Source organism: Rhyacophila brunnea, unplaced genomic scaffold (genome assembly GCF_057557595.1).
Source record: "Rhyacophila brunnea isolate RB1 unplaced genomic scaffold, BYU_Rbru_1.0 scaffold_6, whole genome shotgun sequence".
Classification (NCBI taxonomy): domain Eukaryota; kingdom Metazoa; phylum Arthropoda; class Insecta; order Trichoptera; family Rhyacophilidae; genus Rhyacophila; species Rhyacophila brunnea.
This window is the reverse complement of record NW_028233276.1, coordinates 6193603-6265691: the sequence shown is the minus strand read 5'-3', so window position 1 is coordinate 6265691 and position 72089 is coordinate 6193603. Positions and strand designations below refer to the sequence as shown.

Sequence of the window (72089 nt, the reverse complement as noted above, 5' to 3'; positions counted from 1 at the left end):
TTTATGGTTTAAATAATTAACATATAACTGATAATATTTATTATATTATTTACTATATTATATAAAAATATTCAGAACATGTAGTTGAAAACGCAATCTGTAAAAAAATGATTAGAAAAGTAAGTTAATTGGTCGTGAATCAGTGTTGCCATCTTGTTCTATGCTGATTATAATACAAAGGCGTAAAAATTATAGTATTTCTAAAAAATATATAGTATAGGAACATTTTTCGTCTTGAATCCTTAAAAATTATAGTATTTTGGCATAAAATTATAGTATTTTACATTTTTCACGGAATTAAAATTATAATACTGTTGTGAATGGACATAACTGCAATAGCAATAGAAATCTGGCCCAAGGGGCAGTAAAATTTTCTGTTCTCTGTTTTTACCTAGGTCTGGTCAAAAAACCAATGCTCCTCTGCTCCGTGCTCCGCGTCAAAGCCTCGGTTAATGTTATTATAAACATATTATTATCACATACGCGTGAAGTTCGATATTTTGGACCGAAAATACGACGTAGTTAAAGCAACGCCGGGCGAGATCAAACGATATAATTGGCTTTACATGTAAGTCGGAAATAATAAGGGAAACATTGAAGTTAATCCCTCCAAACCAAAACCCGCCACGCACCACACCCGGTCTTAATCGAGCTTATCACGTGGCCCTACATTGGCGATGTGAAGCATCTAGTTAAGTTTTAGGCCGTGAATGCCCTAGGAGAAGATACCCAGGGAAAAAGGGAAACAATACTAATTAACTTTACCCTATGTAATTCATCCGTACCTAGTAGAAGAAATCGCGGTGCTTGTGACTGGTCGTCCGCCGTCTTTGACTGTCAGTCGCCATTGTTGAATTCTGCTATCTTTTTGTCATCGAATTATAGTACGCGATCCAAGAAATGATATTATTTCGGCAAAAATTATAGGACGTGTTGAAAATGTAAAAATATGCTAACTGGCGAATTCAATTCCATTTTTCCATTAGACCTAACCTAACCTAACCAGCGAACTCAATTAATTCCATTTTTAAAAATTGTGGTATTTTTGACGTAGGTACTATACTTTTTTAATAGTACGCGGACAAAAATGTACTATAATTATAGTTCGGTTGCTACACTGCGTTCACTGACAGATGACAACGCGCGACGGCGGACAACTAGTCACAAGACCCGAAATTGCGAAATCTGCGGTTGTTAGTGATTGATAGTGTTAATAATAAAATTATTAATTAAAACTCACAGATATTTATTATTTTCATATACATCAGAAAGGCCCAGGACATGAGGGTGGTCGATTAACTTCATGATGGCAATCTCTCGTTCCACCTGAAAAATACATTCACAAAATTAATATGGCAACCATCCAAAATTCACAACTTTACTGTGGAAACGCCTGTTATGGCATCTTATGTAATGACATCTTTGAATGGAATGGTAGAAGCATAATATTATATTCACTGCATATTTTGGCAAGTATGGTTTATAATTTGTGGTGATATAAAAAAACTTCTTCCATGCAAATGAAGCTTTTGTACATAACATAAACTAGGTACCTACTAAGGTTATACCCCATTTACACGCCCATGGATTTTCTGCTGACTACGTATTATCGAGCCAATAGCAAGAAATGCAGTGTAAACATGTATTATCCTGCAAGTTGCAAGAGTCCATGCATGCATCAAACGAGTTCGGAAGCTTTCACGCGTCAATCGAATTGTTTCGATATTTGCTCCTGTAACACTAGCGCAAGGCATTTTTGTGATGTTGCGGCTCTGGTAAATAAAAAAATAGCACTTTCAAAATGTGAAGCTTGCTTGTGTGTTTGCTTGAAATGTGTAGTTAGGTAAATAAATGTATTCAGGAATTATTTATCTAAAATTAACGTAAGTAGTGAATATAAGACAAGACAATTATTTATTTCGATTATCACCATTTAATTTATTTTCTACTCTAATATATGAATATCGGCAGTGTCGCTTTTTTAAGAGGTCTGTGTATCGCTATTTACTTAACCTTGGATCCAAAGTAATATATCGATCAAATTTGATTCCTACTCGCGTCTACCAATCGGAAGAGCACACCGCTAAACTCTGCTCCAAGTGACTATCTAAAATGGTATCTATAAAATGTGGAATATAATTTTTGTGTGAATAATAATTGCCTATAAATTGAAAGGAATCAATGTTGGGGTATACCTTCATGAGGACGGACTCGCTGAGCTTTTCCCTATTGATGATTTTGATGGCTACTTTCTTCCCCAGCACGCAGTGCACTCCTAACTTCACCAGACCTGAAACAAACAACAATCAGCTCTTATTATTCAATACTTACAACAAGAAAATTCTTGACTAAGATGGGATATCACGTCGAACGAATGGACTATTTTTTCCAGTTTCTTCTCTACGGGTTATATGACCAAAACACTGGAGAATCCGGCGATATACAACCGAGAAAAGCCTCTCTCGAATCAAATGACGCAACCGATTCGTCAGAAAATTTAAAAGGTTCCTAGTCATGTATTGAGATTTGTAAGAGAAGAGACTATTTCAATTAAACAATGTTAACATAATTTATATAACATTAAAATCATTATAAATTTATTTTATTTCAAAATTCAGCCTCAGCCTCAGCCAGGCCTCAAAATTAGTCAGTGCATCGGACCTCTTCGTCACTAAGCGCGCCACTGCACCCACCTACATTTGGTTATCCACGAGATTCTTAGCATCCACCTCTACCACATTTCAAAAGCATCTCACTTTAGTATTAAATAGATAAGTTTATCCAAAGTGAACATACGACATTCGTCCTAAGCTCGGCCACGCCACGCGGATGCCCCAATAATAAATTAGTGTAAACCTGGTCTGTCTTTTCTTCGAGCCAACTGCATATCAGCATCAAAAAATACCGTTTAAATAATTTAAACCATATTTATTTTCATAGGTATAGTGGCGGCCTAAAAATATCAATCAGTGGGATAGGCGAACCTGTTGTTCGCAATACAGTTTCTCGAATCTTGTAATCGCACTAGTCGCAGCCCAGTGACGTCCCTAGACAAAATGCCGCCCCTAGGCAGTGCCAAAATGCCACCACATTTTTTAGAGTTAACAGTACTTTTTATCATCCTTTCATGACTCCAATATCTAATTTAAATGCCATATCTGCTTCAATAGACAATGTCTACGATTTCAGATAGGTAAATTTAAAAATACGCCTGACAACTTCCAAAACTCGCGAGTAACTAGCAAACATATTAAATTTAGATTAATTTAAATTTATTTAGCTATGTACCTATCTATAATTTAAATATTATTTGCAAATCTGCACGTGTTATTGCTGTTCATCAAGGACTTTTTAATGGAAGGATATATCCGTTATTACTAAGTTTAGGTAGCTATTGCAATATAAATAATGATTCTCCTCGATTTGCCGCCCCCAAGCGACGCTCAATCTGCCTACCCCCACGGGACGTCACTGTCGCAGCCACCTTCATTTCCAGTAGACATAGAGACGGAAGTGAAGTTATCGGACTACGGCTAATGTCTGCGATAAGGGAAAGGCAATATGTGGAACTAAAGTAGTGTTATCGCCTAAAGACCACCGTAGCTTACGAATCTATTATTGTGACCGTGCATTAGCGTATTGAATTAAGATAAAATTATTCAAATTTTCGACCTGAGAGGCTGGCGAACGACATGGATGCCTAGACGAGCCGTATCCTAACCACACGGGTATCCCACTTATGAAGCAAACACGATTCAAATAACAAAGATACAGTGCGACTTTTATATCAAGTCTTCTACATCACAGAGCTGCACATCACGTGGTTTTTGCGCGATGATACTATTACGTCACAATATGCTCTGGCACTATTGAGAGGAATTGAAAACTTTTCGGTTTCTACTCCTCACAATACTTCTACATTCGAAAAAAATGCCTTTTGTCTGTCCGCAAAGTTTTAGGCATTTCAATGTTAATAAAAATCCACGCGATCTCGAATACAAACTGAATTATGGGCACGGTGAAAGTAAATGTGGGGGACAGATTTAATTCCAAAAGAGACTTGATATAAAATTCACACTGTACCTACTGATATTTTTATAGATCTCAATCTCTCCGACCATGTCCGATCCTAATAGTATCAAATGCGCCTCCACAGAGTAGAGGTTTGTTTTAACAGATTTTGTTTTTTTTTTACGAGAAATAGATGTCAGCCACTTACTCAACCTATTAGGTCCATACCCTGACTCACACACAAATTGAAAAATAATATGTGTACTTGCCAGACCCAGGATTCAAACCCACGGCGTGATAGTCCAACGCTTAAGCCGCGCGGCCTTCTTATGTATAAAATTCATGGATGGTGTAAAATAAGAATAAATAAACACCAGTTACACTCTTGACCTAAATTCACCTAGATAAGTATTAATTTTTAAAAAGTACGCAAGTGAAATTCTCCAGACAGTGTTCGAGCCCTAGACCTATTAGACTATGGTACCGCTTGTAACCTGCATATGATATTATCAAGCCTCATATCCAATATTATAATATATTAGAATAATCCATGAACAAAGAATGATATAAGTATAAATAATTTACGAAGATACAAACACGCCTACGTGTTTTTCCCAGAATATGTAAGTATTTTGTGGATCATACAATATACAATCCGGTATGATCCACGTACATATGTAATAACTTCGAAAATACAGTGATAATGAAAATAATTACATTGTAAGTAGGTACATCGTCACATTATTATCTACGTATTTTATTGTTGAAAGAAAACAATTAATATCACAACATTAGAGAATTTTTTAAACAATAATAATAATATATCACTTAACCGTTTCAGAAAAACCATTCTTGGCATTTAACTTGTAGTAATTCAAAGAAAGTAAATATTATGTATGTGAGAGATGCATAATAAAATACACGTCTTGGTGAATATCCACTTATCAGAAAGATTTACGACTAAGCGTGTAATATATTATATTTTATCAAATAAACAATACGGGGGATTCCGCATTATTTATCATAATAATAATAAAGAAAAATATTTAACACACTTGACAATGCTGTAAAATAAAAAAGTAAGTACACAAACACATAACTTGGCAGTTTACATCAGATAATTCAGTCGGAAGACAATATTTTAAAATTTTAAAACAATGCAAAAATAATTATGTCCCTCCTCTTTATAAATTTCACGCGTGACGCCACTGGCGAAAACATTGACCCATTATCCTGGAAAGCGTACATCGTGTTGTCCAAAAAACAAAGACGTGCTCCAGTTTGAAATTAAACTGGGTCGCCTTATAAATTATTATTCCAATAAACGTCTAGTGCAGTAGAATTTGGCCCATGCGCTTATTTTGATGCAGATTTTACTGACTCATTACTAGCTAAAAATATTTTATAAAACTACCATGTAGAACCTACCTAGCATAGATACTCACCACCATGATAATAAATACTTACTAGAGGTGAGCTGGAAATACTGTCATCAGTTTGTGTACTCAAGTTTCGGATGAAACTTTTTTTTTCTCAACACTATTGACATTAAATGCGCGCGAACGAAATAGCACTTGAATATAGGTATATTTTAATTTATTAGTCTATTGCGTTCGAATGTTTGAATAATAGGTCATAAATTTTGTGTCGCAGCATAGTGGTGAGATGACGCACAGGCTTAGGCTTGTTATACGACCGCTCAAAACATGTTTAAAATTTAAAAAAATCACTATTATTCATTTTTGTTAACAAGAATATTGTAACCTAACAGAAAAACAACTCATAAATTTAAAATGTGTTTAAAATTTTATAATAAATGGGACTTTTCGACAAGCGGAGCTCAGCGTATTTTTAGCGATTCTATTGTAGCCGATACACAGTCTGAGCTCCCTGAGCCGATACGTATTTCAAATACTAATATGGAGTTGGTTTTAGTTTCAGTTGAGTATGAAACTTTTGTCGCATACGCACGCCAAACGCTCTATATAGTATTCCAAATACCAGTAAGTATTTTGGAACAAGTTTCTATACTAAGTAATTTTTTATACTGGTAGTAAGTATACTTAGTCTTCAAAATCGACCAGTTTTCCCATCTCTAATACTTACACATTGATGCACCCATTGATTTGATTTGACAAATCGATAGCTCAAAGGGTAAGAGTACTCACCCAGACAACGTACCTACTATGTATTTCATTAATTTGTCGGATTCTAGGGGAGTATAGGTACTCATAATAATTGTATTATGGACTTTCGTGACATACCTGGGGGAGAGAGTAAAGTTTCCGTCTTCACTAAACAGGTAATTGTGAGAGGCGAAATAAAAGAACACCGTGAAAACCGAATAGGTAGGTACCCATTAATTGAATCCAAATATGATAATATTGTATTAGATACTAAAAAAAACTTTAGCTTTCCCAACCGGTGTGTCGTGTCGTATTTAAATAACCTCATTGGATATTATTAAATGAATTGATTTAAGTAATATCATTTACATTATAATTACCTATTTTTACAGTTCAATAAAAAATCTGCTCAATTTAAAATACGTTTTCTACCTCTAAAATAAACTGCTAATTAGGCATTATCGGCGTGCAATTTTGAGACGTACCTACCTGTAGTTTTTAAGTGATGTTTTGCTATTACGATAATACTATAGGTAGGTAGGTATTGCAAAAAAATTGCATCGGGATATTGTTTCGTACGCACGTTTTCTTTATTAAACTACAAAAAAGACACGACGCGAAAAAGGTTGGGAAGCAACTACTTGGTCCAACAAGGTCCTAATTGTGCAGTCTTTTATACGTAGTGAGTTAGTTACAGACCTACGAGGGGAGCCACAGTCGAAAACTACCCAATCAAGACTCGCAATTGGACAGAATCTGACATTTGAATGACGTTTTCAAAATGGCGTCCATATGGTAGTTCGTAGTTCCACTTTTGACCGTTCTTTAGATAAGCTTGTAAGACTGTACCACCTTCTGTCCTACTGCATGACATGTAGTACTACATTGTAGACGTGTCAATATGATTATCGAGTAACCGGTTAAATGAAATTTTGTGTTATTAATACAATTTATTATTCACGAGCACATTTTGTCGGATAGTTCGACCAGTTAAAAGTTAAATAAACAGTTAATAAAAATGGAGAACCTACACCTATTGCCAGTGGCGGCTCGACGACTTACTAGGTGGTGGGGTTTAGCCATTAATTATTATAACCTACCTACTTTTTCATATTATATACATTATGTAAGAAGCTACTTACAATATGATTTTATTAATGAGGAAATGAGTAATTTTTCAGAATAAACAATATGATTATCTGAGTCATTACTTAATCACACCTAACAAGCGTGCTTAGAAACAATAAATTAATTAATCATAATTGTTTTTGTAGAGTTGACAGACAGATTTAAACAACGACATACAGCGAGCGTTTTTACTCAACTAGGGGTGATTTGATTCGCTCCCCGTTATGCGTTTGTAGAACGAGATTTGTACCGCGGCGATAGTATGGGACTGAGTGATCCGGTTAGCGAAAAATATACGCCATAGCTTTTTTAATTTGTACATTTATAAATGTCACCGTGAAATAGAGCGTTTTTAATTTAATTAATTATTTTAATACCGCGTAATCACCATTATGTTATTACATAATTTACAATCATTGCTTTATTTATTTGTATAATAATAATACACAGTGGCGATTCTCCCTTGAGAGCGTTGGAGCGGTGCACACCCACCCACTCAATTTATGCGAAAAGTCTTTTTTTAAATGAGTATTTAATTTATATTTGATTAATTAAAAGTGTTCTGATCTATTACCGTAGTCATTAATTCATATACAAAAACAAATTCTAATATGTGTTTTTAACCGGCTATTTTAAATAATAATATTATATGTTGATGTGAGCGATATTCGCCATCGCTCGACCAAAGCGCCCAGTAATCTAAATTCGATTTCTTTGCAATGAGAAAGAGCGTCGTCTGGCGCGTGGAACAGCAATACGTAAATATTTTTTCTTCGTGCTCGGGAGCGACAGTTCAAGTCGCTCTCGGCCCGAACGCAGATTCATCGGTTTTAAAACAATACAGCCCGTATCACACGTACAATAATTATTGTATGACAATTTTTATTCAATATTATTATAAAAATAAATTCTTTTCACAGTACGCATTTAAATTTCTGCACATGTTGACAACATTTCTCAAATTTAGGCGAAGTACAATTTAAAAATAAACTTCAAGTTTTTTTTCAGTTTGATAACTAAATTCACAATGTTTATCAATTATGATATCTCTTCAAACTAGCTCTGTAATACGTCTGACTTTTGAGATAAAAATAAACTCAAAAATGAATTGTCTGTTATTTACAGCTTGGATAATTTTTATAATGCTGATGGCGCCTCAGCATTATAAAACATTTTAATCGAAAAAAATCTCATTGACACATTTACGGAAACGGTTTTACTATTAAATTAAATTTTTACTATTCCGATGACATCAGTGGAAAGCGAAAGATGTTTTTTCACACTCAAACGGATCAAGTGTTTTAGTAGAAACACCATCGCGCAATCAAGATTGAACGCATTATGTATGCTCAGTATCGAAAAAAGAATGATACAAGAGATTCCTGACTTCAACAAACGCGTAATTGAAAAATTTGTGTCGATGAAAAACAGAAGAATGGATTTCTCATACAAATGAACAATAAATCCCGGTCACTGCCAGATACGAGATATTTCGGTACTACTAATAATTCGGTCAAAACAAAATAGTTTGTGTTAAAGTTTAAAATCCATTTTTTTTTTCAAGAAAAACTGTTTTTAGAGGTACAACAAATAATAAATAGTGAGTTATTTATTATTTCTTTTAAATGTACTAAATTAAAAAAACCAATAGTTTTTTTTTTTTGATTTTTTGGTGAAGTTTTGATGAAGGCAAATGCCTTTTTACGGCAGTCAAAAGGTGAAAAAAGTGAACTCCCAGTAAAATAACTCACCGGTCGCCACTGATAATACACATCTCTATTAATTGCGACGGGTTTAGATGGATAAAATAAATTAAATAGTTTATTATCATTATTAATCATGTAATTAAGTAATTAGATTATGATAACAATGTCGGACGTATTTTTGACATGATAATGATGTGGGTATGGTCCCTATGAACCCTTAAGGTAGAGCCGCCCCTGCATATTGCAGTTTCGAATGAAAATTATAATAGTATTTTAGATTTTAGTATCCAGGCAATCTCGGAAAATTGAATAAGCCGACAGAATAAAATACAGAGATATTGATAAGAGTTAATAATCACTATGAATTTAATTACAAAACAAATAAAATTAAAAAATACAGATTGGAGTGTTACCTTTAGAATTTTAAGTACTTAATAATTAGGTTACGACTTCTTTTATCCATTCTTCACATATCAAAAAGGGCTCGAAATGAACCAGAGCGCACCGTTCCGGTTCATGAAATCCACAAAATTATCGCTCCATCTCGTGGAAATAGCAATTTCATCATTTTTGATCTATATAGGACATTTATAACAAAAAACTTATTTTTATAAAATATCTATAAGTACATAAAATTAGGTCTGTGTTAATATTTTCGGAAAATTATTTAGCACTCCTGTTAGTAAAATTTTCCATTTCAAGCGCTGATACCAAATAAATAAATGTTTAAAAAACGTTCTGGAAATTAATAAAATATGACCTTGTTTGTATGCACTCAACATTGTGTGCACCGTATTACTATAAATACATTCTACCAAAAAAGGACGTATGTACCGACATTGACGAAAAACGTACCTATTGAAGGTTAATAAGTCCGAATCATTACCCGGTTAATTGAGAAATTATTCTGGAAATACTGTAGGTACTCTATTCGGAAACTTTTCATCACAATCTGAAAATTTAAGTGGCCAACATTAAACAGAACCTTAGAAACTTACGAATTTGCAATAATCAACTAATGGATGTTTATATTATCAGTTTGAACCACTTAATATACGGAAATATTTACCGTAATCGATTTTTCCAAATACGGAATTTCCAATCCCAAATATTATAATTTCCTGTCCTTTGAAAATATCGCATTATAAGAAAAAAAACCTCTAAAAATAATAATATGAAACCCATATACCTACTTATCTCGTTATGAAAAATAAACAAAATTTTATTGCTTATGTGTGCCTTGCGGGCGCTTAAAAAATATCAACAGCGCGTTACGTATTGCGCTCGCCGATTACCACTAGGGTTGTCAAAATTTTACATGAAAATCCCTTTGACATATTCTTTAAAAAAAAATAACTAACTAACTCATCATTCAAGGGGACAAATTATTATGTTATATAATATTGTAAACACCATGACCATGGCCCCCACATCCATGAAACGGGCCCCTAGGCAAGAATTTTTGCCCCCCCCCCTACATATCGCTAAAAAGCAATGGGGCGCTTTACAAGCATTTTCCAAATGGTATTCGAGGTATGGGTATTAATTAACGATTTTTTGTATTTTTTAAAACATCTACTTGAAATAATTATGGATAATAATCAAAAATTGTATCGCATAACCACATATTTTAGAATGTGAAGTAAAATAGCGCCGCAGACGACTTTTTTACTATTACAACAATTTTTTTAAATGTGCGTTTATCTCACTTATCTGAACGACCCGCCACACCGAGCCCCTCATAAACCCAGAGCAAAATCAGCCATGACCAAATGACCATAACACATTACGAAGACTCACGCTGAGCTTCAAGAACGCCGATGAATGTGATGGACGATTGTGTTGTCTCAGAAACTATTAGGTAATAGAGCAGAACTTGCAGCTTTTCATCACAACTGAAGGAGAAAATGCGGCGTTGAACGTGACTTCTACTCTACGTACTGCAGGTGGTTCAAGACTCTATAAGACTGGCCTGCATTTTCTACCAACATGCTGATTCTAGCATCCTGGAGGGTCACTAACAGTGGCGAGGGGTGGAGGTAGGCTGTTAAGATTCGACATATATAGTGCACACTAAACTTTGCCAGTCATACTTATTTGTTTTCATTTAACTAAGAACACAATCTGCAGATGGTGCTGTTTAGTTCTTAAAATCCAATTAAATCCTGCCTGAACCAAACCATAATAGTTTAGATCGCCCATAGCACATCCGATAAAAATAGTGCACACTATCAGTAATGCTTATTTGTTTTCGCTGAATTATGAATAAGTATATAAATTTATTACAGGTGGTGTGATTAGTTTTTTTTTATTTATTAACCCTGCCTCAACCACACCATAATCGATAAAAAAATATTCTTCCATCTATAAAATATTTAAAGTTGTGTATGGCATAATTTTAAATATTTTATAGATACTTAAACGAATATTTTTTGACTATTATCTTCTACGGCTTGGATTAGGCAGGGTTTAATTGAATTTCAAAAAACTAACAAACACTATCTGTATATTGTACCCTTAGTTCAGTGAAAACAAATTCGTATGACTGACAAAGTTTAGTGTGGACTATTTATGTCGGATCTTAACAGCCTACCTCCACCCTTCACCACTTGTCACTAATAATAATACCATACTGTATACCAGGTGGAACTACATGATGATAGAATAGCCTGGGAAGATGCGATTGACGATCGACAAGCATTTTCGAAAGCACCACGTGGTATCCATATGCTCCACACAAGAAGCTGACTCAGACAAAGAATAAAACGGTGAACCGATGCAAAATACCAAATATGAAAATATCATCAGAACTTAGAAGTAATATAGTATTTGAAACAAATAGATCATCGGAGTATCTAAGTAATCAAAAACCACACAGATAGCTTCCAACAATTAGATATTTACCTACACTTAATAAGATTAATTGTAACACGACATTATTACTTTTAGCCATCTTTAAGCAGAATTGAATTCATTTTCAGTTAATTCTGTTTTGTATGGAAAGTTATTTCGGAAAAAAATGTAAAAAGTAAAACACTATTATTGGTTGTTAAGGGGGTCCTAGCAACTAAATTATTAATATATTATACGTGCGTTACTATAGAAATCAATATGAAATGTCAAAATGACATTTCAGTATTCTATAATATTTATTCAGTATTTCTATCAAGTACAAAAAAAAGTATTTATTAATACATAGAATTGTCAAGTTTATATGATTCAACAGAAAATTTAAAAACGTGGTAAGTATATAAAAAGTTCTTTTTATCTTGTAATTATTTTTTGTATACTTACACAGGGACTTAATAATAATCTGTGCACTTCACCGATTTTCTTTTAGACAATAATAATGATTATTTCCCAGAAATCAATAATAATTTAATAGTAGATTTATAACATAATTAATTGCGTTTGACAGCCCTACGTCAGCTTCCCTTGAAACAAATTATTCCCAACGTTACCAACTAAATTAATTACGCAGGTACCAACCTCCAAAAATAAATTTAAATTAAGGCAATGTTTAATGACATTTAAAATTTTTGGCTACGTTGTAGGTGTCTAGGTACTACCTATTTATTATTGTTAGACCTACGTATTTGAAGAGGGATCAAATTGCCCATTAATTTATCGGCAGTAAGTAAATAATTTGTTTTCAATGAATGATATTATAGCGAATAGAAATAATAATTATTATGTAGGCAGTGTGTACGTAATACCACGATAGAATTCAAATATGAAGAAAAACAATTTCATGTTGTATGAAAATAGAGAACAATAATTTAGGCGGCGCAAGTGGGTAGTCAAAGGATTACTTATTTTGTGTAAAATTTAAAAGAAAATATGTAGGTATGTACCAATATAATAATATAATATTTACAGCGCTCGAAATGGATTTTTTACGAACCGGAGCGCTCGATAACTTTATGAAAATATTATCATTATTATCTAATTGTATACCTATGTATTTAAAAAAAATGTGTTAGATTTTTTTATATTATATGCCATATCTCGCTTAAATTAATATTTCCACGAGGCAGAGCGATAATTTTGGGAATGTTATGAACCGGATCGGTGCTCTGGTGCGTTCCGGTCCATTTCGAGCGCTGAATATGTACTTATATAATATTATAATATGTACACCGTTTACACGTACATGAATTTATTGCTGACAGTGCGTATTATCGCGGCCATAACAAGAAAATGCACGTGTAAACGTGTATTATCATGCAAGTTGCAAGATTATAGGTATAGGTATAGATTATAGGGATTATATCTATACATTTTAACAAAATAATTTAATTTGAGACGACAAAATAATGTGGGCGGCATTTAGAGTCTGCTCAAGGGTGGCATTTTGCCTAGAGACGCCACCATTGTCAGCTAGGTACCATAGTTGTTAGTACTAATATGACTGATGACTAATGTCGGATACATACTGACAATCTGGCAGATCGATGTTGTGGGTTTAATATCCGGTTGGGAAAATTTCATACCTAATATATTCCTATAATAATTTTATTCTTTTCTGAAATGTCAACGCAGTAAATTATAAAACATAGGTACCGGCTTCAACGGTTAGGATATCTGATATTGATAAGATAAAATATAAAAAAATGTATACTTATATTATGTACCTAATAATGAATATATCTTTAAGGAAGTGTTTTCTAACCTTTTTCGCCTCACAGAAAGTATAAAAAATGCGGCATACTGAAGTATACGCTGGTGCCCATCACTTTTTCAGTGTCTATTTTTTTGTATATTTCAAGAAAAGAAAGGTACACGTCTGTGTACTGGAAGCCAGGCGCGAACAGTGGCAATTTTCATGAAAAGAATATCATGCATGATAATAACAATATCATAACCATTGATGACATTCAGTCAACTTTTTTGGTTAAGAGCAGGGCTCGAAATGGAAAAGTTTATGAACCGGAGCGCATGACAATTTTCTGAAGATGTTTACATAGTTACCAAATTTTATAAAAATAGTAAGCCTATCTAGCTCAGACGATCAAAATATTTTTTCAACGAGACGGAGCGATAATTTTACCAATTTCACGAACCGTAACGGCGCTCCGGTCCATTTCGAGCCCTGGTTAAGAGGTTTTGTTCCCAGCTCTACTAATGAGTGTACGTGGTGCGTCATTTTAATTGTGACTTTTTATCTGGTTTCCCCGCATAGGTATATTACCCAATTCTTGATCTTGCTGAGGTAACCGAAGAATATAAAGGTAAGAAATCAACGTATTCGCAATATTAATATACCTACATTTATTATTACTCAAGTAGGTTCCTATGTACATTATTATCCTATAATTCCTCATCACAACGTTAATTAATTTCTTAAATAACTACGAGTATTGGAATCGTATATTTCCCAATTGTATAAAATATGCATTCCTCACGTAGGAAAACATATTATTACGCTTGGAGTTTCGAGAAATTCTAAGAAAGTAAATTTAATACATACCTACAACACGAAAAGGGTCCAAATGACTACCAAAAGAAAATTACTTATTTCAAAATATATCTAGTATGTATATATTGGACAGTTTGCAGAGAACATAATATCGTTGTGATTAGACCAGGAAACTCGAGAAATAATTGGAACTGTAATACCCAACGGGTATTGAGAAGCAGGCAACCGATCTCGAGTGTGGAAGAATACGGAATAAACTTAAGCACGCGTCAAGGATACGTCATACGCCGAATACTGACAACAGCTGCTCCAGGTTTATGCACTGACGCTCATTTAAATTGGTGTATCGAAGGTTGCAACACAGACTATTGCACGTCTATAATGCGTGGTTCATTTTCGTAGGACACTCACACATTAAAAACGCTGCGTCAAAATGTACTGTATTGGGATATAGCCTATTGGAATTCTATTTGTTAATCTGTTCTGTGGATTAGACAGTGGTGATTATTTTTACTCAGGTATGTATTCAAAAACTTCCCCCACCTCTCTATCCTGGAACAGTATCCTCCAGCGTACTTCATTCCATTGTACACACCGCGAGTGGAATTTATCGCAACGGGATTATTGTTATTATTTATTATAAATTGTTATTAGGTACCATGCTACTTATTTACTAACAACTCAACAATTCCGCCGCGATAAATTCCACTCACGGGAGTTACAATGGAATAAAGGTATAACACAAACACGCCCTCCAAACCAAACCCACTCCGCACCACGCTCGGTCTTAATCGAGCGTATCACGAGGCACCACGTTTGATGTGAAGCATCTGTACATTTGTTTACGCCTGGTAATGTCCCAGGAGCAGCTACCTGAGACTGAGGTCGCCATGCTCTGTCATGCATGTCCAAGTGAGCTTTGACTGAGTTTACTGATTTTACTCTAATGCAAAGTGCCGGGGAGAGAAAAGGCACAAGGAAATTAACAAAAAAGAAAGAAATTAAATAAGCATAACCAAAAACGAAGCTAATCATACGGACAGCAAAAATTATGTGAAGAGATCTTCACGCCCGCAGTAAGACGCCACATTTAAAAAAAAATGCAAGATAATTGGCCTTTGTGGTGACCAGGTCGGACGGCCCGATGGGCCCAACAACTGGTTGGACCGACTCGAGTAACTCTTCCCTCTCGGAGTACATTCGCGGACATTCCCAGAGGATGTGGTTTGCATCCTGTTTTTCTCCGCCACATGGACATGTCGGTCGGCTACCAAGTCCAAGCTCAAAGAGCTTGGCAGCGAACCCATTCAATAAAGGTACAGGTGTCGTCTGCACATTAGCATTATTGTTGACATCGTCTAGCAACCGAAGTTTTGCTATCCAGGATGATCCTCGGCTGCTGAGAAATGTCCATTCTTGTCGGAATCTACCAAGAATGTTATAATTGGAAAATCGAGGTATGTTATGATGGTTTTACTTGATGGTTTTACGCTTATTCCAACATGGCTCAATGTGTGTACCATCTGGCTCGATGGTTTTACGCTTATTCCAACATGTCTCAATGTGTGTACCATCTGGCTCGATGGTTTTTTGTTCGGCGTCGAACAAATTGCGCTATCCGAAAAAGATTGAAGGTCCGTAATTCTTGCTCGACGTAACTTGAGTAAGGGAGTGTGGACGCACCGGCAAGGCTCGTTTGGCCTCGCTCTCACTCGTGGTAGAAGTCGTGGCGGTGCGACGGTGGCCTCACAGCGTCTTGTGTCGAGTTGCTCGACTGTGTGGACGCAACGACGAGCATGCTTCCAAGTCAACATGCTCGATCGAGCAAAACCGTCGAGAGAGAAGGAACGTGGGTACTAGGCCCTAGCCAGAGCTTGTGATTTGTGTAGTTTTCTCCAAATTAGAAAATTCTCAAAATCAAGACTTTATGAAAATACCATTTTCAATCAATGTTTTCCATTCCAGACATTCCATTCAGAATCAAGGTTGTTCCTTTTACTCTTAGGTCAATTTTTTCACCAATAAATTAAAGATATAGGTATATTCTAGAAACGGCCACAACCTCTATACTTAGCTATAATCATAGGTAGTCATACGTATGTGATCATACAAGTTTACTACGTGATCGATCAATCTAAAGACTTATATACTTACAATCTTTTTTTCACAACCAATAAAACCATCCAAAAGATTATTTTTTTTAAATATATTATGTAAGGAAGAGCTTGACAAAATTTGAAACTCCCGTCACCGCATAAACCCCAAGTACTTCACGTTTGAAAATACAAAAAGGTTAGATACGGCTGACGAGTGTACTAGCTGATTGCCATCTAAGTAAAAAAAAAGGTTTACGATGGCGATAATTAAACATTTCTGGGGGGTGCTGCAAAGAGAGTAAGTTGGTATTATCAGTTCAAACAATCCGAGTTAAAAGCAATTAAAAATAAATAATAGCCGAATTCCTTCATGTTAGACTCTTATCAGGGCGAACGGTATTCGAGACAAAGTAAACTCTGCGAAAGTTAATTTTATAATTATTATGCAAGGGTTTCAACACTACTTTCAATAAAAAAAACACAATAATTTCAAACGTCCATTTTCTCTCACACGGTAAAAGGAAATTTTTGGTTTGAAATACCTAGTTCAACAATTTAACACCAGTGAGGTATCTAAGGAAAATGCCTCCTTCAACATTGATTATTTTCTAATAGGTACTTTGGTGCCAAATATATTTTTTGACGCAGAACTATTTACTTCTTTGTGGTATATATTCATGACCGACAAGGCCGCATCACAAAATTACAAGTTATTTAAAACGCTGATATTGAAGTGGAGTTGTTTAGATAACAGATAAAGGTTTCATGTTCGCGCGTCCTCAACAACGGTGTGGAAAGAGGTATATTACGCAAATGAGGGGACGAAGACGAATGCCGTCAGTCACCCAACAATCACCACGCGTAGCACCCGTGTTGTGTGTAGAGTTGGGTTTCGGGAATTCTCGAGAAATTTTCGAGATTTTCCATCCCGGATATCGAGAATTGAAATTTTTAAATTTTTGGAAATCCCGGATCTCGAGAATCTTTTCTCGGGATTCGGGATTTCTTTATTATCACATATGAATTGAAAAAACATTTTTTTATATGAAAAAAGTGGACAGAAAACACAAAACGTTCAAGGAATGATCGGGGCATTTAACGCAATTAAGCCAACGTTGACTCAAAATGAGCGCAATTTTTGCATCAGGGAATGTTGTGTCTCAAAAGCGTACGCGATCGTCAGACGCAGCGATTGAAAGTCTGTGTTTTTTGAAATTCTATTTTAATTAACCCATAGCTTACGGGCCGCACAAAATTGTGTTTTTGCTAATTACTTTTCAAATGCAAATTAACACGTTAATTATAAAATTAATTAAAAGGGCCCGTAAGCATTGTGTTAATAAGTAATGTTTTGAATTATTTTTGTTTTCCTACTTCTATGTTGTTTGTCTTCTTACATAAATAAAAAAAAACATATTTTTTCGGAATCGTTTACAGTGATTTTTGGATTTTTACAGGCTTTTTTGAAATTTCCCAATTTCTCGAGAATTCATTTCTGGAAATCCCGAATCTCGAGATTGAGATTTTCTCGGGAAATACCCAACTCTAGTTGTGTGTCTCAGGAATAGTGCACCAAGACAATTTTCTGACAATGTCAACGATAAATAAGATAAAAATTCAACCAGAATCAAAGAAAACTTAATATGGTTAAGCGCAGATTTTAAGTACCTAATGTAAAAAGGTGCCACTAACAGCCTGATATCTAGACTTTACAGAACTACCTAATCAAAATGACTACAACCTTATCAGAATAGGTATGTAATCGCTGTACTGTATTTTCACACAATACTCTGTTCACACAGCTCGCCTGTAAACGGACGTAGAGTATATGCATCATAGCTTTGCACTCCCGCTCTAGGATAAAAATGATGTACATAATATATTAAAAAAATATTTTATTTACACATATTATTTATTTATTTAAGTACCTACTTATTACTACATTATTATTTTAATACAAGTGAATATCATTTGATGTAATTTTATGCGAAGTAATCAGGTAAAGTAGCGTAACAGTATAGTAAAAAGTGCAAAGTTAAAAAAACGTATAGATACTCTACCTACCTAGTTCTACGACAAAACTTTAACCCCTGCGACCCCGTGCACAGTCGCCATGTCTACCCACTGTTTTTTTTTTTAAATCAAACTTTTCGCACATCAAAACTCGTCCGTCTGCAACGTCTCGAATACGTCGTTGTGACGTCATCGTTATTCACAAAACACACATAGCCAAACGGAGCTCCGCAGATTGGTGTATCTAGTGCCTCTCGGGCTGCGAGTCGAAGACGCCAGAACGCATACGAACACCTACGAATTGGCCATTCCTATACCGACTCGCCGTTCGCCGCATCCAAATATCTATACGTTTCGAGAGGTTAAGTGCGACTGTCGCTAGGTAGATGTACCTACATTGTCGCGGTCTTCATATGCAACATCGGATCGATGTTCCGAGAAGGTTTGATTTATAGCTGTGCGGCAGACGAGGCGAGTTTAGATACCCTAAAGCTCGGGAGTACGAGAAGAGTGGATGGAGCGAAGGTCTTCACCTAGGTACTACTGCCAGAGTACTAAGCTAAGTGTGCACTATGTATGTCGGATATTAATAGCTTACCTCCACCCTTCGCCACTGGTACACGGTATATTTATAGATTTTTTTAAACTAACCATATGATTACGTAATATTTTGAATGGCAGTTATATCAGTAGGTACATCATCACCAGCCGGAGTCGATCCACTAGTAGGTGAAGACCTTCGCTCCATCCACTTTTCTCGTACTCTCAAGTTTTAGGGTATCAACATAGTCGTTGTGTGCCACTCGGGTTCCCCAAATAGTCAAATACAACTGCATTTTCCCGGGTGATTATCCATTTGCAGAGCAACATGACCGGCCCATTGTGATTTCATCAACATAACGACCTCTATCATTTGTTAATTTATTTTCTGGTTTTCCTAATATTTTCTGGTCACTATTCTTAATATTCGGATTTCTCTTAACATGCATACGTTAGTGCTGGTAGCAACCATTCAGGCGTAGAATTACGTGTCGCGGCAGTTTGGTTATATGCGAAATATTTTCATACCATGGATTACTTGAACGAATGGTGAAATGCATATGTTATTATTAGTAGACAATTATTATTAATTATTTTGGGCGGCTGTACCCCTCGCGGTGGTCCTGATCTGGTAAGTAATAGTGTATTTTTTGCATAATGCTGTAACTTGCAGTACCTATTTATCGTTAATCATGAAAATATTCATTCATGACAAAAATAATAATGGAGTATGAATTACTGGTCTATAAGATTGTAATCGCGTGATGTTTACATCGTCAATCGATCAGTGTTTAATAAATTATACATTTTCAAAATCACGTACTGACAATGATTGCTTCTAACCTTTTCAGAAATAGTGTGTTTGTTTTGTATTTAATTTCATTATCCGATAATTCTAGGTACAATCCGAACCCTCATCTTACTACTAAGCAGTAGCGAAGGGTGGAGGTAGGCTGTTAAAATCCGCCATAAACAGTGCACATTAAACTTTGCCCGTCATACTTATTTGTTTTCTAGACTACAATTTACAGATGGTGTTGGTTAATTTTTTAAATTCAATTAAACCCTGCGAAACCAAGCTATAATAGATAATAGTCAGAAAATACTTGTCTATCTATAAAATATATAAAATTATGCCATTTTATCATACATAACTGGGTATTTTATAGTTAAAATAATAAATCTATTAGAGTTAATCCAACGAAAACAAAAAAGTATGAATGAAAAAATGTGCACATTTTTGTCGTATCGCCCAAAATATATCTAAACTATTATGGTTTGGTTTAGGCAGGGTTTAATTGATTTTTAAAAACTAACCAACACCACCTGTAAACAAATTGTAGTCTTAGTTCAATAAAAACAAAATACGTATGACTAACAAAATTTAATGTGCACTATTTATGGTGGATCTTAACAGCCTACCTCCACCCTTCGCTACTGCTAAATTAGCACTCGAAATAGAAAAATTTACGAATCCGAGCTCAAAGGTGCTCCATTTTTTTTAGTACAATATTTTAGTACATTAGTTTTTTTCGTTAAAAAAATCATAAAAGTTCATGCGGGCATCTGCGGCACAATTACCTCGAATTCTATTAAATAACACAATTGATATTATAATACGTGTTTTTCTTTCAAATTATTGATATTGATTGCTGATTTAATAATGAAATAATTCTAGCCTTCGGGTCAAAAAAGATTCCTCTAATTAAAGTCGCGTTGACACGGTCCAAGTACGATCCAAGTACACTTGGACCGAGTGCCATCCAAGTGCACTCGTATGAGACATCTTCAAACTAATTATTCCTATCCAAGCTTGCTTGGATGAGTAGGACGCGGTCCAAGTAGCTTGGATAGGAGTAAAGCCGCGTTGACACGGTCCAAGTACGATCCAAGTACACTTGGACCGAGTGCCATCCAAGTGCACTCGTATGAGACATCTTAAAACTAATTATTCCTATCCAAGCTTGCTTGGATGAGTAGGACGCGGTCCAAGTAGCTTGGATAGGAGTAAAGCCGCGTTGACACGGTCCAAGTACGATCCAAGTACACTTGGACCGAGTGCCATCCAAGTGCACTCGTATGAGACATCTTCATACTAATTATTCCTATCCAAGCTACTTGGACCGCGTCCTACTCATCCAAGTTAACTTGGATAGGAATAATTAGTATGAAGCTATCACTTGGATGGCACTCGATCCAAGTATACTTGGATCGTACTTGGACCGTGTCAACGCGGCTTAATTCGTATGAAGATGTCCCGTACGACACGAGTGCGCTTGGATGGCGCTCGGTCCAAGCGTACTTGGATCGTACTTGGACCGTGTCAACACGGCTTTAACTGCGTTTTAACATCCTATCATTATAATAGGAAAGGGTCATAATGTCATCGGTTTATCTTGCAAAACTTATAAATCCCATTTGGTTTAAAAAAAATAGATTTATGTTGAATACGCCAGTATTTATTTTATTCTAATCAAAAGACAAATATGTGGGAAGAGCTTAAATCGTGTGTCCCCATGCAACGGATTTTTTAAACATTGAATACCAGAAATCGCTGTCATTTTGTTTTGTATGGAGAGTTTAGTCTTTGTTTCTTTCTTTCTTTTTTTCAAATTTCGAACTCAGATAATTCTAAATCGAAAATTAGACGGCTTTAAAGTTTCCTGAAACAAAGGCAGTTTTGAGTTTTTGAGGCTTGTGATTGAATGGCGTAGGCATGGCGTAGGCTAACAATGCAATTATTGAATTTATAATGCCACAATATGTTTATTAAAAATAATCTGAGAGTTCTATATATAGAGCTTTTGAGAAACAGAGAACAGTGAATGACAGCATAGGATTTATTGAATAAATAGATAGGTACATAATTATATACAAAGTTATACGGATTGCCTAAACGTAGGCGAGTAAACTTTACGTTTCACATAAATTAATTATTATCTAGGTACCTACAGTTACAGCTGTAGTCGGTAGTGGTATCGTGATAATATTATTATATGACAAGGAGTGACAGAAATAATGCCTTCTTAATTTTATAATTCGATTAGAGGAAAATAATACATCGACATACCTGTTTGACCTTTCCCAAGGGTCTTCTCCAATCTGTAAGGGCCGACATACTGTTGTCCCTCACCAGCGCAATTTTCTTTCTGCATATTGCTTGGAAAGAAACCTTAAAACTATCACTGCGAAACTCTTCGCTTCACTTTCGCGAAATGGTCAGCGCGCCTGTTCATTTTCACACCGTTTCTCTTTTCAGCTGCGGCCGAGGTCCACCGCATCTTCGGCGAATCCTCTCCGGGAGACTGCATTCACAATCCCGCCGAAAAACCTGACAGCGGCGCACCAAAACATGGCTTCCGCGACGATGACAGATAAAAAGAACTTCCGACGAATAGAATCCACAAAAACGCAACTCCTCACCGCATCACATTGTATTTATTTCACAATATAACACACGGAAATCATGCAATATTTGAAAATATGCAAGAAGTGGCAAAATAACATCCGACATCTTTGGACATCAATTCCTTTTTTGAACGCAACTGATTAATGTTCCAAAAGTCCTCTAATTAACAGCTAATGTTCGAAGGTTAGGCAAATGTCAAAATGCTAATATTGTAAGGGTTTAGCGACGATCAATAAATAGGGTGCGATATGTCAAAATTGAATTTGCGATACTATTAAATTATATCGACTGACGCTCGGCGATCAACGCACCATTTTTTTTTATTTTTCACGCCCCATTCGCGAACAGTTTTCCGGTATAAAATGCACCCCTCATCCGAAAGGTTTCTTTCAAATGAAATCGACAGCATTAGTCAATATCAGTTTCGTAAGAATGATTTGGCCAATTCCGTATCTTCACTCACTGCAATGTAACGAGAACATTCGTTCTTACGTATATAAACACATGTTCGGACACAAAAATCAATACGGTTCACTTTTTACGTTACGCGTTTTTCCTTCTCTGCGGAACTTCCATTGCGCTTTCGACTTCGCGATCTCATTGGAATGATATTATTTGTACAGAACGTGTGGAATATGATGCTAGCGGTAGTTATCGCGTCTGTTTCTTATCTAATTTGTCTTGGAAACACTAGGAGATACAATATTTTAATAATTGCCCCTGAGATTTCCTACCCTGTATTAGGGGGTTGTCGAAATTAGGGGTGTGCTATTCTCACTACATTAAAGTTTTTATTGTCGCTATTTATGTGTACTTTCGATAAATATTATATTTTTCATTGCCGTAGTCACTGTTAAAGTACCTACACGCGTAGGAAGAGAGAAAAGGATATAAGTAGTAACCACCTCGGTACTTAACTAACTCTTGTAAGGTAAAACAGTACTTATAATTTATTATAGTAAGTATTCAATAATTATTATCGTATAGGTACAATCAGACATTAGCTACGTTTTCAATATCATGCTTAAATATTATTACCTAATTGGATATTCTATTAAACCATCATGGGTAGTTATCATGGACTGAAATGCATTCAGCATAGCTTCAAATTAGAAAATGTAATATAATATTACCTATTTTATACATACTTTTACGTCAAAAATACTATAATATTGAAGAATTCAAAACGAATGGTGTCCGTGTGCTACAATTTTTCAAAAATGTTATAATTTTTAGACTTCATACTATAATCAGCTTAGAAAAATGTGCCAAACTGATTAGGATGTCCGCCGGCAACTAACTACGAATGCTCCCCGACCCCCCCCCCCCCGGCTCGCATGTCGACCCTTCCGCCGCAGGAAATGTAGAAGCCAGTCGGCGGGGCGATAGAGGGGTACGCAACCATAAGACGGTGTTAATGGGTGGACAGCCATACCCAATTGTTACTGGTTTTCCAAAGTCAGATGTAGTGGAGATACATTGTCCTTAGTGTACTCTCATCATCTGAATGGAAATATCCAGTCCGAACTCGGACAGGACTGTGGGAAAACACCGATAAGTACATATTAGCATATTAACATGTTTTGAAAAATATATATTTTTACATTAAACTAAGTAGGTAGGTAGGTACTTATAATGACAATTTTTTATTACGTTACATGAAAACAATTGTTTTATAAATCCTTAACTGTTAATTATTGTAAAGGACACATTAGCTTGCTAAGTGCCTCGTACTAAAATATCAATAACCTATCGGTACTGTATCGTAATAGATTTATGGCTTTTCACTGCGTGTTCTTCCTCCTCCTTCATCGACGTTTCGAGCTCGTTGCAGAGACCATTGTCAAGAGAGATTCATATCTCGAGGAAGAACACGCGATGAAAACCTAAAATAATCTATTACGATAACAAATAACCGTGGTCAAACATTATAAAACTCTACTTTTATGGCGACCGACGAACGATTAGCATTTTTCATAGATTGATTTTATTATTCGTGGTTAAATTAATTGTACCCACGTTATATCAAAGAAGTACGTATATTGTCAAACGTACGGTAGGTATATTTGTGTTTCTTTTGTTCAGTATTATCATTTTGTATTTGAACTAATCTCCTATTTGTTTATTGTTATCTATATTATATTAGGTATCATGGCATACAACCAAAAGAGTGTGATAATAGCTGTAACGTCAACTATTTTCCAACTAGGTACCTAACCACTTCGCAATAAAAAGAGCGCCAATTTTCAATGAAATAATTGCTTTCCAATTCACAATAACGCTACAAAATAATATAATGACACCTTATTACATCGTGAATATTTCTAATAATATTTTAATTTTACGAATATTATATCTCGTGTTACGTAATTATTTTAGGATTATGATACAATTTCAGATGAATTTGATATTTTTAGGGTGGCATGCTGACTTTAGTGAAGATGTAGCCACAATAAAATTGCGCGCATGCGTTAAATGAGTCATATTTACAGAGAGGTGGGGCAAATCTAGCACTGCCATTGCACAAAAAAAGTCACCCCCATTATGCGGCATGCAAGGCTGAATAAATAAATAAATAAAAACATTTTTAAATTGTTGCATGTCATGCAGAGCAGATTGTATAACTTTACTGTTATCGTCATTTTAGTATATTACATGGTATTTTAGCGGACAATTTCAATAGGTAGGTATTGTTTACAATACGTTATATTGATATAAACGCGTTCAAGGGGTACCATAGACATCGAATTAAAAAAAAACATCGTTAGGTAGGTATGTATGTGGTAGGTACCTACATAATATGTTTTAAAAGTTAAAAAGGAAATATTACCTAATAAAACTATTATTGATTCGCACGTGCTTCTAGTTTAGTCAAAATAATAATAAAATTTTCATAATAATTAGTAAAAGTTTACACCTACCAATATGATTCCAATTAGATTCCAAGTGGAACCGTGAAATTATAAAATTACCTAATTATGTAATTGTTATTTTTTACTGTCATAGATCTCATTAATTTACATGCAGTTTTTATGTAGTACATTCATTTATTGACAGTTCACAATTATTACAATATTTTTGTAATAATATTATTATTCAACAAAGAACATCGAGAATAAAGTGAAACATTGACATCTATTAGCATATATCAATATCAAAAAAATAGCAAAGTACCAAACCTTTGATTAGTTTTCAATTTATTTCATAGATGCTCTTATAAATTATTAATATACATACTAGTAATATTATTATGTGTGCATGTCCAACTTCAAGCTGTAATTTACTATCCAGTATCGAAGCTCAGTGATCTACCACATTCTCAATTTTAAATTTACAGAAATTACAAATTAAGCAATACTCGTATTTCACGATGATAAAGAAATACTCAATTTCCCATTTGTCATGAAAATCTTGTTTTGGACACTCATTGTCAAATATTCTTCTACCACTGCGACAGTAAGGGTTAAACTACCTGAGAATTCACATCTTACCTTTCTCTCACTCCTGTAGTATGCCGTGAGTGATGCAATACAAATCAAATATTATGATGTGGCCACGCAGGCTTCCGCATGGTTAATTTGAAAACGACTCGACTTTTACATAAGCTGATAACGGAAATAAAAATAAAATGATTAATGCTTTCTCTTAAAAACCTCAATGAAATCGTATCATATTACAACTGAATGTATAGGTACACTATTTATAGTATCATGACGTTACATATTCAATTTCTGGGGACCCATGGTGCGATCGACCAAGGTCCATCATGTGATCGACCGGTCGACCACGATTGACTTGCCTGTAATGTACCATGAATTTTATTCTAAAAATTTCATAATGTATACTTACACACTGTCAAACGAATTTACTTGAAATCTAGAATAATTGTCTCCCATCCAATCCTGGTGTCCAAGATGGTGATTCATAGTGTTGATTCATGGGTAGAAGTGTGGGATTCTCAGCAAGGCCGATGAGTGTTTTTCGAGAGAAAGTTGATACTAAAAGGTGGAGACTAATTTCCTCCAAGAGTTAGTATATTACTACATTCGCTAAAGTTCGAAAACTCTGATTGGCGAGATATGTAAGACGAGTGAACATGAAGTGTTTCTGAATGACATGCCAAATGGTCGCTGCTTTTTACATACCCCAAAGATGCTTGATAGATGCTCATGGTGGAAAAGACTTGATAGAAAACCAAGACTTCACTAGGTAGATAATGTAGGAAAAAATGATAAGGAGTTTCGGCTGATAAACCAATTGAAAGTAGCAGCGTAGTACCTATCATGAAAGTAGAAAATTAAATAAACCAAGGCTTGATTTGGGTTATTATGGCACCATTGAAAAGTGACTAAACATCTAGTTTTCATGTTTTTACTTCACAATAATCCGTATCATCACAATGTCTCTCCCATGTCCATGCCCTCTCGGCAAAAATTGCTCGCTTCTATACCCATTCTGCAAGGAGTGCCTGGAAGGGTGAAATAACACTACATATTGACAGTTTACTTTAAAATGATCATATTAAATACACTGCACAGGGCTGAAAGGAACGGAATCATCTTGGACAGATCTTTATCCAGCAGTGGGTTGATTCTAGCTGATGATGATTTTTGTAGTGTCTAATCCAGCGATACTCAACCTGCGGCCCACGGGCCACATGCGGCCCTTTAAGCTTTTATGTGCGGCCCGAAACACATTTATTATCAGGAATTTCGTATATCTTGAAATTCGTTTCGATTTTGACGCACAGATAGTGACACCCGAAGAGGATTGTCATTATGGTCCACATCAGATCTGGTATAAGAGTGTTGCTATTGTACACGATTAATTAAAAAAACACGCATAATTTTTTAAATCTCAAAAATGTTTTGTAAAAAAGGGGGGGTTTCATGATTTTTTTCGTCACACCAGTAGTGATGCGGCTCGCGTTACTTTACAAATATATGTATTTGGCCCGAAGAAAAAAAAGGTTGAGTATCATTGGTCTAATCAATCGCTTATAGAGGATTTTAATAAACTATTCTATCATAAAAATCATATGGCAATATGAGCTTTGCATTGGTGAATTCCGACACACAAAATTAATACAATAACCAAGACTTCAAAATATTGACGATCATTTTGTAATTGATTTATTTGAAACCTTATCAAGTTGATACAAATTACAACTACTTTAATAAATTACTGTTTTATACATTATATTCTATAGTTTATTATAATGCACAAGCAGCACTCGACTTTTGTACATTTCTAAAAATTAAAATTTTTGTTGATAATACAAAAACTTCGCACTTTCATGCAGTTACACCTCTCTCCTCCGCTCCCAGTCACCTTCTCAAATACGTAAAAAAGTTTAGTCTTGAGTCAGGACGTGTACCGATGCGTTGTGCGTTTTGCCAGTTTATTTGTTTATGTAAATATTTCGCCCTTATAAATTTATAAACATGAGTGAGAAACGGAGAAATAATGAATGCAGTGTTGATACGGACAAAAAGAAATTAAGGACTCATAAACTTCATATGATCGAGGCAAAGATGGAAATAATAATTTCATGGAAGAATGTGATCCCAATGAAAAGCGTATATTTTAAGTACACACGTAGAGCAAATTAATAATTGTTCACGCTTTTATTAATTAAGATCCAAGTGAGTGTTTATAATTCTCAAAAACCAATTGTTTCATTTCTAGATTGTGAATCAATGGAAATCATAGAATAAAAATCAACATAATATTTGACACTAATGCGTTATATGTGATAAAATTGTTTTTTTATCTCTGCAACCACAACAATAAAGTTACAAGTCTGCCACGCGTGGTGATCACTCACATTTTATTTAAAATTTAGCGCAGTATTGATTATTGCTCATGGCAAAAAAATATCTCAATGAATTTGATTATTACTATTAACAGTGACATTATTAATTTCAAGTTAATTTTCATTGGAATGCTCAGTAACAATTGAATTGATCAAAATTCGTCAACCACACAGACCACAAGGCAAAGATAAATTCCAATACTGTTTTCATTCTGCCATTTCATACACCTTGTATGATATATAGACAGACATCAAATTTTCCAATCTGTCATATCACGAATATAGAATATTGTAATGATATAACGAACAATATCAAAAATTGTAAAATCACTTTGTATAAATCAATAGATTACAAAAGAAATATTCAGATTTTGTATCGTACAAAACTCAATATATCTAAATTTATAGTACAATTGATTCAACAATAATAATTCGATCTCACGTATTTAGCTCTGTTTTCATTGAAGTAGTATTTTTAGTGCCAGAAGCTTTACTTGGATTGACCTTTGGCATTGTGGAAGAAAGAAGTGTCACATCACCACTAGAACTCGGTACGGTATATTTCATGATGGCTTGCATGACTTCCAATTGAGCCAATAACTTGTTCTCGGCAGGAATTTTTCTAAACGACGGTAACAGCGAAAGAAAGAACATTCTATTAGGATCGTCCTCCAGCGGTTGCAATGGGTCTTCTTCGGAATTGTTATCTTCTCGGATTAACACTTCTTCATAAGGTTGCGGGGCGATATTCTTATCTGACGGCTGGAATACTTGCACGTACATTTTTGGAATGATTTCAACAGATGAAATAATTTTTGGCTGATTCCTTACATTCGAAGTGCCATCTAAAGTTTTATTCATCAATAAAGTATTTCCTTGTTCTAAATTCATGATTTTTGTCGAAGACACTTGAAGAGGGTCTTGTAAACAAACACTTTTATAAGGAATATCTGATGATGTTGGAGAATACTGTCGCTTAGTTTTACTCTTTGAAGTATCGGGTTTAGGACGTATTGACTGAAGTGTTTGAATGTATGATTTGGTGACTGTTCTTGTAGCAATGTTTCTAGTCAAATTGTTCACTGTTTTATTATTCACATCATCTTTGGCAGAAATCGTAGGAACTACTTTGGGCCTAAAAAAATTAAGTTAGACATAAATTATTTAAAGTAACGCAATATAAAAGTAGTTAAAAAGGGCATAGCTCCACATATGAACATTGAACAATAAGACTTATGTTACATTAATTACGCAGTTTTCTACGGCAACAATATATATTTTAATTTAACATTTTTGTGGTGGCTTTCCTGCATTGGCTAGCACTTGAGATTGTTTTATTTGATTTTGTCAAAACATCTTTTTGTGATAGCAATGATTCAATTATACACACTTGGATCACGTTATGTATTATAATTATGGCAACGTTCGCCATTTGGTGGGCTGCGATAATATGAAGTATCTATCAAAAAAGTACATTAATCAAATTGATTATATTTTGCTGCTTGAATGTGTGAATGTTATACTTCATTGATGAGACAACAATACACCAATGAGTATAATAATTTCACTATATCGCAGCTAGAAGTGCATAGGTAAATACTTATCGATAAATGGTACAGTTTGTCACGTAGGCAACAAATTTGTATGACCGCTATGTTTGTATATTGAAATTATTTGTTTTGTACAATCCAGCTAATTGAAAATTCAGATAATCAAGGTTTTGCTGAACATAAAAAAGACATAAAAATGGACCTAATAGGTTGAGCAAGTGACTGACATCCATTTCTCGTAAAAACAAAAATCTGTCAATACAAACCTCCACTCTGTGGAGGCCCATATTATGATCTTATTAGGATCGGACATGATCAAAAAAAAAGAAGACAATTAATCTTCAAAGCTGATTATCACATATTTGTGAAAATGTTGCTTTATAAATGAATAGTGAGGTCAATCAATTTATTAGCACCATACATTTCATATAGGTAGACAATGTATAGCATCGTTGTATCACAGAATTACAACTAATTTGTATGAATGTTACTAAACATGAAACTTACCGATTCAGAATAGGTATGATAAATTGTAACTCGTTATGATATATGTATTGTTTATCAGGTTTTTTTCCACCACTATTGGGGTTCAAAGATTTGACGAAAGGTTGAAGAATTGCTTGCCATCTCTTTTGAATGTCTCGCTCTAGAAAAATGAAAATTACAATAAAACCTTACATGAATGTCAACTAATGTTAAACTAAGATGCAAAATACAATTGATATGAGGCGTCTAATTCCAAAAAGCGATAAGTCCACATTTGGTTAAAATCGAGAAAAAAATATGCACGTATTCTTTGTATAATTTTACACAATATGTATTGATCTATAAATTCCAAAACGCGACAAAACCCTACGAAAAAAAATATTGTAAGTCTCGATTTATTACAAAAAGCGCCAAGTCCGTGTCTCATATTATTTAAAGCTTGGTTGATTTCGAGCGTGATTAAGTCAGCCAATAAGAGAACGTTCAATATTGGAAATGGCGTCTCCCATGCTGTAGCATCCGGTAAACTCATGACGTGTGCCTTATGCGGAATAAATTAAAAAGTGAGGTTCAAGTACCGCTACGTCCAATTTTATTTTGCCTATATTTATTACATTTAAGAGTTTATCGGCTGAAACAAATTGCCATTTGGTTCTAATTTCGACATAGAATACAACGGAAAAAATAATCTCACGTTAAAACAAATAATTGAAGCTTGAAACACAAAAACGTTGTTTCCCGCAAATATCGAATTGTGGACTTGTCGCTTTTTTTAATTAGACGCCTCATATATACGTTTTTGTTTTTTTACAATATCTGCTTCCATAGAGTGGAACATAAAGTATTGAAAATTAATTCTTAATCAGTGAGCCATGGAGGAGGTAGTTTGGGAGACGTGCTTTCGGAAAGATCACTATCATTTATTAATTTTGATTATTTATTTAAGACGGAATATACACAAGAATTAAGAATACTGCAATGAGTATGTTGTGAATGAACTTGGAAAAGACTCATATTAGGACAATCAGACCCGGCATCTTACCTACTAGATTTCTAGTGTGCAACAGTACCTATCGGTTATGGAGGCTTGGAACTACTTACTTGCGTTTACTTTCTCGTAAATGGAGCACTCTTCCCAAGTAGTGATCACTGCCTTGCAAACATCTTCCCATGCGTCTTGTTTAATCAACTTATTACCGGCGTCTGGCCTCCCAGAATCGTATAGAATCGGATACTTCTCGACTTCTCTAATGAGAATCCTACCCACTTCAATGCTGTCCATCTAAAGAAAAAACAATTGCAAAATATACAAGCTAGAAGCAATGCGAGACAGTATCTTCAACCTTCCTGATGCACGCAGCCCAGTTTCTGTTCCTGTGATATGTATTATATTCAGAAATTGTATAAGACCACCGACATAAACAATCGATGAATATAATATAATCAGTCAGCATCTCTATATTTTGCTAAAATAGTTATTGTTCTTGTTAGTTAAAATAGAAAATGATATTGAACTCTCATAATTTACTTACTCGTTACTGCAAAATGTTTGAATGGCTATTTGTACTTAATCATAGTTTGAAAATTGTTGTGAATATCATTATTTTGTAATAGTCGCAATCTTCCTATCGATCAAGATCAACAACAAATCGAATGTAAAATATAAACAAACACCGTAGGTATTCCGTGAACTTTTGTTTATGGTCTTCTGTCAAAAATGTCCATAGAGTTATTATCACGAATAAACATACTATTCCCTATTTTAAAAATCCAAGTTTGAAAAAATAATCATTTTTAAAAGTATAATATATTTATCAATTATTATAAAAAGACATGGAAAAAATATTCTGTATTATAAGATTTCTAATTTTGGCAGCTGGAGTAATAAAATTCGCTAAATAAAAATAGGAAAAATAATAATAACACAGTTGCAACCCTCCAATGCAATGTTGATGTTCCGGTTGGCTATCCGGACGACGAATTCTATCCGGTTTTCACAAATTAGCTGTCAAACTTCAAACAATAATTTTTCACCAAAAGACTATTTCAGTATTTCCTGCGCAAACATGTCGAAGACAGCTTTGGTTATTTTAGCAGAAGGAGCTGAAGAAATGGAAACTATCATATCTGTAGATGTACTGAGAAGAGCCGGTGTAAGTACTTATTATATACCCAAATATTATTATCATTAACTAATGCATTTTTCAAATATTCCTTATCTTTAGCGTTAACCTTAAAATGTCATTCAGAATTTGAATTGATTATTCTAATATTACATAACATGTAATATTGCCATATTATTATAAAACGATTACGTATAATATACATACCTACTTTAAAATATTTTTATTTAGGTAACTTAAATAATACACCAGTGGCTATACACAAGGCGGCTATCGACTGTAGTTTATCATATTTATGTATTGAGTATTATAATTGTTACAATAAGTTAGCCATCTAAACTGTCAAAATTGTCTATCTCGCTCTAAAAGTTAAGGCACCCAAGTGAGGGGCTGTTGAAACATAGCACTTTTTGACAGTTTAGTTAGATGGTTAACTTATTGTAACAGTTAAAGGCAGATTTGTGAACATTCTTCATTGAATATACAATTTTTCCAACAACCTCAAAAATTAACGTATAAAAGAATCCTCGAACAAATCTTGTGAGATTCCTTCGGACTCTCACTTTCCGGGCAAAAACTTTATAAGTAGCTTAATTGGTAAAACTCTCACGGCATTTTGAAGTTGTTCAAAATAATTATCTACATTCAGTTTTCTATTTCATAAATTAAACTATTGTAAGAACTTATTTAATACACTGCCATACTAAACGCAGGGGTCTACAATTTGGGTATTCTTTTGAATTTATTTCCTTTATATGTGGGTACTCCTTTATAATAAAGTTTGGAAATTATTACTCTAGATAAGAAAACGTTTCTGGATACCTTAACACAAACAGACCCACCAAAACTAACCTGCCTCAAACTCAGTCTTAATCAAGCGTACTTTTTATATTAAAAAAAAATACACAATATTCAAATTATAATAACATAATATTACCACTGTGGAAGCCGGAATATAATGCGGCCTTGGAATATATTTTGAACAACAGAAAATACAAATAGCTTGATAAAAAATTATTTACAAAATGCAAGAGAATCTTTCATTCGGTATCACTTGATTTATTATTGCTCCATGAATCGTGAAAATCGAACACTTTGTGCGGCTAAAACCTAAATGAAATACTAATCCATTATGATAACTCAATGAATGCATGCATATTATTAGGTGGCAGTCACTTTAGCTGGGCTGGATGGTTCCGGAGCAGTGAAATGTTCCCGTGATGTAGTTATAGTTCCCGACACCTCACTCGAAGATGCTCTGCAGAAAACAAAGTCTTATGATGTAGTAAGTAATACAATTAATACTCATAACTCAGGGTACTTGATAAAAAAAAACCAAAATCTAACACAACCCACAAAGTTGGTACATACCTATTCATAATAATATGTAATATGCATGGCCCCCAAAAAGGGGGGCTGACAGGGTTCTAGCCTGGGGGCCCGGGCTCAGGAGGGGCCCGACGTGGCAGATAAACTAGTTATATTAGATAAACACACTGTAAATTTATAAGCTCTAATAGTAAAAAAAGTCGCCTGCCAAGCGAGTAGAATTTTATTTTATAATTATTTTTAGTGTCTCCTGACTAATGAAAATGACTATTTATCCAACATGGCGAAGGGTCAGATGTAACTTGGGTTATCACAAAAGAGGGTCGCGCTCAGTGCTTCATAATATGATGCTGAGTGCCGACAATTCAAGTTGATTTATTTGAAAATACGAAAAATCGCTAAAAAATACACGGAATTATTTTACGTGGAACCCTGGACTTCCACGGAATATCATTTGGGAAACACTACTATAGAACATTACACTGCCCTTAACCTTAACGATAGGTTGGGGGGCCCGCTTCAGGATGTGTAGGCCATGGTAAGATGTGTTGGGTTTTGGTTTGCATTCAGGTTTCAATTGACTGCGTGATAGCAGCACTAGCCTTATAGACGAGTACCACACAGATTTTTATAAGAATTGATTGGCACCCATTCGCTATTTTATTCAGTGGATTATGAAAATTGGAAAGGAAGGAAGATTGGGAAAACATCACAAACAAAGAATTTGCTAATTTAATACTTTAACTAATTATGGTCAGTAAAATCATCGACCTAGTTTTCAGCAATCATAGCTTAACCTGTACACTGCACTGATCATGTAAACATGCCAAACGAATTGAGTTTATGTTGCGATGGGCAATTAAACATGCCTGAAATTAATTGAAATGAAATTTTTCCGCAGTTAATGAATTATTGGCCCGTATCGGGATTAATTATTACCTATTAAGATTTTTAGTTTCTTCAGATGTTGCCAGCTTACGTAATTATTTTTTACATGTAATCCTTTCCGCAGTTAATGAATTATTGGCCCGTATCGGGATTAATTATTACCTATAAGATTTTTAGTTTCTTCAGATGTTGCCAGCTCACGTAATTATTTTTTACATGTAATCCTTTCCGCAGTTAATGAATTATTGGCACGTATCAGGATTAATTATTACCTATAAGATTTTTAGTTTCTTCAGATGTTGCCAGCTTACATAATTATTTTTTACAGGTAATCCTTCCTGGGGGTCTCGGTGGTTCTGAGAGACTTGCGAACAGTGCGGTGGTAGGAACTTTATTGAAAGAACAAGAAAGTTCTGGCCGCTTAGTAGCAGCAATTTGTGCAGGTGATAATTTATTATACCTACACTAATTGTCTTTAATAAACCTAACCAGTATCCTAATAGTAATCGATCTAGTATTTACTTTATAACATTAAAGTTTCAATATGCAATTTTAAACAATATGTAATCTATAATTTCTGAAACCCACCAAAAGCATGCGAAAGAAATGTTCATAAGCCGAATTAAAGAAATCGAATATTTAAAGTGATATATGATAGAAAAAAGAAACTTATGTTAAAACTAGGGAACACAAAAATAATGGGAAGTGGGTTGCCTTCTGGGTGAGGTTGAAACATGGTTAAATTCTCGAATGTGGAGAAATTTGAGATAAACTTTGTGATAAAATAATATTAGAATAAAAGAACAATAATTATACCATAATATGCATTAAAGTTTGTCACATAAACGAAACACAGATACAATACTGATAATATTTAAAATTCCGGAGGCTTTTTATTTCTTGGGTGTATGACCTGACCATTATACAAGTCATAAAACAAATATTACTCCAAATTCTTGGTCTATAGTGACTGGCTTCACATTTCTTTTTATTAATCGATTCCGTGGATAAAACCAAATAGTTACGCTTGGCACAAAATCATTTATCACTAATATCAAATCGTGGACTTGTAGATTTTACGTTTTTATTAGCTCGTATTCTTATTTGTCCGGTATTTGTTTATCCGGTACAAATCTTGCAATCGATTTTTAACTAACTTCCCGACTCGCTTGACATTTGAAACTTTTAGAATATATCAGAACACGATGCCAATGCATTCTTTTAATACTTTTAGCCATCTTTAAGTAGAATTGAATCCATTTTCAGTTAATTCTGTTTTGTATGAAAAGTTATTTCGGAAGAAATCCGTAATCCAATCCACTATTATTGGTTGCGAAGTGGGTCGACCTAGCAACCAAATTATTAATATATATGTGCGTTACTATGGAAATCAAAATGGCTTTTCAGTATTCTATATTTGTTTGTTTTTTATTTACTTCATATCAAGTACAAGTTTGAGCATATTGAGCATAATAATTCAACAGAAAATTTAAAAACGTTGTATATAAAAAGTTCTTTTTATCTTTTAATTATTTGTCAAGATTTCTTATAATTTAATTTACCTTTATTTTCCAGCTCCCACTGCGTTTAAAGCTCATGGGATTGGTTTATCAAAGAATATAACTTCATACCCGACAACCAAAGCGACCATGATGGATGGTGAAAAATATACTTACGTGGAAGGAAAGCAGGTCGTCATTGACGGAAACATCATCACAAGTCGGGTAAAATGACCTGCTTTACCTAACCTATAACAATACAGTAAAACCATATTCATTCGAAATTGACACTATCATTTCTGATAAAATCAGTGGTAGATTTGACTTCTATACCGAGACCAACACGTCGTTGTGACTGTTTCTAGAGCTAAAACTGTTGCAATACCGTTAGCATGTAAAAAGCGCGTGGCGCAATACTTCAATCGCAAACAGCGCCATGACATAGATGTCAATCTATATAAGCCAAACAGTAACTACCTCACTCCAACAATCCAACGCTACTTGTAGGTACTCTTTGTTAGATACCAATATACAACTAATGTAACTTACAGTAGCTAGAATTGTGTGACAGGAATAAATTTAGAAAATAATTAATTATCACAAAATCGATCAACATAATATTTTATATCAATAATTTCCTTCCTGAAACAACCAAAAAAACACTGCAGACAAATATTCATTATTGAGTTAGTCATCCTTCATCACTCAATTTTAAAGTTTATCATAACTACAACGTCCATGAAACTGACCTACCCAACGAACAGATAATACCTAATGTAGATACATAAATTTATTTATTATTATTACATTTTTGGACTCCACTTTGACCTCTCTGTGGGTCTATTCTATGCTTATCGACCGCTAAAGTGATAAAGTGAAAAATATTATCAAACTTAGGGTAGGTTTGTATCAAAATATTAGCACTTATTGTAACAATTACACGAAGCCGGTTTTTATTGTTGCAATAAGTGCTATATTTTAACAGCACCTATCTTGCTGCTGTTAAAATATCGCACTTATTGCAACAATAAAAACCGGCTTCGTGTAATTGTTACAATAAGTGCTAATATTTTGATACAAACCTACCCTAAGTTTGATACTATTTATCAATTTAGTGTTCGATAAGTATAGAATAGACCCACAGGGCCATACTTCCCATTTATATTGAAATTTTTTATTTAAATGTTTAACTGTTTTTGTCCAATTGCTTGTATTTATTGTAAAAGGTCATCACAATCATTAATGTAATATTTTGTTGATAAAAATTCCAGATTACGATGGACTATTAACATAAACTTGTTATTGAATTATAGCATAAAAAGTTTATTAATCTATAAATACCTAATATCCAAAAGTTATGAGAAAAAAATATTTTTTTATACTTAATAATTATGTTTAGTAATTAAAAAATAAATGCATGTATTTACTTAATTGTTAAGACACGTTTTATATATTTATTTTTCTTTTACAGGGTCCTGGAACGGCGTTCCAATTCGCTTTGGCACTCTCAGAAATTTTAGCCGGAAAAGAAAAGGCCGACCAAGTGGAAAAGGGCATGATCCTGACTGGCTACTAATATAACACACCATGACATTATACTAGCAACTTGCCGTAAGGGGAAAGTGACTTTTTTGAATTGTACAAATCTGTGTAGTGTTAGTCTATGCCTTTACCATCAGGAAGTCAACTCTGCTGTATATACCTACCAACAGAACCAACATTCATATATTTCTAGTTGGATCGTAGAATTTGAAACTAATAAATCACACCTTACATTAAGTTACAACTGGGGTGATGAAATGTAAGTTAAGTCAGGGGAAGACGCTTGATTTGTTTGCCCGTCACTTGATGTTCCTGCACCAGCCTTTCTTAGGACCTCTCTTTAGTAACAAAAGACAAATCCCAAGAGATAGAGCTGTCAAATTTGATAATTGAAAAAATGAGCGAAAAAAATATATTGTTAATGTACATAGTATGACATACACTGTATAGGACATTTTGATAAAGAAATACCCAACGGTTGATTATCAGGGGTCAGGTTGCACAGGTGACCAATACTATTTACATGTGCCACGCGCAACCAATACAGATATTTTTGGCCTCTGTATCAAGTCTTAAATATTTTTTTTTAATTTATGGCATCTTCCCCCGAGACAGTGAAAGTGGCATTTTACCTTATTATTTTTTTTACACTACTCTAACATATTATTACAATAAAGCGTTTCTAAAAAAATAAATATTGTTTATTTTTAGCAGTTTAATTAGGCATCTTCCCCTAACTCAATAATAATTGATGCATCTATACAAAATATAATACTTCTTTTACCTGAATTATAATATTATGCTGAATACTGCAAACTTTAAAATGTGGTGCTATCTATTTTTTAATGTGATCCAACCAGTAATCTCGATGTATTTACATTTAAATTTGAAACAATTTAGAATAAGTAATTAGACAAGAAAATACTAAATAAGTAAATAAAAGAATATTTGTGAAAAAAAAACAATATTTTTATTGAATACCAAACATATTTTGTAGTATGAAAACAATTAGAATAAATAATAATCATGAAATGCCGTGGACAAATACGAAGCCCCTATTATAATATTTAATACCTTTTAATTAATACGAGACGATACATACTTAGTTTAAAATATTCCTAATTGACTTGAAACCTTTATTGCGCAAATGTTCTTAGCCAAGAGTAATGGATGGAATGATATGAATAGTTTAATGATATATATTCACCAATTTGGAAAATATCGAAGATGTTGAAGAAACTCTTCTTTTATCAGATGGAGCCTTCTGTGGTTTCTCTATTGAAGTCACTGAAGCGAGTTTCCGTTTGTCATAATATCTACCATTTTTCAATGCAACAAACTAATGAATGCCTTTCTGCCCATTCTTTCATACACTTAGGCTCCATCCCAATTCAAAGTCTAATTCAATACTTTGGAAAAGATACTTACCGTAATACAAAAAAAATGTAATTTAGATATAAGTGAATCTTTTGTTTTTGCTATCTATTCTCGGATACACTTGTCGTCCAATTGTAAGAGTTTTCTTATTTTTATGAGATGCATTCAAATGTCTTCTTTCGCGATAGATACTCTTTCAATCTTTGTGTCCGTGGTCAATACAAAACAATAATGTTTTACTGACATACACCGAGGCTTTAATGTGAATGCGTCTCAGGAATTTCTAACAGAATTCGGGAGTCATGAGTTGTCAGGATTTTTTCGTGACTCTATTTTACATTACACATCAGTGGGATTCACTCTTCCGAGTAAAAAAAGTTTCACTTCAAAAATAATCTATTCTGTATCTATTTCTATGATTATTTCATTAATTAAAAGCTAAAGGCAAGACACAGATTAATACAGTTTATTATTGGATTATGTATGATTACGGGTTAATACTAAACCTAAGTTCTTTAGTTGACTCCATTAATATAAAGGTTATTTATAATATATATATATATATAATATAACTTATTCTTAAATTAATATTACCAGTTTGAAAAATACAAACAAAACAAAAAATATTAGTATGTACCTAGTCTACGTTATTATTATTAATTGAGTATATTGTATAAGATACAGGACACTGGTGTATAGAAAATTATTATCGTTACATAATACATAGAATATAATATCAGTCTTTATATAAAAGGATTTTTGCATAAGTGAGAGCATAATAATAGTGTATAAAATATAATAATAATATAAGGAAGATCTTATTATAATAGCAACACAAGGCTTATCGCTTTTGTAATCGAACAATCTGCAAGGAAAATAATTATATATTGCTTGACTAAGCCATAGCAAATAGAAGGAACCCAAGTGGATGTCAAACATTGTATACTGACAAGTCGACCACCAGTTGTTCACCAATTTTAAGTGGCCAAGACATCGAAAAATACTTCCAAGTAATATTCAAAATGGCTGCCTATATTAACGTGTCCGGAAACTTGTACATATGCAGTTCGGCGTATCACACTTCACCGTGAAATGTTGTATCGGAAATATATGGCCATATATTAAAGACCGTCAAACCTCTTTGGGTCGTATAGTACTGACATAAAATTCATGTCTAAATAAAACATGGTTCTTGTCGGTTTACACTTTACAGGAAGCCAGCAGCAAACAAATTTTGAAAATAGCTGATATACTGGATTATTTATTAGGTTGGGTTTTCGTTCTTGAATGAATTTTGCCAAATCAGCTATGAAAATTGAATTAATGTTCATATTGAATCTAATAAAATTGTGAGACCGTATGGTATACGCCATACGGCTCTTTCCGATAATAAAGCTCACGGCGAACTGTGCCACCGTAAAATGTCTTACGTACAATTTACATGCAATCCTATATTAAACATCTATATGGGTTAATGCACAAATGTTACAAAAAAACCTGTCTTCATGCTACACTCTACATTCAAATAAATAGGGTTATGAACAAAATACCGATTTTAACAATATGTCTACCTTTCTTTCAATTTATTCGGATTGTTCACATTCAATTTCCCCAAAACATACAAAATTGGACGTACATACACCTATGAAATTAACCCATTGATATAAAAGATTCGAAGACAAGTGAACAATAATGTGCAAGGTGCAGTATAATTTGTGTTTTAAGGGCACAATTAACAATATACCCGTGTATGGCGTCAATATGTTAATAAGTCTAAAAACATCAATTCTCAGTGCAGCTATTTGTACGTTTGGCTTTCTGTGGTAAATCAGATTACATGTTTTTCAAAATTTTGTAAAATGTTTGTGAATTCTCAACAAACCAAAATTTAAAAACATTCCTGATTTCCCACAGAAAACCAACCTTACAAATAGCTGCTCTGAGAATTAATGTTTTCAAACTTATCAACATAGTCATGCCATACACGGATATTATAGTAGTCACATACTTATGAGAGACTGATAAAACAGCTTTGGAAAAGTCAAGACCTAAAGCCAAAGGGCTGTGTACAAATACATATTATATTGACTTCACGTAATACTTATTAATACCAATTTTACAAAAGTTGAGCATTATCAATCATCGTATGGATACAAAATAATAAATTTTAATGGAAACCGACATGGTTTTTTTATAATATAAAAGAGAGAAAATATTGTATTTGCCAGACTGAAACGGCACAAATAACATCGATCAAGTAAATCTAAGATACTAGATTTAATTACTGTGTATGCCTGAATCAAATGTTATAACACTAATTCCTGATGGGCGAGTCTAATATTTATTTTTATATTCAACGATTCTTACATTATCAATATCATGTTGTGAATTACTTACTACATGCACTATGACCAATTAACAATACTCGCCCTACATGATGTGATGCTGCGAATGAACGATGCACTTGTCTCGGTAGTGAATCTACAAACAACCATCATAACGGGATGCATGGCCCCCACAAGGCGGTGTTGACAGTGCTGTAGCCTAGCGGCGCGGCATGGCGGTCGACCAGATAAATGAGATAAATTCACATCTTAAATTTGCTCTAATAAGTAGTAAAAAAATCACCTGCGGCACTATTTTACTTTGGGTTTATTCCCATTTTTAAATATATGGTTATGCGATCCACTATTTGGAAAACACCACTGTAGAGCATCAGACTGCCTTCAATCTCAGCGATAGGTAGGGGGGCTGCCAATGATCATGGCCTGGGGGCCCGCTTCAGGATGTGGGGGCCATGACAGTATGACATATGTTAAGAGTGGTTGTAAATATAATATTTAAACATTATTATGACAAAATAAAAACGTTTAGATGTATCTATTATTATTATTACTAGGGAGATGTAAATGAATAATATTATTACATCGAGCGATTCAACAGGTTAACTATAACAATTTTCTAAGAACAGATAGTCTAAATAATTTCCAGAAAAGCTATCAATAGTATTTAATAAAAACTATACTTCTCTGTTACTCAAAACGTGTTACATACAATAAATAATATATTTTAAAAAAGCTACTATTACAATACTAGAGCTAAAACTGCCATTGTTAATAAAATCACATGATAATCCGGGTGGAGCAAATTGAATATAAAATATACTTTCAAACTATACAGATATAATTTTATGCCGTATAAAAATTATTACAGGCAGGATATGTTTACATGTTCTTGAGCATACATTCGTACTAAATAAATAATCATAAAATGACTTACACGTCTTTAAAAATATTAATATTGTGTATTCAATTCCATCATGGAAAGAAAACTACATAAATAAATTTCTAAATAAATTGTGATTTCATAACATTTCTCCACCCTGACTTTAGAATCTGTAAATAAATGCTTCAGTAGCGCAAATAATGCGTTAACAAAATGGCTTCCAAGAGTAGAATTCGACGTAATTAAATTCTTTAGCAGCAATTTTTTATTTTTTGCGAATATAAAATGAAAGTCTCTTTGACTTTTGAACAAGTTCACAGACCTACCTTCGAAAGGCAATGCGGTCAAAAAAAATTACCATACTCTACATCAGTGGTTCTTAACCGGTGCACTACTAGCTTGTTGCAGTGCAGAAAAAAATGAAAAAAGCAGTAAAATCTGCAAAATAGTGAAAACCGAAAAAATCCTTCACAAATTTATGAAAGCCGACGAAAGATCTAATGTGATTTAGATTTTTCCGAATTGGAATTTATTGGAAGAAAAGATTGTAAGTAGGTATATTACTTTCCTTCCTTAGATATAAAAAAAATATGACTGGATACGAAATCCATCTGCTACGATTGAAACATCGAGTTGTGAATTTTCGTACCAAGAAGAAGATGAATTGTCACCTTGTCAACGGATACTCTAAAAATTAAATTTTCTGAAATAACTATGGAGGAATTTTGGATTTCTGTCCAGCTCTCTACATGAGGGCACTGAAAATCTTGTTACAGTTCCCAACATCATATTTGTGTGAGCTCGGTTTCTCAACAATAACTAATGTAATATCTAAAAAACCAGAAAGAATTGAGGGTAGTTATAATATCAAATACTTGACCTAATATTTATGAAATCTGCAAAATCCGACAAGCTCAGGTATCACATTAATTGATATTCAAATCAAATAAATTCCATTTTGTTAAGGGTAATTTTAGTTACAGTTTTTCCATACCTATATCATTTCTTTAATATTTTTTTTCTTTGACTCAGGTAATCTGTAATACAAGCTATGTCCGCATATTTCTTTGTTTTCTGACCGTTCGATTTTGATGCACCGCAATTTATTCTTATGATCAAAAGTGCACCGTGACTTCGAACAGGTTAAGAACCACTGCTCTACTTTTCCATTTATTTTAGTCATGTTTTAATTTATAAAGCTTATGTAAATAATATAGAAACCAAAAAAATTCACTAAAATCTTCAATGTTTATAACCAGCATAGCTGAATGATATTATTTCCATTCTTGAATGTTATAGCGCCTGTACACGTGCATGGATTTACTTGTACCAATTGTGTGTATTTTAAACTACCGCGATAAAAACTGTTTAGACATAAAAAAAACTGAATGTCTCGTCAATATCATTCTTCAAGAGTGAGCGAGACGCGATGTTGTCATTTTATGATACTCTTTGACAGGACGTGACAATCGGTTAACCTCAAAATGAGTCTGCCCGATGTAGTTGGTTTTTTACCGGCAGGTTCGCTACTATTCTACTGCGCAGGCGCAGATATTGCACAGTCCAATTGTCGCATGAAAATTCAAAGCTTCTGAACTTTTTTGATACATGCATGCAATTTGCACGATAATACGTGTATACATGTGCATTTTTTTGTTATGGCCATAGCAGTAAATCCATGCATGTGTAAATGGTGTATTAGATTACATTGTTTGGCTATTACATTACATCAGAGCATCAAATAAATAAAAATCTAATACTATTGACTGAAGGTATGTACTTGATGGAAACTGAAAAATACTAATTGATGAGTTTTGTACTACTTAATAGAAATCGGTTTTAGTGACATGAGTTTTGCTTGAATTCAACAATTAATTTGTACTTTTTTTCGATCTTTTAATCAGTTAATTTAGTATATAAACAGTACAAAGGTTTATTCACTGATGATGCTGAAAAGCGAAACCAGGTTCGCTAAACCAATTCCTATACAATAGCACAAAATAATAAAATCAAGATCTTGCTTTAAAATCAAAAAGTTCATTCATTTATCCGCACTAAATCAGTAGTGACGCAAACGTCTACCAGTTGTCGAGGAAGTCTAACCCTGTCTTGGGCAAATCTCCGCAGGGCGAAGCCAACGAGCCCACATTTGAAGTGTTTTCTTCACACGAAAGGAATTCAGAGTCTGTGGATGCGGCAAGACTGTCTCCCATACCGGTGGAAGTCAGCAATGCCCGTGCTTCCTCAAGACCTGAAATAATAGCACAAAATAACATGAAGCTTACACCTGGCTAGCGACAACTAAATAAGGTCATGTATTTAATGTATGATCAAATATACTCAGCAGTATTTGATAAGTTTGTAGTTATATTGCACTTGTCATATGTGTTTGCTTTACTGTTTATATGAGTCAAACAATGACATTTCATAAACAATATCCATATCAGAATGTGACACATGAGTCAGGCGCGATAAAAGACACATGGAATGCTTTGTTGAAAAATTATTTATTCATACCAAGGTATATCAGTCACTATGCACATGTACCTGCAATTGAGAAGCTCAGGATTGAAGGAATACAAGTGTATTAATGATCAAGATGAGTAAATTGACATTTTTCCTTTTATCTGATTTGGATCTTGGCCACCCCACGAAGAAGATTCTAAACAGATGTTTGTTTTAGGAGAAATGGATGTTAGCCACTTGCTCAACCTAAATACACATTGAAAAAACAATATGTAGATTTGCCAAACCCATGAATATCTATATTGAATGGATCACTAATTTTATTTGGTACAAGTCGGTTTACAGGAAGCCAGGCGGGAACCGCGCCAATACTCATTGCCGATTTGGCAAAACTCATGAATTAAGAATGAAAACCTAACCTAACCTAACAAATCGACTATTACAATCCAGTATATCGGCTATTTTCAAAATTTGTTTGCTGCTGGCTTCCTGTAAGCCGACAAGAACCTTTAGCCGGCTCTCACATCAAAATTCGTCTCGTCTAAAACGTGTCGAATACGTTGATGTGACGTCATCGTTATTCCCAAAACACACGTTGCCAAATGGAGCTCTGCAGATTGGTCGAATGCGATTGTTTCGTTTGAAAAAAACATCTGCTGTTGCAATCGACAAGTTGCATCCTTCTCGGACTCCGAGTCGTCGAAGTCACATACAAACACATACGAATTGGTCATTCCAATCCTCGCCGATCTATGCATTCAAATATCTATACGTTTCGAAGGTTACGCGCGACTGTCACTAGGTAGATGTGTACGGTTTCACAAGCAACACTGGATCTCAGTTTTCAGAAGGTTTGTTTTATGGCTGTGCAGCACACGAGACGAGTTTTGATGCGAGAGCCGGTTTATTCTTATTTGATAGTTCGGTACCATCCATATTTTTCATGAAATTTAATTTATAAGTTTGAAAACAAAATATACCTACTTAAATAATTATTATTGTGTAAAGCACTTACCCGACATGCTTTTATAAGCAGGCATACTTTTCGCAATATTCTGCGAGTTCATATCCTTCACATTACTATGGGATTCGGCGGTGGTTCCTGCATTCGAAGAGTGGAAATTAGTTTTGAAGAAATTATCAGAAGACGCCACGATTTGACACTGGCGAGACGGCGATACCAGATGCTCCCTTTCTTCGGCATTTCCACTTTTCAATTTCTTATTCCCCATTAATTTTGATATTAATCCACCAGAACTGTTTGATTCTTCGACCACCTTCGATGGTTTCAAAGAAAATTCTTGTTGTTTATCTTTGGATTCAAGTGATTCGAATTTGCTTTCATTTGTTTTCAGAGCAGTCTTCAACTCTGACAGAACTTTTGAATGCGATATTGCGAGTTCACTTTTTAAAATTGGCGGGGTAGTTGGTTTATTATTTGGTCTAGGATTCCTTATAGCTCGTTTTTCGCTAAAAGAGCAAAGGTCCAACTGGCTTTTGGTATGAAAACTGAAAGGGGAAGAGTGTTCATCTCGAAATTTCGTTGTGCCATCGTGGATAACTTTCTTCCCGCACGGAACATCGAAATAGGTTAAAATATCTGTTTTGTTGAAGCCCCTGGCATCCAAGTCTATGTCTAGGGGATCCAAAAAGGCGTATTTTAGGGCTATTTCTGGTTTTATAATGCACTCATCCACGATCTCAGCTTTCTCGGTGTCGTTGAAAGTATCCCACAGGTGTTCGTAAGCGTTTCGTGTTTCAAGTATATCAGAATGGATTCTTGAAGCTATCGGATTTAGGTTGCTGAAGTAATTTTCAGCCAAACCGGCGAGGCCCGCCATGTCACGAACAATATTAATAATTTTTTATTTACGTGTTTGTTTATTTTTACGTCAAAGGAGTGGCAGATGGCAAAATGTGAAACCGCACAGTGCTACCAACCAGTTCATATTATTGTATATTACCAGTATGCTATATACTAAAAATCCCTAATTATTTCTAAAAGTCTCTAAGCAAGAAATAATTAGCTGGACTTTTGAAAAAAAAACACCAAATTTCAAGCCACGTCTGAACCGCAAATTTTACGTAAAACTTCACGCTGACGGGTAAATATCTGCCATCTTTTTTTCCAGGTGTTAAAATGTTTTAGCTGCTAGAGCGAGTGAGTGAAATAAAATTCACATAATATTATATAATGCGACTTAGAATAAAAAGGTTCCATCCAACAATTTCACACAAACGTACTTTCTTAGAGAAAAGTTTTCAAGTATAGTATATATTATTTCTTTCTTACATATCAATGCCTATAATGAGAGATTATTTTTTGAAGTTCAAACTACGACAATAAATTTATAAACCAGGTTTCAACTGTACACGGATCTTTGATATTCTGAATTGAAAAGGAAATGGCATCTAACTTCGCACTATTCAATAATTTATGGGTAATCACGGCCTGACACCCACGATAGCCGCGCGGCTTAAGTATCCTGGGTCTGGCAAATACTAGTTTATCAATTTGTGTTTGGGTCAGGGTGTGGACCTAATAGGTTGAGCAAGTGGCTGATATCCATTTCTCGTAAAAACAAAATCTGTTAATACAAATCTCTACCCTGTGGAGACCCTATGATCTTATTAGGATGGGACATGGTTGGAAAAAAAAATCACGACCTTGCACATAAAACTATCTAATATTATACGACATACCTATTGCAAAACACGCTATTGAAATTGTGTCTAATGTAGTAAGTCATACTATTCAATAGTCCAATGTGCTTGGGCTGTTAAATAATTAAAATAAAATTATTTTTAATGTTTTCAAGCATATTTTTTGTCTTAATTTATTTTTTTAAATATATTATTTCAAATCATATTGTATTGCCTGTGAACAAGGTTTCATTTGTAGATAGAATCTTGTTCACTTATCTGAAATCATTTTTTTAGTAACAAGGTCCCAAATGATTTTATCAAATACACATATTATTTAAAACATTAAAGGGGGACATGCTCGTCGTAGGTCAAAATTGAGTTTTTTTTGTATTGTCAAACCATGATCCTGGACATTCCTTAATCCTTTGGCTGCTATGATGTTTTTCAAAATCCGGGCGAGAATTGCTACCAATTATTGTCGATAAATGAAAATATTAAATTGTTTTTAGACATGTTACCACTCTAATGTATTCTTTGAACTGAAATTTGTATTTGGAACTTAATGTTGTTAATAAAAAGATGCAGATGCGATGAAAAAAAATGCAATAGTTGTCATTTTTAAACCTAGTCACAAAACATAATATATCAACCAGGGTATATTACACAACAATAAAACTAAATAGATAGAATGTTTAGTAACACTGAGGCAGTAGTATGTTCCCAAATTAACTTAACATTTCAGGCATCAAAAGCAAAACGACGATCGTTGTTAGCATTCCTCGTCATTATCAAAAACAACGATATATCGTTGCGTAGCATTCTAAGGGTTAAACATTGTAGATAATCTATTTATATAATTTTGAAGCCTTATTATCCTTTATATTTATTTTAAACATTTGATGTCTGCATAAAGTATTTTTATTACAATAAATAGTATTCTTTTCAACCTTTCGCTCTAATGTTTTAGAATATAGTCATATTTCGGTACATGAATGTGCAGTGGTGTTAAGATTTTTAACGTTTATTAATTTTTAAACGCATTTATAAAACCATTAGTATTATTAATGACGAGATAATTTTAGTAAAATATTTACGATAAAAAATTATATTGATAATCTCTGTGATCCCAATTTTTACAAGAATTAGGCATTTTATTATTCAAAAGATCGGCAAGATGAACACATTTGAAGATAATTCTACAGATACTAATTACAAGCTATGTCTTTGACCATTCAAGTGTGATAAACATCCTACGAATATTGATTGCTTTATAATCATTATTGACCTAAGAATATGGTAGTGTTTTTTTGAAATACGCCATTACTTTTGTCATCCCCCAGTGGTTAAGCTACAACATACGGCCGTAGCCATAAATTGACAAACTATAATTGAAGTAGGGAGTAAAATTATATTAACGCGCGTGTTTGAACATGTACCGTTTAAAAAAAAACTTCAATTCTTACTACTTCAATTATAGTTTGTCAATTTATGGCTACGGCCGTATGTTGTAGCTTAACTACTGGGGAATGACAAAAGAAATGGCGTATTTCAAAAAAACACTACCTATTCTTAGGTCAATAATTATTATAAAGCAATCATTATTCGTAAAATATTTATCACACTTGAATGGTCAAAAACATAGCTTATAATAAGTATCTTTAGAATTATCTTCAAATGTGTTAATCTTGCCAATTTTTTGAATAATAAAATGCCTAATTCTTGTAAAATTTGGGATCACAGAGATTATAAATATAATTTTTTATCGTAAATATTTTACTAAAATTATCTCGTCATTAATTATACTAATGGTTTTATAAATGCGTTTAATAATTAATAAATGTAAAAAAATCTTAACACCACTGCACATTCATGTACCGAAATATGACTATATTCTAAAAAATTAGAGCGAGAGGTTTAAAAGAATACTATTTTATGTAATAAAAATACTTTATGCAGTCATCAAATATTTAAAATAAATATAAAGGATAATAAGGCTTCAAAATTATATAAATATATCGAGTGCTTAAAGTCAGACAACGTTATCTACAAAATAGTGTTTTTTTTTTTTTTGAGATAACGTTATTTTACATTTACGGCTACATGATAGTCAAACAACGTTATGTCAATCTTTTCTAATTTCTTATTAAATCGTCAGTAAAGTTTAACGCTAACTACATAAGTTACCCTTGTTTTCATATTTTTTTAAAACTATCCCTATAAATTTTAACATCATCATAAGCAAGATAAATGTACAATACACAATAAATTATAAAATATTAACATTAGGTTTTAAATAAACATTTCCCTTGTTGAGTTACAAGAATCTAAAATAACGATTTTTGGCTCTCCTGTAAAGTTGCACTTTTGTAGATAGTGTTGTTTGACACTAAGCCCTCGATATTATCTACAACGTTTAAGGAATGTCCAGGATCATGGTTTGAAAATACAAAAAAAACTCAATTTTGACCTACGACGAGCATGTTCCCCCTTAATCGATTCTAAATGCATAACATATACTTTTACATGAACATTTATTGTATTTAAATAATCAAAACTAAAATTATGAAGACTGTGTAATGAAATATAACTAATTAAATCTTTGGAGTTAATTATCTCAAAACTGATGTTGGTGTTAGATGGAACGATGTTATTCTAATGGGCCGATAAGTAATTTTTTGGCCTCTGTACTTACTGCATAATACATACATACCTACTTATTCAATAATCTGACAGTATAAAAATTATATTTTTTTTTACTGTGTATGTATATTCGGGAATCGAGTCATGGACCCTGAAGGCAAGGGAGCGGAAGAAAATTGATGCCTTCGAGATGTGATGTTAGCACCCAACGCTTCGTATATCTTGGACAGAACACAGGACAAACCAGTCAACCATCCAATGACTGCGGATAAAGGCACGGCTCTGGACAATACTTCTGAGACGCATTCTACAGTTTTTGGACATACTGTCCGGCGTGGACCGGACAACCTGGAGAGACTGGTGGTTTTGGGTGGCCTCCAGGGAAGACGAAGCAGAGGAAGAGCATCGGCGCGCTGTAGCAACCATGTGAAGGAGCTGACTGGGGGCACCATTCATTCTGCCCTGAGAGAAACAGAAGATCGAGAAGGAGGAAAATTGTTGGTCACTCAAAGGATGGCAAGATTCAAAAGTGGTCACGATCCTTCGCCATGAGGGTACACGAAAAAGAGAGTATATTCCTTAGCTTTCAAATGATGTATCATTACCACTCTACTCAAAGTAGGCGCGGAGCACTGTGAATGAACATAGGTAACACGAAAGTCTGACAACACGAGCGCCAAGATAGGTATTTGTACCGAAACGAAATTTATGTTTTCGAAGTATTTTGTTTACGTCACTCAACACATTTCTTTATGAATCACGCTCATCCCGTTGTATTTTACAATGTTTTTCTTAGCTCGTATTCTTATTTGTCCGGTACAAATCTTGCAAATCGATTTTTAACTAACTTCCAGACTAGCTAGACATTTGAAACTTTTAGAATATATCAGAACACGATGCCAATGCATTTTTTTAATATTTTTAGCCATTTTTAAGTAGAATTAAATTAATTTTCAGTTAATTCTGTTTTGTATGAAAAGTTATTTCGACACCATTATTTGTTGCTAAGGGTCTGGGCTCCTAGCAACTAAATTATTAATATATACGTGCGTTAGTATGGAAATCAATATGACATGTCAAAATGACATTTCAGTATTATTTCAATCAAGTACAAATTTTTCTGATCGTTTAAGCTAGTCAAGTCAAGTTTATATGATTCAACAGAAAATTTAAAAACATTGTATATAAAAAGTTCTTTTTATCTTAATTATCGGTATTATTTTGAAATAACATTCATAGACTGTAAAAATAAAACAATACATTTTATATACAACAAACAAATAATTTATTATTACAATATATTATGAAATTTTGTATAAAAATGCATTACACGATAATTTATACTAAAAGTTACATTGTTCAAGCAATGTGTATAAAATTTGAGAAACCAAGAATTTAAAAAAAATGTAATAAATAATAATCTATAGACAATTCTCATTAATAATTTACATTACACTGCTGTCCTCCAGGTCATGAAGGAGTCATACATCTCAAGATAGGACAACAGTCATTACAATATTGCATTTTATTCCCTTCATCCGAATGTGATAAAAATGCATCAACATTGTAAAAATGATCTATATATTTTTCTACTCATTACACCGCTAACTAATAAAACAATAATCCCATGCCTACAAGATAAATGTTGGAACACAAAATAAAAAGTTTTACAGAAAAAATTAAGTAACCGGAAAAGCACATTATTGCAAGATACATTATGACAGGACGTATCTTATGGTAATAAACGGTAGACAACCACTGATTTCTTTCTGGTAATTATTATGGAATGAATTTTCCTATGTAATGGCAGTTCAATAAACAAATGAATACATTAGTAGGTGTATCTGATAACAAAATAATAAAATATTTTCTCATTAATACCAGCGCATGCTACGAAAGTGTCTTTTGATTGATACATGAACATCTTCAGCTTTCTAACCAACCCTCGAAATTTCCACTTGCCACTGGTGAATAATAAAATCCCCCTGAGTAAATTCCTCCATGATATAATTTATAATTAAGTCTCTGGCAATGTGTAAATTGAATTAGTCTATTCAGTATTAATAAGTAGCCTCATATTTTAACAAATGGCACCTGCCTTCTCACATAACCGACAAAGAAAATATGCCATACTTTTCAAACAAAAAAAATCAACTTTCATTCTTGAGATTTATCAATGTACATTTCTGTTTATTTCGTGTTTGTTTATAGTACCAGAGATTCGCATTAAAATCCCGTGGCTACTTGCGACAATAGCTACTTACTATACCGGGCTAGCTAACTTTGGCCTTTAGTTTTTTTTTTAGTACTCAATTATATTTTTGCACTCATCTTGGGATTCGGTTCATCCATTCAAACCATCAAACAATGAAATACGTTCAGTGGTTTTCACATAATTTCAAGTACAATATGGAATTATATTATATGATAATTAAAAATAGTAGAAGAAATTCTAGAAAAAAAGGTTGAGCGAGTGGGAACTCAATCAAACTCACTTCTCACTTTCTGGATGAGTGCTTTCGCCTGAAAGATAACGATCCGTCTATGATTCATAATATGAATTATATTTTAGTATTTCAAATACTGTGGGTTTAAAAAAAAAATTATTTTCAACAGATTTGCCTTCCTCCACGTTGTGGCGAGTATACTTCGTAGCGAATTTTCGAGGATTGTTTCTAACATGCTATGATATACAATAAATAAATTGTTTATTGGTCGATAATATTTGGATTGCATTACAGATGAATTTATCGATCAAGTGACATCTGTGCCGAAGAGATTTCATTAAGATATTATTTGGAGATGACATTTAATTATAAAATCTATCCAATTATCTACCTACATAGTTGGGAAATTATATCAGCAAAATGGCAATCATTATTCATTTTTAGATATAATATGTCCCTTGATCCATTAATACATATATACTTATTGCTATGCATTGTTTTTGCAAGTGTCTTACATTATTCATAAATTTAAACAAAAATAATATCATCTCCCTGAGACTAAACAAACTAAACTACAATATATCAAACTATTCGATAAACGTAAACATTTGAATAATACTTTAACAACAAAACAATAACACATGGTATGATATGATGAAACTAATATGGGCCACGAATGAGATAAAAGTAAATCTGTAATTGAAATATCCCATACCCAACCAAAGTGTCACAATATATCATATTATTATTATTACCATCAATGGATATACATAAGAATTTGAAAAAATCTGAGATAAAACTTTTGTGCGAACTGGCAACATTATTACTAAACTTTTACAAAAACTATCTGTGTCCTCATAATGCCACTTCAGTTGTGGTAAATGCTACATGCGATATTATAACATTGACATTGTCATAATTATAATATTAAAAAATTAAACTACTGAATAGTCTGCCGTTGAAAACGATTATTAAAATAAGTCTGAGGAGTAATAAAATAAGTTCTTCAATTTGCACCACGTTGTATTTATCATGTTCGATGTAATTCGGATGAAGGAATTCGCCAACCACTAATAACGCAATCTGTAAATGAGAAACACAATTAAACATTGCACAGTTTTATCATAAGTAATAATATGAAAGATCAAATTTATATTATATGTAAAAAGTTTGAGATTTTCATTTCAAGACGCATATGCAAAAGCATTAAGGCCATACCTCAGTTGAGACACGGTCTAAAAAGATCGTCGCTAGGCGATGCACGGATTGCGGGTCGCGGGTGCAAATGAGGCATGTCAAACCAAATATAATTTGTCTTATAAATCCAACATGTGTCCATTTAATGTTCTGTTTATTGTTTTATCAGTAACAATAATAATATATTCATTGACATGTTTTCTTTTTAAAGTAAATGGGTAACGTTTTAAGTAATCTTTACACGATTTAAGAATTATTACGGACGTCGCCATCACGAAGCAAAATGACATGTTTCCAGCTCTACATTCTCTCTCCGAATGGGAGCGAGTGCAAAATTTCGTCGCGCCTATGGTTGAAAATTATTTGCCGTTTCACTGATGAATCACCTTAACCAGTTTAGACGGAAGTCGTTTTCAAATAAACCATGAGGAAGCCTGTGCAACTCAGTCCTATAACTTAATTCATATTGCATCACTCACGGTCTGTTGCAAGTGAAAGAAAAATGTGTGAAACCATGCGCTTTAAACTGAGGCGTAGTTCCTCCTACCGTCGCGCAGTAGACTCTTTGCACTGTATGAGAATAGTTTGGCGATGGGTGCAATGAGTGCCCAAAAGAAGACCAAAACTTATCTTCACGACGAATGGAAAATTGAGTACCTATTTCTTTGTGATGGAGAAAGACAAGTGTCATTGGTTGAGCATGATCTAAACACTGTTGGTGACAGCGACCATAACCAATAAACACATTCGCTATGCCTGCTTTTCGGCACACGGGAACTAATAGATGCGCACACCTTAATTGTTAACTGGTACCACTATAGTAATTATTACTTACCATAGAGAATCATCAAAATCACATCCACAGTCTAGAGGTATTAAATGCTACGATATTCGCTACATAGGCTTGCACTGATTGGGGTCTCCCATGGACGGGACGCCCCCCATCGGCAACGAGGGTGCTAGCAGATCCGCATTTTCACCTGCCAGTTCTTCTGGCGGCTGTCCTAGCTCTTGCATCTATGGCAAACAATACATAACAATAATTACTAATTAATTAAAATATAATGAAGAGACAAAATCTTATGCTTGTAACAGGTTTTTTTGCTAAAGACTTACTTTGCATTCGAGGATATGACAGTAAAGGCCTGGGTAAATCTCACGTTTCAGTATCAAGACATCATACAGAATTCAATCAATACAGAATAGGAAATTAATAATTAGATTGCCCCATAGTTCAGTGGTTAATAGTGCGCCAGTTGCTGAAGCTGTAAGTTTGAATCCCGCGTCTGGCAAAAAATATATGTTTTTTCAATGTCAATTTGATTCGGAGCAATTATGACCTAAGGGTTGTGTGAAAGACTAACAGACATTCCCCGTAAGAAAGTCTGTTAAAATAACATGACATAAGTTTTTTATTTCAAAATAAATTACCTCTTTCATATTACCATAACACATTTTGTCAATAGAAATAGTTGCTAGGTAATTGCTAAACCGATTGGGTTACTTGCTCTAGCAAAAACGCACATTGAAAAACGACATGTCAATTAATTACGAGGCGCCAAATTCAAACCCACGATCCACCACACGAGAAGTGAAGAGTGGAGGGAATTTATAGTTTTCTAGACGGCTGTGATGACGTGTCAGCTATGGTAATGGTAACATCAAAATCATAAGTGTGAGCCTTAAATGTTTTGATTGTTCTCTATAATAACTTGCGACGGTCTTTAGGTTTTCAGTTATTACAGGGTTACAGTCCAGGGGTAAAAAAATAGATTTTAGTTGGTTATCCAAAACGTTGGTTAAGGACATCGGGGACAGCAAATCTCTAAAAGGACATTAAAATATAATCATCTGTATTTACATCAAAATAATTTGTTGTTACCTGCTGCATGAGGCCTAATATTTTCTCGAATCTCTTTTTCTTTACGTCCTCGGGATCTGTGTCACTTTCTGTCTCCAGTTCCGAGCACACATTTGCCATAAGTTTGTTTTGTTTCGTGTACCTGCGAACGTACATATCCAAATTCACAACATAACATCCAGAAATATAAACTCTACAGGGTTTTAGAAACTATTTTCAATATATAATATCCCTTTGAGAGGGATCATACAGATGGAAACTATGAATATGACATCTTGCATTACATCCTTTTAAAATGTGAAATATTTATGTATCAACGAAATTAAATTACTAGTGTACAGGTACATACTGCATATAACAGAAACTTTTTTGAATAACTTTCATCAGGTTAGCTCGGAGGGATGTGTCTCACCTCTCGAAGTCTTCTACTGACAGTTTGTCTTTGTTATCCATAAGCCACATGGGGTACTTTCCAACAATGTCTTTCAATGAGGGGTAGAGGACTTCTTTGGACAGCAATGACTGCATCATCTCTTGCATGAAGGGAACAAACATATTCGCTCCAGAACCATCCTGAAAAACCATAAAATATCAAGTATTGTGACATTATCGAGAGGAACCAAATATAATGATCGTCTATTGAGTCAAAGATATCAGCATGTTACTTAACTGAAACAGCTAACACAACATTAATAATGTTGTGCAGTACAAATCTTATAATTACAAATGTGTATCACACGTTCAATAATTAAAATGATTAGGTTACATACAGTGAAACCCTGTTATTACGAACAAGGTTAATTCTAAATTTTTGAGCGATTTCTCACAATCTCACAAAATTTGAACAATATTTGTCATACATTTCATAATTCGATTTATTTTTCCGATTTTCTGTCTGTCTATTTCGAATTAACAGTGTTTTACTTCCTCTTTATCGAAGCTTAATTTTTAAAATAAGCAGTCTCACATTTGCAAACACTACTCAACTCTGACTTGTCATGTATGTAATGTTGACGATCACGAAACATAATTGTACTTATTACTTTAATAATACAGGACAAAATTGAGTCAATAAAGCTTATACAATCGCACTGGCAAAAACGAATGACAATGACATTGAAGTGCAAATAAGACCTTTTTACTTTATACATGATGTTCATAAGTCATTCAAGTTTAAGTTACCTCAGGGTTTGTGAGATTTAATCCCGAGAACATTTTATTGAGGTTTTCTTCATTAAATGGATCCTGCAAATTATCCGTATTGGCGTTTAAACTTTCCAACGTCTGCTGTATGGCAGCGTTCACCTAAAACAACAAAAAATTGTCTATAACAAGAGGGAGCCATATGACATTTTTTTATTAAAACACTTCATGGCATTTCTGGTACATGTTTGACATGTTTGTGATTGTTCATCTAAATGTTCTCCAAATATTCCCTGTTGAATCTGTTAACTGTCTAATACGAGAATAATTACAATAAATTGATGGACTTTTCAATCCATTGACAATAATTATTCACCTCTCAGGACGGACTGTCTTCACTTTTCAATCATCATCACCACGTATCATCATAAAAGCCGTCACTACACGGAATTGGCAACTTCATAAATTAAGCAAAATAAGAATGCATAATAATTTGAAATTGACTAATTGAACGAACCTGTTGTACACTAATTAATTGGCCATTTGATATAATTAGCATGTTATTTAAATGCAGTAATCAAATACTCTGCAGTCAACAAGTTAACAGATGCAATCAAAAATAGCAAAGATTACTACAAATAAATCCACAATGCGAAATGAATAACAATTAATTTAAATAGTAGACCATGAGTTCCTTTTCTCAGCTTCACTTTCATATAATATTTAGGCACCATTTAGTAGAGAAGTTCTTCAATGGATTTTTAAAAACAACCAATATGTATGTATAATAATATTTTTATAATTTTCCTAATTATTGTATACTTAAAGTTTTTTTTAATTGGCTCTAGTCTAGTGTGAATCTTGGCGACATCACAAAGAGGTTTCGTAACATTTTTTTTTTATGAGAAATGGATATAATCCATTTGCTCAACCTACTAGGTCCACGCTCTGGATTCAAACACACATTGAAAGTCAATATGTGAATTTTGCTAGACCCGGGATTTGAACCCGAGACCTCGACTTACTAAGCGGATACTTTACCACTCGGCCATACGATATTTATATTTTAATACAAATGTTGTTGAAAATATAAGTGCATATAAATAATCTTCAGTTTATTAATTATGGTTGCAATTCTTACATCATTGAAGGCTTTGGGTTTTTCCGTGCTTTCCTCGATAGGTGGATTATCCTGGTTATCATTTTCACCCGGTTTCATCACCTGGGCAGCAGCCTCTGTAATATATTTAATCATCATGTTATTTGGTAAATATAATATTTACTTTGTATAATATGTATATTGAAGTGCATGCTTTAAACTTGTGATGTTGCTAGTATTGTAAATTGAAAAAATATAAATTTGTATTAAATAAAATTGTGTTCATACCAGCCATCATCTGGAAGGTAGCGGTAATTTGTTCTTGACTAATTGAATCCTCTGAAAGAAAACAGAAAATGTCAAGTAAACAATATTTAGTATTATACCCCGTTTACACACGCATGGATTTACTGCTGACAACGTATTATCGCGGCCATAACAAGAAAATGCACATGTAAACATGTATTAGCATGAAAGTTGCAAGATTGCAAGCATGAATCATAAAAGTTCAGAAGCTTCTAGTTGAGATTTGTTCTATATCTTAGCCTGCGCAGTAAAACGATAGTGGCGAACCTGCCGGTAAAAAAACGAACCTGTCAAATAGTACTATAAATGACAATATCGCGGCTTGCTTACTCTTGAAGAATGAGATTTGCGAGACAGTCAGCACTTTACAAGTAAACAGTTATTGCTGCAAGTTAATCCATGCATGTAATCTACAAATTTTTGTGTTAACAGTAAACACAACTGCAAGAATAGGGCAACGGGGAAGTTAATTATCACTCTGCAGTTAAAATTCTATAAACATAATGGTACATTGCAATGTTTATTTTTAGAATTACTTTATCACAACGTTATCTGTGAAAAATACGGTGATTGAAAAGGGTAGGAGATCAAATAAGCTTTGCTACTACTTTGATACTACTATGTAATCTTGAAGTATTTCTCTCACCAGGCACCCCTTTCATTGAGCTAAGTAACGCTGCCATATTGCTTTGGAATGTTGCCGCGGCATTCTGAAGGAATTCCTCGCTCCAAACATTCTCAGAAGGATTCCACTCCACTCCATCAACGGCTCCTTCTTTGACGCTGCTTCCGCCGATGCTTTCTTTTCTAGGTTGGGCGGCAGGCACCATGTCTTGGAGCGCACCTGAAAACAATCTGATTGTTGAAATGCACATATTTGACGTAATTGCTCTGCCATGGATGCAGGTTCAAATCCCACATAGATTGGGCAAATGATTAATAATAATTTTGCGTAAAAAGTCTGCTAACATAACCCCTATTATGTGGAGGCCCAAATGTTCTTAGGATAGATAATAGCAATTTAAATACTTTTTAAAATTGAATTTAATTCAAACATGAATTCAATTTCATTTTTACGTAAGACACTGAAGAAGGAAGACAGATAAACATATGAAGTGAAGCTGAAAGAAATGACTCGTATGGAATAATGTTTAAATTAGATACAAGTCACTTCAGTCATTTGTGGCAAACTTCACTGTTTTCACCCACAATTTGATGCTCACTCAAACAACCAACTACATAGATTATTAAATATGCAGATATTGCCAAGATAAACTCTTAAACATAAATTTGTTATGAATGGATAGCACTGTTTTATTAAATATACATCACTGCTGAAGACGTGATGTTGAACCTGACTCGGCCATGTGCTACGGATGCCTCAAGAGTGTCTCAACCTGACCTGCCTTTTCTTCAAGCTAACAGGATTCCAGCGTCCGCTAACCAAGGCCGCTAAACATCCACAGGCTATATACTGTGGAGTTACGGGATGCTGGGAAGATGGCAAGCGACAGGGCTTTTTTGCAATATACACTAAGTAAGTAGGAGACATGGAGTAAGAAGAAGATGACTGTAATTGAGGGATGCGGCCTGTTGTAGTGATAAAAATAAAAAAAATTCATCGACCGTTACAATCCGGCCCCTTAGTATCAATGAAACATATCTAAATCGGTAGGTACTGGACATAAAATAACATATTACATTAAGTAACAAAGAGAATCTCTTGAAAACACTAAATTTAATTGTGTTGGGGTTCTCCTGTAAAGTAGAGTAAAATGAGATACATTTTTTTTACCCTATGGGGCTGAATTATAACAGTATAATCCAAATGTAGCTTATAGTTATCCATGAAAGGGCAAACCATGTCAATTATATAAAATATTTAGATGAACGATCACAAAAATCGCATACCAATCTCAAACAGTTGCCATAGTTGGTGACTATAAATGATAGCATGTTATAGGCAACGGTTCAATGCGCCAGCTTGGCAAATTCATGTTTTGTGACTACAGCCTGCAGAATCGCTATCAAGTATCATAATACTAAAAGTTCATAGGACTGCCTAATGTTAGTCCAAGCTATTTTGGTTCTTAAAGTCAATGGATCTTAATAGTATTGAGAAAACATTTTGTTTATTTAAATAAAAGTTATTTTGAAATAGCTTGAGTTGTAAAATCATCAACATCGGCCAAAGGTAGTGTATATTGTATGTCAAGTGAATTGTTGTTATTTTATGTAAATAATAGGTAGGTACTTTAGCCAAGCCAAAATAATTTCTCTTTAAATAAAAAAAACCTGTTGAAGCTTAGTCTGTGGTCGTCGGAGACCGAGGGGCAAAGTACTCAAAACGTCAAAACGTCAAGATTACCTACGCCGAGTTGAAACGTTGCGACACGAAGTAATGTGTCAAACTGGTACCTGCGTTTCGGTATAGGCCTTTAAAAATGAATGTATTTATAGTAGATATAGTTTAAATAGAATTAAGTAAAGATGTAAAATATTGTAACGCTGAAAGCTCGGTAACAGAAATCAATGTTCGGTAGTTATTTTTAAATGAAAGAAATATTATTTACAGTGTACCGATGTACATTTTAACTGTACTATTTATTATTCTCACATCGAGAACTTAAAACTGTTTATAAATTTAGAATCCAACACATCGATGACGGCACACCTTCAAATTGCAGTAGCTCATATTCTGCGGAATCACGATCGATTCGTAAAAATGTATTTTAATTGAGATTAATTGTTAAATATTTTGAGGTTATCCACGGTATATTGCATAACATTTTTTTAAAGACAACGGGGTGATGTCACTTACTGTCGAGTAGGTCATCCAATTCCTTATCGCCGGAGGCGACCGCCTTGGTTTCATCCTTATTATCGGACATCTTTAAAATAAATTAAAACAAAAGACTCTAGTCAAAATATGGCAGTATCACAAAAATAAACTACTCTCCCATTATTTTCTACTATTAATGTTGCCACTGTTGGAAGTTGGAACTTCCCAGTGTACAAAATATAAGGATAATAAATTGGGCTGCCATATGATAATATTATTTTCCTCATAATGACGAACTTTTATTTTCACTTCACCAACGCATTGTACAGTACAGTGGCGCACCCAGGATTTATTATTGGGGGGGGGGGGGGGGGCGAAGGAGGCGAATGGAAATTAGTCCTATAGGCACTTTTTCTTCTTCATATAAATATTTTTACATAATTTCACAATACACGGCGATATATTTGTACAGTTTCTCCTAGTTTTTATTAAATTGGAGGCATAGTGGCGGTAACCGTTGAGCGTGTCATCAGCGACTGGCGGATTGGAAGTGAACAGCGACCATGCTGGACATGTGTACCTAGTATGCTTAAACATTACTTAAATAATATCGGCTGTGCTACCCGCTTGGTCTAGAGCAGTGTTTCCCAAAGTGTGGTACGCATACCCCCTGGGGTACAGGAAGAGTTTGGTGCAACAAGCATTAATACAATATCCATGCTAAAAGGTTTATCGCATGCGGAAGAAGAGCAATTGTTGGAATAATTAGCTTCAGACGGATTCTTGCAAAATAAATATAAGGAGTGTACTTCATCATTTAGGTTGCAAATGAAACATGTGTATCCAGTTTTAACAGAGAAATTCCTGAAATACATTGCCTTTTTCAACTTCATATCTATGTCAAGTTGTTTTTTCAGCATTTGTCAAAAAAAGGAGCAGCCTTTGGGTGTGGAACCGCATCTCAGATAAAAATTAATAACCAGGGAACCAAATTATGATGATCTGTCGTTTCAACATAAATAATTTCATCCTTCTCATGGTTTATAATGAATGTTATTTTTTATAATATAACTTTTATTTATATTTTATTATGAATGAATTTTATTTTTCGTTTATTATTATTTTGTTTATGTACTACAAAAGGAATATATTTTGATTGTTATTAAAGTACTTACATGCATTTTTCTTTGACGAGGAGTAGTCAGTGTTACGAAAATTATAGAAGGGGTACACAGATGTCGAAAGTTTGGGGAACACTGGTCTAGAGAGCTACAATATTTATGCCGAATTCCACCGAAAAAAGTGTTCTTTTGATTTACACCACCACCGTAGTGGGTGTAGTCGTTCTTTTCGCCGAATGTTTATCGCAGATTTTTGGTTTTTTAATATTGAGGTTTCAACATATTAATTGAAAATGGACAAAAAAAGTATTATTGCTTTTAAATTATACACAACCTACTCAATACAACACAGCTTAATATCTCGTTTATCGGTCTTTTGTATATTGCACTCGGTGTACCTACACCATGGCCCCCACATCCTGAAACGGGCACTCAGGCTAGGGCAGTGGTCGGAAAACTGCGACTCTTTGGCCCCTTGAGTGCGGCTCTGCCACAGATGCTCTCTGCCATATTTGACATGGCTACAAAGAAGAAACAAAGAAAATGGAAGAGGATAACCGTAAATGTAATGTTGAATAGACCGAGACTTCGCGTTTATTCAAAACTTAAATGGCTTACCGACCTCTATTTATGTGTCGGGAAAAATTAGCGCATTCAAATTTAGAGAGATACTACAACTAAAAACTCGTAATTTTGCGCTAAATATTCTGTCGATGATGCAAGGAAGAAAGCAGCTGAGGAGAAGAGTCAAGAAAAATAAAGTTCTGTATTTAATTAGGTACTGAATAAAATCTTTCAACAATGTTAATATTGCAAGTTTTGTGGTTAGTAAAAAGATTTCCAAGAGAGGAAATCAAGAGTAAATTGAGAAATCGATTTATTGATGAGAACCTGGAATCGTGCTTAAAATTAAATCAACAACATACGAACCTGACTTACCCAAACTTTACAAGGAGATGCAAGGCCGTTATTCACATTGAGTTTGTCAGTCATTGTCATGATTCAATTTTATGGATACCTGACTTACAATTTAATTTTTATTAATAAATAAGATCATTATTACGTATGATATTCAGTTTTATTCAGTGTACCTACTATCACTTCCCTCCATTTTCGAAAGTGAATAGCAAGCTGTCACTTTTATTTTTAGTATGGTTTTTCGTCTGGATTCGGGATGTGGAGGTGAACAAATAACACACCAGAATTGTTTTGGAAACGGCAAGGTATATTTAAGCTAATATTATATAATAGTTACATTTTTAATAATTTATTTTACGGAGAACGAAATGCGCGTGTTTACTGTTTGGCTGTTGCAGCATATTACCCGCCATCTTGTGTTTCGCTTTCAACGAGAAGCGTTGTCGAAAAACAGCGACGTTGCAATATTTTTCAACGGTCATAATCTAAGGCATTGCCGGCTCGGCTCTATTATTATTATTTATTTTCGTAATCAGCGCTTTACTATTTGTTGGATTTGATACCGACTCGGGCCTCTCCAGATATACCATACGGGGGTGTAACACTACCTACAATTTAATTAGGACTTAAAACTTTAACTAAAGTTTATTAAGTAAATTAGCAGTGTACCTACTTACTACCTACGCATATAATTTCAGTTTAAGAAATTTGGCTCTTAAAAGAAATCTCAATCGTTGTACTGTTGATATTTGGCTCTATTGACTAATGAGTTTACCGACCACTGGGCTAGGGTATTTAACGGGCCCCCTATCCACCGCTTAGATTAAAGACAGTGTGAAACACTACATTAACGTTTTTCAAATTGTGTTTTAGTTCAAATTGAGGGTACTTATACAGTGAATTATTGGCGATTTTCAATAAATCTACTTTAATAATGGAACTGTCGAGTATCGACACATAATAATCTGAAAATATATTGGACAATTATATAATTTAAAATGTTCATAGTCATGACGTGTAATAGCGCCGCAGGCGACTTTTTTTACTATTAAAGATAATTTATGATGTGTGTTTGTTATGTGGTTATCTTAGCAACATTAGTGGTAGGTGTATCAATCAATACAATATCGAAATCGATTTATTGATTTCGATGGGGTGGAAATAATACAATAAAATGCCCTAAAAGTAATATGTTGGTTTTCACATGAATTCAATGAGTGTAATGAAACATGCAATAAAATTAGAAATAAAATTAGATTCGCTTACTATTAAATGGTTAATAGTACTATAGAATGTTAGACATACAATACATCGAATAGAGTAGCTTTGATTATAAATAAAAATGGGGTGGCAAACTTGGCAATAAATGTTCAATACAATAGGGTGTTTACCCTCATTAGCCCACATGATAGTCACTACATGACATCTCACCCCTAAGATTTAAGAATAATTATTATAGATAATTTTCTTAATTATTAGCAAGTGTTGACAATCTCGCGCTCCTTCTCAGTGGGGCAGCGATTTCGGCTTCTTGAGTTAAAGACATTTCAACATTTTCAGTTTGATTATTTCGGTTAACATTTCCCGAACACATATTAAATACATTTGCTAAATCTGCATCGGATCTATTAGCTCTTGACATTCTTAACCTAAGGAAAAAATACATTCTTATACATTTATAAAGTATGTAAATTACAACCGAGGTACTTATAATATAAATAAGATATTGATAAAATGTTATATGCCTTTTCATTTGTGGCTTTTCAAGCAATTCATCAATATTTTTGGTAAAAGAAGTAATCTTATGAGATATTATATTTATATCTTCTAAACCAGTATTTGAAAAATGAATGTTTTCCAACAATGGAATATGAATGCTGTCATTGAGTTTTTCTTCGTTGCAACAATTATCATTAATAATATCAATTTTTGGAATAATTGCGGTAAAATTACTTTTTTGTTCGATGCTTGACGTAAATATTGCATTCAAAGAATAACCCTTACAATTTGACAATAACTTTAAAATACCTGTTCCAATTAAATTTTCATCATAAATCTTACCATTACAATTTAAAGTTAACATATCCTTATTATGAAGAACAAATATCCATTCTGACGGTGATTGTAATTTATGCCATATGTTTAGTGCCTTGAGTGTTTTTTGGGTGTTACATATTGAAGGTATTACATTGGTATTTGACAATAATTCTGTTTCACACGTCGGTTTAGAGTGTGTCGAGTAAATAATATGTTTTTGTTCACACAATCTCGATTTATCGCTTAATATTTTGCAATTGCTTAAGTCTGGAAGACTGCAATACTCGAGTTTTGATTCAGAGATCGCTAAATATTTTATATTTGGGTGAATCGATAAATATGCATCATTATTTTTTATTGGTAATGGAATAACGTGAAACAATCTGAATATAGTATTACTAATTAAAGGAATAGAAATAATATAAATTAGTCTAGAGTTACTATATAGAGTCTTAATGTCTACAATAGAAAACAACTCGTGAGCGTTTTTTATATCTACGGTGACAGGATAAAAGTCGATGTTGGAAGTTTAGAAATTGTTTCTTTTAATGCTTCTATAAACTGAGTAGGCGTAATAACTGAAGGGTGTAATATATTTTGTTTCGCAAATAAAATAGAATCAATAACTGTGTTTAATTCTATCTCTAATTGAGAAACATAATAAAACAAAGAAGAAATATGTTCTAAAACGGCTTCAACTAGAGTGATAGTGTTTACTCCATCTCCTAATTTTGAAGAATACGAATTAAACGATGCAATATTTTTATTAAATGCATCTTCAATTATCTTAATGTGTGTAATGGAATGATTAAAATTGCCTATCGTAGTTTTCAGGATTTGAGTTTGGTCTCTAACTACATTAAGAATATTTTTATCGTCAGATACTACTTTATCTATTAATTTTTCATAATACTCTCCATCGCTTTGATCCAGAGTTCCAAATAATGTTTTTGAAATTGCTCCAATAGCATTTATCAATCCTCTTTTCTGCCTAGACTTAACTTGATTTTGGTCACTATGACCCACTAAATTATACAAAGATTTTTCTAACGCCTTTAGGTTGGGTAATTTTGCTTCAATATTTTTTATATTTTGATTACATATATGAGTTTCCATTTTCTTAGTTGTTAAGTAGCAAAAGTAAGAAGTCTTTTTGTAAATATTGTCTACCATTTTAATTTCTGCACTAAGTGTTGATATGTCATAATATGTCACAAGTTTCCATGAAGAATCATAAAATTTGAGAAATCCTAAATTATCGAAATATATACCTGGTGACGTAGAAATCGTTTCAATTTCGTAGTCGGCATGCTGACTGCACGCAGATGCTATCAATCTGAAATAGCATGTTTTAACCTATTAGTATGCACTCTTATTAACTTATTTTTTATCTTAATACTAACATTCACAGGAGAATGTACTTGCATAACTTCATAAGGTCCTTGGTAATTAGGGCTTAATTTTTTAGACTTAGTAATACTGTTATTGTACAAATATACTGAGTCTCCTTTATTAAATTTAATAACTTTTGCCTTCTTATCATAATATTTTTTAGATATATGCTTTTGATTAATCAAATTATTCCTAGCAATTTCGTGTGATCTAGTTAATCGAAGCTTGAGATTATCGAGAAAAGAATCATAAGTATATTTAAATTCTGTATGCTTTAATGCTGTTGGTAATTCAGGTTTTTGTCCAAATACTAATTCATGCGGTGAAAATTTTGTAGATGTGTGTGGGGTTGAATTATATGAAAAAATAGCAAATGGGACCCATTCATCCCAATTATTTAGCTTATCTGAAATAAAATGTTTTAAATAATCAGCTAAGCAAGCGTGAAATTTTTCAATTCCGCCATTAGACTGTGGTCGATATGCTGTTGTTTGGATCTGCTTAATTTTAAATAGTTTTGCTACATTCTTTAGTAAATTTGATGTGAAATCTTTTCCTTGATCGGTAAGTATACTAGTTGGAATACCAAAGTTACATATAAATTTTTCTGTCAATTGTTTTGCAATAGTTTCTGCTTCATGATTAGGTATAGGGTATGCTTGTGAAAATTTAGTAAGATCATCTTGTAAGGTAAGTATATACCTGTTTCCATTTTCTGACATATTAAGTGGACCTACTATATCCAAAGCTATACGCTGGAAAGCTGTGGTACTTGTCGTAGTTATTTCTAACGGTTGACGTGTTAATTGACGGTTAACTTTATTTTTCTGACATGATTCACATTGACGTACATACTGTTTAATATCTCTATGCATATTAGACCATCTATATTTAAGTTTGATACGATTAATTGTCCTATGGAGCCCTGAATGTCCGCCTGTTGGCAGATCATGATTTTCTCTTAAAATCTGAGGTATTTGATCAATACTCGGATTAATAATAATATTATGACAAATAAATACCTTTATGTTGGTATTATAAAATACGTATTCGATTATTTCTTTAACCTTATTCCAATTCAAATTATCATAACCACTCCCTATTCGTGGTAATGATACCTCAGTATGTGAGTTTTTTAATAACTCATTTCGTAAATTTCTTAAACCTAGAAATATCTCGTGATAACTGGTTTTTTCCCAATAATTTTGCTTAACTATAACATGATATATAGTTATATTATCTTTATGTGGGGATGTTAAAACATCGCCTACTTTAGAATCAGACGCTATAATTTCGTCATAATTATCAATTAATTCCTTTACTTCAAACGCTATTTTCTGTGACATTTCTTTGTCATTTGAAATACAATGTGCCAAATGATTATTTTGACTAAATATGGATTTATCAATCTCATTAATATTAGAATTATCTAACTTATTTTTCATATAATAATTTTCCATAAAATCTTTATATGTGTCTTTTGACGAGTGAACTTGTAAAATATTGTTTTCTAATTGTATACGTGACAGTGCATCTGCATTCGAGTTTATCTTACCTGGTTTATAAACAATTTCATAATCAAATTCTTCTAATTTTAAACGCCATCTAACAAGACGCGATCCTGGATCTTTAACATTAAATAGCCATGTTAACGGTTTATGATCTGTAACGATTTTAAATTTCTTACCAAACAAATATGGTCTATAGTGTCGAACGCTCCAGACGATTCCTAAAAGTTCCTTTTCGATTGTAGAATAATTCATTTCTGCTTTATTTAATGTACGACTACTATAAGAAATTGGAAGATCAGATGGACCTTGCGATAAAATTGCTCCAATTGCATAATTACTAGCATCTGTTGTTAGAGTAAATTGTTTCGTAAAGTCTGGAAATTGTAATATGGGATCTGATGTGAGCTTTTCTTTAAGAGTTTTAAATGCATAGTCTTGTTTGTCCGTCCAGACAAACTTAACATCTTTTTTTAAAAGCGAAGTTAACGGTCTTGCAATGTCACTGAAATTTTCAATAAATTTACGATAATAACCGGTGAGACCTAAAAATGATTTTATTTCCCTTTCATTTTTCGGTTGTGGATACTCCTTAACCGCTCTAACTGTATCGGGATTGGTTTTCAATCCTTCACTGGAAATAATATGTCCTAGATAAACTACCTCACGTCTCATAAATTCGCACTTATCTGGTTGAAGTTTCAAATTAAACTTATCTAACCTTTTAAAAATCTCATTTAATTTTTGAGTGTGCGTTTCAATATTATCTGCATATACAACGATGTCGTCCATATATACAAAAGCACTTAGTCCTTGTAAACCTGACAAGACGTTATTCAAATAACGCTGGAATTTCACAGGTCCTGTATGCAAACCAAATGGAAGTCTATTATATTGAAAATGACCAAAAGGCGTAGAAAATGCCGTCTTATGTGCATCTTCTTTTTTCATTGGGATTTGGTGAAATCCGGATGCGAGATCTAGAGTAGTAAAATACTTTGAGTGACCTAATTGGTCTAAAATATCGGCGATAAGGGGCAGTGGATACGAGTCACCTGCCGTAATACTATTAAGTTTTCTATAGTCTATAACTATACGCCATTTTTTATTACCGGATGAATCCGATTTTTTCGCTACTATCCAACTCGAAGTAGATGGACTTATTATTTTGTCCTCTAACATTTTATCAATTTGTTTAGAAACCTCAGCCTTATGTATTTCAGGATACCTATACGATTTGGTAAAGATTGGAGGATGGTCACCAGTATTTATTTCATGTTGTACTGACCTCGCGAAAGTCAGTGCATCATTTTCTAATAAGAATATATGATTAAATTTATAACACAATTCTAATACAGATCTGGCCTCCTCCTTATTAAGATGATCCGTCCTAAGGATCTCTTTTAATTTATCATTTCTGGAAATATCTACTGACGTACGAATATTCCTATGACAATTTTCTATTCTAAATATAGAACGTTTATTTATTGGCTCGAGATTAAGAGATAAATGTTTTACTTTTACTACTTTTTCTGTAGTATTTAAAATGCTTGCAAAAGCTTTTGAACTAGAGTTGACTGACGTCATACATCTAGATATATAAACACCGTCTAATATTTTTACGTCCGGAACGAATCCTTCCTTAATTTCAGGATTTAAAACAGTAAATTCGACGAATGTTTCTGACCTAGGTTGAAGCATAAAAATATATCCATTATTTGTATTAGAAGATCCGTCTCCTCTAACATAAAATGGAATGCTTAATTCTTGAAATGATAAACATTTAGTTTTATAACTAATTTCGGCTTCAACCTTGTTAAGGAAATCTTCACCTAAGATTCCATCTAAAGGGACATTATGTTCTTTTGGTAGAACATGCATTTTATGAATGTAATTGAAATTGTTAAAATTAAGATTTACAAAACAATAACCTAATGTTGTTAATGATGTATCGCAAGTGTTAATTCCCTTTAAATTAATTTGCTCTTCGTTATATATTGGTACATTAGAACATAAACAATCACAATTAATTAATGACACGTCTGCTCCGGAATCAATTAATAATTTTAACGAATTATTTTTCGATTCTATTGCAGATATATTTATATAAGCACTGGTTAACTGAGTATTTAATATTCTGCCATTGCTAGGTTTATTTTCCGGGACACGGCAGTTGTTCCGGAATTCACTCCGTTTAAAGAATCTTTAGAAACATGATTATTCCTGTTAACCTGAGGCCTATTATCCCACTGTCGATAACGACAATCATTAACTACATGACCTGCTCGCTTGCAATATTCACAAAATTTATTATTGTAATTCGGTTTATTTTTACTTGAATTAAAATGACTAACTCTACCTTCATTTTTCTTAATGAATTTATTTGGATTACCTGCTGAACGATTCTGACTATTGTTTGGAAAATAATTAGATGACGTGTGACTTGGTCTATTCATTTTGGAAAACGAATTACTTAATTCATCCATTGCCTTAAGAGTTTTCTCTTCTTGCATAGCTACATGACCAGCTTCGGTTAATGTAGAGGCTTTCGAATACCTGATAGCAGAAGAAATTCTTGGCATAGAACCTAATATAAAAGTATTAAGTGCGCTTTCTTGAATCGCGTCATTACGACCTTTTAATTCTGACTTATTTTCTGTTGTATACCTATTAGAATCTAATAAATTATTCATACAAGTTTCTATTCTTTGCAAAAAATTGATAACTGGTTCATTAAAGCGTTGTTTACATGACCTTATTTCTAGTTCTAACTGTGAAGTATGCTTATTTTCCGAATAAGTTTTAATGAGAAATGTTCTTAACTCTAACCAAGTGTCAAAAGTAAAATTAACTACAGTATGTTGAGCTTTATCTATTATATTTTTCATAATGTACCTCAATAAAATAGGTTTTAATGCCTCGTTTGCTAATTGTATTGCAAAGTCGCAATCTCTAATGAAAGGATTTAAATTTTTTATCTCTCCATTGAATGTAGGGACAAACTTCATTAACGTGTCTAACGACAAATTTTTTCCGTCAAGCTGTGGAGTAGACATATTTAATTGTGTGTGATGTATACCTAAACTGTGTAACACGTTTAAACAAAACAAATGGCACAAAAGACAATTTATGTAAAAACTTACAGTTTTATGATGATTATGAGCTGGAACATCGTGACGACCAAATATGCGGGCGAAGAGTCTTCTGGCTGCTACTCACACGGACGTGGAGTTTACTGATGACGTCTGCTGCCAAGATGAGGACCTTGCTGCTCCGATAGAAGTGGCTGCACAGGGAAGAGGTCTTCACTGCTCCTACTTGAATATGCGGCGAAGTCTTCGGGCTGCTACGCACGAGGTCTTCACTGCTCTTACTTGAATATGCGCGCGAAGTCTTCGGGCTGCTACGCACGAGGTCTTCACTGCTCTTACTTGAATATGCGGCGAAGTCTTCTGGCTGCTACGCACGAGGTCTTCACTGCTCTTACTGTGATGATGTGATGACTTCTGATGTCCTGATCCTGAAGATCTTGTCCTTTCCAGATTATTCAAATCGGTGATTTTGGAAGCACGTCGCCGTCCAAATCAGATTGATTTCCACCACGTTGCTGTTAGATAGTTGTCAGTTAAAAGTTGGAACTTAATGTGATGATCAATCACACCGACAACATCCTACCCGGCTGCGCCAATTAATTTTTTATGTGGTTATCTTAGCAACATTAGTGGTAGGTGTATCAATCAATACAATATCGAAATCGATTTATTGATTTCGATGGGGTGGAAATAATACAATAAAATGCCCTAAAAGTAATATGTTGGTTTTCACATGAATTCAATGAGTGTAATGAAACATGCAATAAAATTAGAAATAAAATTAGATTCGCTTACTATTAAATGGTTAATAGTACTATAGAATGTTAGACATACAATACATCGAATAGAGTAGCTTTGATTATAAATAAAAATGGGGTGGCAAACTTGGCAATAAATGTTCAATACAATAGGGTGTTTACCCTCATTAGCCCACATGATAGTCACTACATGACATGTTTATCTCACTTATCTGGTCAACCCGACACGCCGGCCCCCCACAGCCCGGGCCCCCAGACTAGAGCCCTGTCAACCCTCCCCAGCCATCACTTATACCACTCCAGAATTCGGGTGGACACCGAGAATTTCATTAGGGAACGGGTTTCTAAAAAAACGTGACATCAGTTTTTCGAAATTTTTGTGTTAGAAATTAAA

General features: G+C 33.8%; 5 protein-coding genes across 6 annotated transcripts in view; 1 reads left to right on the top strand and 4 right to left on the bottom strand.

The window, feature by feature from the left end:
- sff (BRSK family serine/threonine-protein kinase sugar-free frosting) overlaps nucleotides 1-23190 on the bottom strand; it is a 68345-nt gene extending 45155 nt beyond the window's left edge. The window contains exons 1-3 of the mRNA XM_085956914.1: nucleotides 22110-23190; nucleotides 2196-2290; nucleotides 1241-1326 (exon numbers count right to left, since the gene is read on the bottom strand). Of these exons, the coding sequence (XP_085813040.1) occupies nucleotides 1241-1326; nucleotides 2196-2290; nucleotides 22110-22194 (266 nt within the window). The 5' untranslated portion in view covers nucleotides 22195-23190. The remainder of the gene's footprint in view (nucleotides 1-1240; nucleotides 1327-2195; nucleotides 2291-22109) is intronic.
- A 3765-nt stretch (nucleotides 23191-26955) lies between these two features.
- On the bottom strand, nucleotides 26956-31940 carry LOC147065158 (uncharacterized). 2 transcript variants are annotated; one of them, XR_015071749.1, is made up of 5 exons: nucleotides 31832-31940; nucleotides 31401-31581; nucleotides 30321-30459; nucleotides 27728-29398; nucleotides 27554-27651 (listed from the first exon to the last, which is right to left on the bottom strand). XR_015071749.1 is itself a non-coding variant. In XM_085956510.1 (4 exons), the coding sequence occupies exons 2-4, from the start codon at nucleotides 31579-31581 to the stop codon at nucleotides 28702-28704; spliced, it is 1017 nt and encodes a 338-aa protein (XP_085812636.1). In that variant the 5' UTR covers nucleotides 31832-31940; the 3' UTR covers nucleotides 26956-28701. The 2 variants fall into 2 exon arrangements, 1 of the variants encoding a protein (XP_085812636.1); XM_085956510.1 differs by having other exon boundaries at nucleotides 26956-29398.
- Nucleotides 31941-32239: 299 nt separating this feature from the next.
- dj-1beta (class I glutamine amidotransferase-like superfamily protein dj-1beta) lies at nucleotides 32240-38742 on the top strand. Its single transcript, XM_085957262.1, has 5 exons — nucleotides 32240-32452; nucleotides 33588-33707; nucleotides 34968-35082; nucleotides 36215-36363; nucleotides 37610-38742. The coding sequence occupies exons 1-5, from the start codon at nucleotides 32246-32248 to the stop codon at nucleotides 37712-37714; spliced, it is 696 nt and encodes a 231-aa protein (XP_085813388.1). The 5' UTR covers nucleotides 32240-32245; the 3' UTR covers nucleotides 37715-38742.
- A 3814-nt stretch (nucleotides 38743-42556) lies between these two features.
- On the bottom strand, nucleotides 42557-46653 carry LOC147065156 (uncharacterized). Its single transcript, XM_085957261.1, has 2 exons — nucleotides 45764-46653; nucleotides 42557-44533 (listed from the first exon to the last, which is right to left on the bottom strand). The coding sequence occupies exons 1-2, from the start codon at nucleotides 46587-46589 to the stop codon at nucleotides 44361-44363; spliced, it is 999 nt and encodes a 332-aa protein (XP_085813387.1). The 5' UTR covers nucleotides 46590-46653; the 3' UTR covers nucleotides 42557-44360.
- Nucleotides 46654-51623: 4970 nt separating this feature from the next.
- On the bottom strand, nucleotides 51624-61073 carry Pex19 (peroxisomal biogenesis factor 19). Its single transcript, XM_085957260.1, has 9 exons — nucleotides 60909-61073; nucleotides 58734-58931; nucleotides 58070-58120; nucleotides 57824-57918; nucleotides 56722-56844; nucleotides 55952-56112; nucleotides 55561-55681; nucleotides 54514-54695; nucleotides 51624-53564 (listed from the first exon to the last, which is right to left on the bottom strand). The coding sequence occupies exons 1-8, from the start codon at nucleotides 60976-60978 to the stop codon at nucleotides 54573-54575; spliced, it is 942 nt and encodes a 313-aa protein (XP_085813386.1). The 5' UTR covers nucleotides 60979-61073; the 3' UTR covers nucleotides 51624-53564; nucleotides 54514-54572.
- Nucleotides 61074-72089: the final 11016 nt, after the last annotated feature.

What these genes read in the sequence shown, in the direction of transcription:
- LOC147065158 (XM_085956510.1), bottom strand. Translation starts at nt 31,581, where the DNA reads ATGGACAGCATTGAAGTGGGTAGGATTCTCATTAGAGAAGTCGAGAAG. An exon ending in TTACGAGAAAGTAAACGCAA is followed by an intron (nt 30,460 to 31,400) that starts GTAAGTAGTTCC and finishes TCATTTTTCTAG; the next exon opens with AGCGAGACATTCAAAAGAGA. An exon ending in ATCATACCTATTCTGAATCG is followed by an intron (nt 29,399 to 30,320) that starts GTAAGTTTCATG and finishes TAATTTTTTTAG; the next exon opens with GCCCAAAGTAGTTCCTACGA.
- dj-1beta (XM_085957262.1), top strand. Translation starts at nt 32,246, where the DNA reads ATGTTGATGTTCCGGTTGGCTATCCGGACGACGAATTCTATCCGGTTT. An exon ending in ATGTACTGAGAAGAGCCGGT is followed by an intron (nt 32,453 to 33,587) that starts GTAAGTACTTAT and finishes GCATATTATTAG; the next exon opens with GTGGCAGTCACTTTAGCTGG. An exon ending in AAACAAAGTCTTATGATGTA is followed by an intron (nt 33,708 to 34,967) that starts GTAAGTAATACA and finishes TATTTTTTACAG; the next exon opens with GTAATCCTTCCTGGGGGTCT.
- LOC147065156 (XM_085957261.1), bottom strand. Translation starts at nt 46,589, where the DNA reads ATGGCGGGCCTCGCCGGTTTGGCTGAAAATTACTTCAGCAACCTAAAT. An exon ending in TGCTTATAAAAGCATGTCGG is followed by an intron (nt 44,534 to 45,763) that starts GTAAGTGCTTTA and finishes CTATTATTTCAG; the next exon opens with GTCTTGAGGAAGCACGGGCA.
- Pex19 (XM_085957260.1), bottom strand. Translation starts at nt 60,978, where the DNA reads ATGTCCGATAATAAGGATGAAACCAAGGCGGTCGCCTCCGGCGATAAG. An exon ending in AACCCAAAGCCTTCAATGAT is followed by an intron (nt 56,845 to 57,823) that starts GTAAGAATTGCA and finishes TTGTTGTTTTAG; the next exon opens with GTGAACGCTGCCATACAGCA. An exon ending in TCAGTAGAAGACTTCGAGAG is followed by an intron (nt 55,682 to 55,951) that starts GTGAGACACATC and finishes GTACGTTCGCAG; the next exon opens with GTACACGAAACAAAACAAAC.